Raw genomic sequence first — 72,089 nt, 5'->3', positions numbered from 1 at the left:
AAATAATTTTAAAAATATATTTTTCTAGGTAATATCAAAGAGAGTCATGTATAAAAATTCCTATTATATATGGAAGTAAATAATGGAAATAAAAAGTAAAATGCAAAGAAAATGGTGTTTAATAACTATTCAGAGACAGACAAAAATAAAAGTTGTAACAAAATACCTCAAATTCTTAATAAGGATCTAACCATAGTAGGCTTTCTAATTTCAAGGCATTATGGAGGCACGGCTTGCAACTCCATAGTTAAGACCACATAATGAAATGTTCTTAAAATGGGGCATACATTATTGTTTTTCCTTATATGTAGGTAGCCTTTCACTCTGGAATTTCACATAACATATGTCTATATATGATATATTGTATTTATTAAGTCTAATGTATATTTGAATATACATTAGACTCAATAAAAATAATAAAGAGCCCAGTTTCAAGATACCATAGAAATATCGTGTTCTTTAGTTTAGAGCATTGTTTCTCCAGTCTAAGAATGCCTTATAGTTTATGAAAATGGAAGTACTGATTAAGCAAAGCACTTACCCACATATTCACGTGCTTAAAATTAAGTATATACTTAGGCTTTGTTTGATTAAAGCAGAAGGAAGATAGGGTGAGATCTCAGTGTGTAATCTGGCATAGCAAAGCTGCATTGAAGTCAATTTATACTAGCTGAAAATCTGGCCCCTTAGGGCATTATGCCATTGAACAGCAATAGAAATTATTGCAGCTACCAAAAGAAAATGGAAGACAGAATCATTTTTTCTGGTGGAAGCATAGCTATCAGCCTCCAGCAGGGTTATGGAAATAATATGGGAAAATCTGAAATTGTAGTAACTTACATTTTAACTATTTCTCTAAAAAATTGTGTAACTGCACAGTCCCACAACATATATTTGAAAGAGCCTACAGCAAAAGTGTAGTGCCAGCAGTAAACAGAATCAATTTGGTCCCTTCCATATAATCTATGTGAGGTTTGGCTGTCACAACCCAGTGGCCCCCTCCCTCAGGGGGTCCCTGGTGAGGCAGATTAGCATTGTATGTTGCTAACACTGTTGCAAACATTGCAAGGCATTTTGGGAAGGGTTAACGGGTTAAAGGTATGAATGAGGAACAAAAGGTTTCTTTACAGGCGACAAAAGGCCGGAGGGGGAGGAAAGGAGAAAAGAATGGGTTAACTTGATGTTTTAGCTACACTTGAAAATAAGGAGCTGACTTCAGCCCAAGGCCATTGCACACACTCTGCTACCTGCCAAGAAAGAAGGGTGGGGAGTCCACCCACCCTGACCAGCTGTGAGAAAGGGGAGTGGCTGAACAAATTGCAGGGGCTGTAAAAAGAAGCAAAACAACAAGGTCAACAAGGAAAAAATAACCATCTCACGGCAGCCGGTGTGTTTTGGGGAAAGCTAAGAAGACCACAGAAAACCAGTTTGCACTGGTACAAAGAGCACCGGGAACAAAGGGCCCTGAACAAAAACACCCCTCAAAAAACCCATGACTTAAAAACCCTCTCAAAAGCCAAAGCAAGTCGGAGATTACAGCAGACCCTGGACGACCTGGGCCCAGGACAGAACTCCTGTCTACCCTTCTCTCTCTTCTTCTTACATTACACACAGGCTTGGCCAGCCTCGAGTAGAGCATGTATGAGTATGAAAACGGGATAGGGCTTGGGACTCTAACACTTCCTTCCTTCCTCTGTGTGATAACTCTTCGCTGTTATTTTATTTTATTAATAACCCTTTAAAATTTAGACCTTGGTGTCCTCCACCATCTCCTCCCTGAAAGATCCTCTAGCCTCAGCCTGATCACCTGATGCCTGAGGCAGATTGGTAACTGAAATCTGTCACATGGCAGGTTCTGTGCATTAGCTGATGTTTGGTATTCAGATGATTAGTGCATAGAGATGATTTAGTAGTGTATTTCCAAACATTTTCCTAAAATTTAGAATGAGGATCCGCATGAAATTTAATATCTAACTCCCAGTTATCCACATATCTTTTATGTGGAGGATCCTGAACTTTTACAAGTATGTCATAGATCATCTGCCTTTATTGTTAGACATTAAATATTACATTTTTGTAATTTGTTCAACGTCTGATAATTTAAGTAATATTGTCCAACAAAATATGAGTTTTTAAGTATTTAAAATAATGGGATGTCTAATTATGCTATTAAATTGTTTATTATAAACTATGCCTAATTGTAGTCTGTCCTCAACTAATCACAGGTATCCATAACTGTCTACATTCTTCTAAAAAAATTGTATATATCTAGTATGACCACAAAGGTCCCAGTTTTTATGCAAAGACAATCTTGGTGGAAATGATGGACAGGAATGGAAGGTATTTAAGAGTTTTTGCAGCTCTGGCTCATATAACCATTATGTGGCACTATCTTGTTGTCCAGAATCTCAGCTCCCATCTTTTTTATAAATGTAAGTCTCCAGCTGTTACAGTTATGAAGTAAACTGTAACCAGTGTGACGATGAGTCTGCAAAGAGCCTGGAATAGCTCTGAGAGGTATGACCTGCCACATTCATCTCAATATAGTGTTAACCCACATGCCCAGTGATGGTGATTTAAATGTTAACATTGTTAACCATTTAATTTCTCATGTAAGAAAGGAGAGGGAAGTCCATAGACTTGCACAGTTTCCTGAATGATGTCTCATTTTGGAGCCAGAAGAGGGTGGAGTTTAGGAGATACCCCCCTTGTTTTTCTGCCTCAATCAAGAAATCAAACCTAAGGAGTTTAGCAAAGCCTCTTGTAATATGCAAACCCAACCAAGGGATGGCCAATTTTAAGGAGCTTAAAGAGCTACACAACAATATACTATGATTAGCCTCTGATTTTGGCAATCACATAGGCGAAGGGTTATTTTGTGAGTGGAACTTGGGAGACTAACATCACCTTTTTTGCATAATTTGACCTCTGGATATGAAGATATATGATTGTTCCAAAGAGATTCAGTGTTATTGGGGTCATTTTGGCATTAGTCAGCAAATGGACCCAGTTGTGTAATTAAATTGTAGGTTCAGTATGGAAACACCGAACCACTCTTTACTATTTTTTTATAAAGCTGATCAACTTTAATTTTATATCTATGCATGTTCAATTAACAATATATCCATTTTATGAGAAATTTAATTGGAAAAACTTGGAAAAGATAATGTGGAGGAGAAGTTTCCTCTTAGTGGTGTTTATCTGAGAAAAAATATGAAAAGCTAGGTTATTTTGGTAATGTAACACTTTTTTTCTAAACTGAACAGCTGCAATGGGAGGATTTAAATTTATGGCTACATGTACTCCAAGGTATCTAGGTGAAATGGAAGGCCAAGAGAAATTGCCTAAAGTAAGGCCCTAAGGGAGAGTGCCTGTTTTAATTATAACAACTTTGGATCTAGAAAACGCCAAAAAATATTAAACAGCTTCAATATACTGAAAAAGAAGACTTTGGGGGCATCACAGGCAAAATGTGAGGCGTCACAAGCATATAATGCAATCTGATTATCAATATTACTGACTTCTTACTGATCATAGCGTATAGCTGTTGGAGCAACATTATGCTTAATGTAATGCATCCAGGAGGAGGTGCCAGAGACAGTGACTGAAACTCAGGATTGGATGAAGGGAGACAAGTCAAGAGTAGACACCGCGGTCACCAGTATCATGGTGGAATCAATGTGAACACAGGAGTCTGCACAAAGTGGGGGTTTAGAGAGAAGAGAATGAGGCCTAGGAAAGAGATCTGTGAGGATCCTCATTGACAACTAGAAAAGGGAATAGAAAAGCTAAAGGAATGCCAGAGTTAGAAGGAGAATCAAGAAAGGACAAAGGTATGAAAGTCAAGAAATGACAATATGATCAGCTGCATAGAAGTCAAGGTGCATAAGGAAACTGTCAGACTTGGTCATAAAGGAATTATTAGAGACAGTTATGAATGCAGTTTCAGTGAAACAGAAGACGGAAGAAAGAAGGTAAGGGATCATGAATGGAGTGACAAGAGATGAACTTAAGGCTAATGTAAATGAATTTAGAAGGGAAGAGGACAATGGAGATGGGTTGGTAGTTGGAAAGGCAAGAATCTGGTTCTCTATATGAGTACACATTGATGGGATGTCACTTCAAGATACACAAATGCAGAGAAAAGGAAGAGAACTTGATTGTGTTGTTCCTAATCATTTGCTTTTTTTTAATTTAGGGTTTTCCAATGTCTTTAATCTCCCTCTCTGTGCTCCCAAGTCACATGTGGAATTGTGAGTTGGTGCACTGAAACTGAATCTATGCCTGATGCTTATTATTAATAAGTTACGATAGCAGCATCAACATTAATTACTTGTTTCCAAATGTTTACTGTAATGGATCCATGAAAAAAGAGAAATGAAAATAGAATATAGGAGGAAATATTGTAAGTCAGCATATAGTTTTTCCTTCTCTTTAATCTTCTTACATTCTTCCTTTCTTTTTCCATGTCGAAATGCTGAGAAATGCCAATAGTTTGTGTATTCCTAATACAATAAAGGACGTCAGTACTTCCCAGCCAGAATATGAAAATTCAAAATAGTCCTTAATATTTAGCCAAAGTGAAGCTACTTTTAATCTTCTGTCCAGTAATCTACAAATCTAGTAATTGGTGTTCTAAACACAATTTCCATCAGCATTATCCGATCAAAATTAGGTCTGTAACTACCATACTTACAGCAAATCCTTTACACAGATTTTAACATTCACTCTTTTTTAGCATTCAGCCATACTAGTGTGTGGTGAAGGCAGTTTTACTAATGAGATGTCAAAACACCAAGTGGTTACTTTTAATTTAGCCCAAGGTAGAATTCTGTAGTTTAGAGCCAGTGATCCATTGCTAAATTCAATTTCCAAATGTTTAATTAATGTATGTATACAATTTAATGATATTTAATTTGGTATGCACATTCAAGATAGTGTGCTTATCCTTTTTCAAATAAAATCCTGAATAGGTTACTAAAAATTACTGAAGATATATTTTTTCTATGGAAGCATGAACCAACATTTCTCTTAATTAATTTTGTCATTTCACCCATTCTACTGTGTGTTTCCTCTAAGGACTTAAATAAATAGCCAGTTATTTCTAGGAAGAAATGCAGAAGATAAATTTGAAAACACCCTCTTTGGTTTTGACTGCAGGTTATAATAAGATATGTTGTGTTCCACAATGAAGTTATCTGAATTCTGAAAAAACATCAGAAAATAAGTATATTAAATAGATAAAGCACTCTGGAGGACAACCTGATTGTGCAGTACGGTTTTACATGAAGAGTTTCAGTTCCAGGCTATGGAACTATGAAGTAAAGCTTCTGTTCTGGATCAACTCTGAATAAAATACTGAACAATCCATGCAAATTCCAGGCCATCCTATAAATTGCAATATAGCATAATATGAACTAATAAAAATTATGAGAGAAACAGGAAAGTTTATTTTATTAAAGCAATGAATATCTATTATCGTCCCTGACTATATCCTTAATTGTCATTAGTATTTATTTATTATTTGTGCTTTGATAGTGTCTAGTGGCCCAACCTGAGATCTGGGCCCCATTGTGCATACATATAACAGCAGACAATCTTTGTGCCAGAGAACTTATATTCTAAACAAGCAAGGCAAAGGAAGCATTAATATCTTCATTTTACAGATGGAGAACAGAGGTAAAAAGAAAGGACGTGATTGGCCCCATGATCACACAGGGAGTCTGTGGGAGAGCCAGAAACTGAACCCATATCTTGTCAGTTGCAATCTGGTGCCAAAACAACAAGATCCATCCCATTCGAAAATCTTGGCAGTTGCTATATACAGTGTAAGTTTACAGTTACCTTCATTAATTATTTGCCTGTAAATTCTGAATAAAAAATTATCTTAAACTTCTCTTTCTTTATTAAATGGTTTTTCAATTTGATTTGAATAATTTAGAAAATTTAGCTGCTACTCACTAGATTCATAATGCACTTGTGTCTTCAAAGAGTCATATATTTTATTTCTAACATTGAAGAAACTCCTGGTTAATGAACCATACTTCAGGGAGCCATTAATTGATATAAACAGTAGTGCGTGCTCCCTACCATTTAGATATAAGTTTTCCAAATAAGCACCATACATCTTGAAATTCTTATACAAATCACATGTATATTATTTTATGAAAATACCTTAAGATAATGTCAGTTATTCCAGACATTTAAAGGTGGGGGGACTTTTAATATAAAGATCTCATGGTGCAAAGTCAGTACAATCCATATACAAATAATTTGATAGCCTTCCACATTGTTGAATAAACAAGGCATAACCCTGAATATGGAAATCAAAGGCTGGCAATTTCTTTAGACCTCTGTTAGAGAATGTATGGCACTTTCTAGGGAAGTAAAAGTCTGTCCAGGAAAGTTTATCCCATGTCCCATAGGCACACCAACATTTTCTTATTCATGCTTCGGTTATCAGCATGAACTGGTTTCATTCCATCTCTGTTGGGACCAGTGCTGAATAAAGTTGGTGTGAGGGAACAAGGAAAGGAATGCAGAAGACCTGTATTGTCATTAACAGTAATATAGATATGACTGTAAAAAGTTGGGGATTAGGGGATATGTTGCCTTCATCTCCCAGTGGTTGCACCTATGGTAGAGCTGGTCATCCTGTGAAAATTTCCCATCCCATGAAATTTTTAAAGATTTCACAAATATTTCCTCTTCCATATTAGGATGAACTCAAGACCTTTCAAAAATTTTCATAAAGAATGGGAGAGTGAGACCCACCCATTATAGGCAATATCCCAGTTGTTAGAGCACTCACCTGCAATGTATGAGACCCAGGTTCAGGTCTCTGCTCCTAAGCTTGGATGTGCACAATTGATCCACAGTGGGTTATAGGCTTGGAAGAATTGCAGAATTCTGCCGCAGGATAGGTAAAGGCATGACACCTGAGGGAGTGCGGTCAGAGGAAGGGGACAGAGATGCAGCTACCCCTGTAACTGCAACAGAAAAAAATAACATTTTGCAACCCTTTACATGTTCACTTCTCAGAAAATGGAAAGAAAACCTAAAAAGACTTGTCAGTGCCTCAGCCTGCCACTTCTGACTTACTAGTGAACATGGTAATTGCATAGTAACTTCTCAGTGCCTAGTAATAAAAATAAATCAAAGTTAACTTATACTCTGAACACAAATGTGAATGTTCATCAGAATTCTGCATTAAGCAGTACTTCCTTCATTAGCTACTGGGTGGAAGCAGATGTTTACACCAGGCGCAATAATGGAGACATATCTGAGAGAAAAATACTGAGAGCATGTAACAATGTGAGACAATCACTGCTGAGTATATTATTTCTTTAAATATATCATTCATTTCAGACACATTTTTCTTTCCATTTACAACAACGTTTTGAAAGGGGAATAAGCTAGAGAACAAGACGTCCACAAGCAATACCCGGCACTACTAATGTAATGCTTACAAGTGTGGCAAAACTGGATATAAACAAAACTGCCCTCCTTGTAGTATATCTGTTCTACATTCTTTACAACATTTCACATAGGTCAGACTTGAATTTGTTTAGTTAACGAGCAGCTTACTGAATACTTTAGGAATTTTAGCGCACAATGGTCAATTGCAATTGTACCTGAAGAGTGAAGGGTCTGATTTTAAATCAAATTAAGTGTACAGTAGCGTATGTAAGCTGTGTGCGCAATTGAGTCTAATTTGTGTGTGCAGTTACCATGGAAGTGCAAAACTCTGGAAACTGCATGTGTAAGTGACCATAACACATGATATTTTGGCACACAGAGTTAAATCTGCTTTGAGGAAAATCATTTCCCTTTCTGAGGCCATGTCTACACTGCAAACTTTGGCCAATTCAATTTACATTTTCATAAAGCCACCACAGTTAGTATAACTCTTGTGCAAAAGCTTCTGGGCTCATCTTTTGAATGTTGTGAAGGTTTCCTTTGAAGATGAGGACTGATAGGTCAGATATAGAGTGATTGTTCTGTGAAAAGTATTCGATCACAGGCAACGTGGTGTTTTAGTGTTTTGTCATTTTCCTGTGTGAGTGCATTTGAGAGAGTAGTGACTGTCTGGTTTCACACACATAGATGTTCAGGAATTTAGTGCACTGGATGAGGTACACCACATATTATGATAGGTATGTGTAGGATCCATGGATCTTGAAAAGTGTGTTGTGGGAGGTGTTGGTCATTGTAGCAGTAGAGATTTGTCTGCTGATTTTGCATCCGTTGTTTTGGCAGGGTCTGGTGCTGCTTTCAGTTGGTATGTCCTGGGGCACTTACTTCTGATCATGGATTTGGAGAGGTTGTGGGGGGTTGTTTGAAGGCCAGAAGAGGAGGTTCAGGAAAGATTTCTTTCACAATGGGGTCCTCATTGAGTGTGGGTTGTAGTTGTTTGGGTTCCAGTGTGGGGTGGTAGGTGGCAACTAGAGTGTGTGATTGAAGAGGTTTTTATTTCTATACTGAAGCAGGTTCTCTCAGGATATTTGGATGGCTCATTCCATGTTGGGATCTACTTTTCTGCTGGAATGTCCTTGTTTGGTGAAGGTGGCTTTAAATGTGTTAAGTGGGAAGAGGTTAACCCTATACTGTGGGCTGAGGAAGCTATGCCCCTCACCCCTGCTAGGCATGCACCAATTGGAACCACAGTATAAAAGAATCATAGAATCATAGAATTCAAGATCAGAAGGGACCATTATGATCATCTAGTCTGACCTCCTGCAAGATGCAGGCCACATAAGCCGATCCACCCACTCCTTAAGCAAGTGACCCCTGCCCCATGCTTCGGAGGAAGGCGAAAAACCTCCAGGGCCACTGCCAATCTACCCTGGAGGAAAATTCCTTCCCGACCCCAAATATGGCGGTCAGCTGAACCCCGAGCATGCGGGCAAGACTCTCCAGCCATACCCTCTGGAAAAAGGCTAACAATATCCTATCATTGACCCATTGTACTAATTACCAGTGTGGCACTTAATTGACCTATTGACTAAGCCCGTTATCCTATCATACCATCTCCTCCATAAACTTATCTAGCTTAATCTTAAAGTCATGGAGGTCCTTCGCCCCCACTGTTTCCCTCGGTAGGCTGTTCCAGAATTGCACTCCTTTGATGGTTAGAAACCTTCGTCTAATTTCAAGCCTAAATTTCCTGACTGATAATTTATATCCGTTTGTCCTCGTGTCCACATTAGCACTGAGCTGAAATAATTCCTCTCCTTCCCTGGTATTTATCCCTCTGATATATTTAAAGAGTGCAATCATATCTCCTCTTATCCTTCTTTTGGTTAAGGAAAACAAACCGAGCTCCTCAAGTCTCCTTTCATACGACAGGCTTTCCATTCCTCGGATCATTCTAGTGGCCCTTCTTTGTACCCGTTCCAGTTTGAATTCATCCTTCTTAAACATGGGAGACCAAAACTGCACACAATACTCCAAATGAGGTCTTACCAACGCCTTATATAACGGGACTAGCACCTCCTTATCCCTACTAGAAATACCTCGCCTAATGCATCCCAAGACCGCATTAGCTTTTTTAACGGCCACATCACATTGCCTACTCATAGTCATCCTACGATCAACCAGGACTCCTAGGTCCTTCTCCTCCTCCGTTACTTCCAACTGGTGCGTCCCCAGCTTATAACTAAAGTTCTTGTTAGTCATCCCTAAATGCATAACCTTACACTTCTCACTATTGAATTTCATCCTCTTACTAATACTCCAGTTTACAAGGTCATCCAAATCTCCCTGGAGGATATCCCGATCCTTTTCCGAATTTGCAATACCTCCCTACTTGGTGTCATCCGCAAACTTTATCAGCCCACTCCTACTCTTGGTTCCCAGGTCAGCGATAAATAGATTGAATAAAATCGGACCCAAAACCGAACCTTGAGGAACTCCACTGGTAACCCCCCTCCAACCCGACAGTTCCCCCTTCAATACGACCCTCTGCAGTCTCCCCTTTAACCAGCTCCTTATCCACCTCTGGATTTTCATTTTGATCCCCATCTTTTCCAATTTAACCAGTAATTCCTCATGCGGTACCGTATCAAACACCTTACTGAAATCAAGATATATTAGATCCACCGCATTTCCCTTGTCTAAAAAGGGACATGTCTGTTACTTTCTCAAAGAAGGAGATCAGGTTGGTTTGGCACAATCTACCTTTCGTAAATCCATGCTGTAATTTGTCCCAGTTGCCATCGGCCTCATGCTCCGTAACCACTCTCTCCTTTAAAATTTTTTCCATGACTTTGCATACTACAGATGTTAAACTAACAGGCCTGATTATCCTCCCATTTATTTTGAAACGAATTAGCTCATGATCACTCGAGCCAAGGTTGTCCCCTACAACTATTTCCTCAACAAGGTCCTTGTTACTCACCAAAATCAGATCTAAAATGGCATCCCCCCTCATCGGTTCAGCAACTACTTGATGAAGGAATTCATCAGCTATCACGTCTAGGAAAAGCTGAGCCCTATTATTATTACTAGCATTTGTTTCCCAATCTATATCCGGGAAGTTAAAATCCCCCATGATCAAACAGTTCCTATTAGTATTTACCTCCTTAAAAATATTAAAGAGCTCTCTATCCATATCCAGGCTAGATCCCGGCGGTCTATAGCACACCCCAATCACTATCCCAGGGGAGGCTCTAGTAGTTTTCTTCCCCAATGTGACCATTGCCCAAACAGACTCCGTATTATCCATTGCATTGCTAGTTATTTCATTACATTTCACCTCATTATTGATATACAATGCTACTCCCCCACCTTTACCTTTGCATCGGTCTTTCCTAAACAGCACATACCCTTCCATACCTGTACTCCAGTCATGGCTACCGTTCCACCATGTTTCGGTTATTCCTACGATATCCGGTTTCAATTCCCGGACCAGGAGCTCCAGTTCCTCCATTTTGTTACCTAAGCTTCTCGCATTGGTGAACAAACATCCTAATTTTTGCTGTTTGGCTCCTCTCACACTTTTCACCCAACTGGGTAGGGACACAGTACTACCAGTATGACCTGTCGATCTAGTATCCGTCCCCCCCCTCTTCCTTACACCTAACCGTCCCCCTCTGGCTATATCTGTTGTTATCCTGTTGTTCTCACTCCCAATGTATAAATTTGGCGTGGAGAGCACCTGGACCTCTCCCAACCGTCTCCCCCCAGTGTCTAGTTTAAAGCTCTTTTAATCAGATGAGCCAGCCTCCCTCCTAGAAGTCTACTTCCTTCCCTACTTAGGTGGAGCCCATCCCGTGAGAACAGTTGTCTGTCCCCAAAAGCCTCCCAGTGCCCATACATCCCAAAGCCCTCCTTGTAACACCACTCCCTCAGCCACCTATTAATCGTCACAATTCTGTCACCCCTTTGGCGCCCTTCCCTAGGGACAGGTAGGATCCCACTGAAGATTACCTGAGCCTCAATTTCCTTGAGCGTCTTACCCAACCTGGCATAGTCTCCCTCGATCCTCTCTAGCGAGAATCTAGCCGTGTCATTCGTTCCTACATGAAGGATGATCAAAGGGTTCTTACCTGCTCCTCTTAGGATCCTTTTCAACCTCAGGTCCACATCCCGTATTTTAGCACCCGGTAGACAGCACACTCTTCTGTTCTCCGGATCGGCCCTGGTCACAGGCCTGTCCAACCTTCTCAGTATGGAATCCCCAATCACGTAGACCTGCCTTTGCCTGGGGACAGTGCGGTCCTCTAACCTATCCTCCGTCCCCCCTGGTTGCAAGCTCCTTCCATTCCTATCATTCCTTGTAGTTCCCGTTAAGCCATCCTGTATCCTCCCTTGGCCCACACTTGGTGCTGCCTCCATGGACTCCTCCCCTCTTTCTATCGGACTAGCCGCTCTTCTCTTTTTCCTTGGCCTCCCACCGTCAGCTACCACCTGCTTTACCCCTTCCTCATTCTCCAGACCTTCGAACCTGTTGCTTAGCTCTATTTCTCCCTCACTGGCTCTCCTTTTTCTCGGCCTGCTTCTCACGGTCACATGCTTCCACCGCCCATCTTCCTCATCCGGCGGTCCCCCCTCACTGGCCTTAGCCCCTGCTTCCCCCTGTACCCCTGGGCATTCCCCTTCGGTCACTGCTTGCCATTGCTCCATCAGCTGCTCGAACCCCCTTCTATGCTCTACCAGGGTTTCTACCTGCAGCTCTAGGCCTGAATGCCTGAAAGGGAATGGCTCAGCTCAGTCTGGCCTGACCAAGAAGGAGAGAGGATGTGTGTTGCAAGCTCCTGCCTGGGAGCTGTCAGAGACCCAGACCACAGAGGCCAGGCCCACCAACACCCATGTGAATACCTGGCTGTCTGCAGATGTCCACAAGGGAAAGGAGTCATTGGGAACTTTGGCTGCTGATTACCCGGAGGACCAGAGGACCCATGGACTACAAAGCAGGAAGACAGGGTAGGAAGTAGCCCAGCGGAACCAGACTTTGATCCAGTTGTGAACCTAGGTAAAGAGTCAGTATACTTTGAAGGGATCCCTGCTGACCCAGTGGAAGATACACTCGCCGCTGACAGGGCCCTCGGCTGGGACCCTGTGGAGAAGGGAGGGCCCGGGTCTCCCTTCCCCAGCTGCCACCCACCCCTGGGTGGCGGTCCTCACTCTGCCTGGCCTCTCGGCCATACTTCTCTGCTCAGAAGTGTAGTTCTATTAACTTTGGCTCCTAAGCCACACTGCCCTGCCCTGCTGGGCGGTCCTACTGACTCTGGCTGCTAGGCTACACTGCCCTGTACAGAGAGGCAGCCCCATTGACTCTGGTCGGTAGGCCACACTGGCTTAGTCCCATTGATACTAGCCATTAGGTTGTACCCAACTGCACTGAAGTCCTATTGACTCTGGTCACTAAACCCGACGGTCCTGAACCTAAGGACAGACAACCTGACCCTATCCATTAGGCTATACCACCCTGAGAAGAGGAGCAGTCCATTGGACTTGGCTGAATGGCCATAGTGCCCTCCCCCCCCCCAGGGATGATGGGATATACTTGCCCCGCAACAAGTTATAAAGAGGAGGGTGATCAATTGTTCTTCATGTCCACTGAAGGTAGGACAAGACGTAATGGGCTTAATCTTAAAGCGAGATTTAGGTTAGATGTAAGGGTATTTAAGTTCTGGAATAGGCTTCCAAGGGAAGTTGTGGAATTCCCATTACTGGAGGTTTTTAAGAACAGGTTGGACAAACACATGTCAGGGATGGTCTAGTTTTATTTGATCCTGTCCCAGCATAGGGGGCTGGACTTGATGACATCTTGCCAGAGGCAAAAGTAAACCGATCCGGTACGGTACTGTGTACCGGCAAGAGCCAGTAAGCCATGCCGGACTGGACCGGCTTCCACGGCGGGGATTTAAAGGGCCCAGGGCTCCAGCTGCTGCGGGGAGCCCTGGGCCCTTTAAAGCACCTCTGAAGCTCTGGCAGCCGGGCTCAGGTGGGGATTTAAAGGGCCTGGTGCTCTTGCCACTGCAGGGAGCCCCGGGCCCTTTAAATCCCCGCTGGAACTCCAGCAGCTGGGTTCGGGCGGGGATTTAAAGGGCCCGGTGCTCCGGCCACTGCAGGGAGCCCCGGGCCCTTTAAAGCACCACCAGAGCTCTGGCAGCCAGTTTCAGGTGGGAATTTAAAGGACCCAGAGCTCTGGTCACTGCGGGAAGCCCCGGGCCCTTTAAATCCCCACTGGAACTCCGGCAGCCGGGCACCCACTGTGATTTAAAGGGCCTGGAGCTCCACGGCGGCCAGAGCCCCAGGCCCTTTAATTCACCCCTAAGCCCCAGGGCCCCATACGCCTCTGCAGCTGGTAGCTCCAGGGTGATTTAAAGGTCCTGGGGCTCTCAGCCACAGCCAGAGCCCCAGGGCCTTTAAATCTTGAAAGACCATGCCTCTTCCGGTTGAAGTCATGCCTCTTCCGGTTGAAGTCATGCCTCTTCTGGTTGAGGTCACGCCTCTTCCAGTTGAGGCTATGCCCCTGCTCAGGACTCTGGTGTACCGGTAAATCGTTTAAGTTACTTTCACCCCTGCTTCCAGCCCTACATTTCTATGATTTTTTAATACCCAGTGCTTATTTAAAATGCTATGCATATTCTGTCCTCAGATACCCCTTGGGTTTCCACCACGTTTTAGTATGAGTCAGAAACATACCAAGGGTAGAATTTGACCTCAGAAACAATAACTCTGCATGCACAATCACAATTTTTCTAATCTGAATAACACTGCTATTTTATTTTATTTTATTTTATTTTCTAGAAAATAATCCAATAGCTAACATCCTGGTAAATATTCATCAAACATTACATTCATTGCTATTATTTTTGTTAGAATTTGCACTTACATCCTTTTAAATTCTCTAATTCAATGCCATATACTCTTTCTCAAATGAACAATGTCATAATTACATTTTCAATGATGTTTGCATAAACATCCTTTCACCTTGTTTTGTGAAGTTGTCTGGAAGGGGATGAATTTGACAGAATTTCTGTCAACGTTTCTGATCTGGGAAAACAAATGAACTATTTTCATTGTAAAAGCACAAAAAGAAAGTGCAAGTTGGATATTAGTTGCAGTTTTAACAGCAGCTAATCTTACCTGTGAGGTTTCAGCTGCTGGATGATCCTATTTAAATCACCTTTGATACCAGCGTTTGCATTATGAAGCATACGCTATATCTACCTCTTCCAATGAAAAAGGGTATTATTATTCACAGTTATCAGAATTCATGCTAAAACAATACACTTCTTTTCAGAGAAATTTGCTATCTTATTTCCTCTAGAATAATTTAGCTTTACATTTCAATAGAGCAAACACATACATTCAGGAACATGCTAATTTGTAAGGGTTGGATGCTGCAACCCTGACTCAATGTGAGTAATTCATACCAATATGAGTGATGCCATAGACTCACTGTGACCAAAGATTGCTCATGTGAGGAAAGGCTGGGGATAAGGCCCTCAATACACCAAGAAGTTACTGAAATGGGAGACATATTGAACTTGTGGTGGGTATAGTTTTGAAATGTATTTTGTTCACAATTGAACTAATCTAAGATAACAAAAAAGATTAAAACTTAAATATTGAATTTACATCTATTTGCACATGATGGAAACCTCATACATATTATATGCTTTAAAGGAAGAATTATGCAGTTTGTTAAAATATTTGATCTATATTGTGGCCCGGCCTTGTGTGACTGCACAGAGGCATAAGGACACTTCCCACCCTTTGTGCAGCTTATGTAAAGGATGGTCATGATTGCAGCCATGAGCTCAGAGGAGTTCTGTGCCTTAGATCTCTCTCTCCCCAGGGGAACTGGGTGGTGAGTAGGTGGAGCCATAACTTTGCCCTCACACATCAGAGCTGAGCAGGTGTGTGAGGGAAATATGTTGTATCCCAAAAATTACACCCTACCAAGTACAACCGAGACCCATGGGAAATATTTAGCCCTTGGTAATAAGTAATTTATTAGCTCTAATTAAAAAAAAAGCGAACATCGGTCGGGACTCGGGACAAACAAGTAAATATTGGGACAGTCCTGATAAAGTCGGGACATCTGGTCACCCTAGCAGCCGGTATCAAGTGGAGTGCCCCAGCTGGGGTCGGTCATGGGGCCAACGTTTTTATTAATGACCTGGATGATGGGATAGATTGCACCCTCAGTAAGTTCGCGGATGACTCTAGGCTGGTGGGGGAGAGGTAGATATGCTGGAGGGCAGGGAGAGGGTCCAGAGTGACCTAGACAAATTGGAGGATTGGGCCAAAAGAAATCTGATGAGGTTCAACAAGGACAAGTGCAGAGTCCTGCCCTTAGGACGGAAGAATCCCATGCACTGCTACACACTGGGGACCGATTGGCTAAACAGCAGTTCTGCAGAAAAGGACCTGGGAATTATAGTGGATGAGAAGCTGGATATGAGTCAGCAGTGTACCCTTGTTGCCAAGAAAGCTAACAGTATATTGGGCTTCATTAGTAGGAGCAATGCCAATAGATTGAGGGAAGTGATTATTCCCCTCTATTCAGCACTGGTGAGTACTGGAGTATTGCATCCAGTTTTGGGGCCCCCACTACAGAAAGGATGTGGACAAATTGGAGAGAGTACAGTAGAGGGCAACAAAAATTATCAGGGGGCTGGGGCACATGACTTACAAGGAGAGGCTGAGGGAACTGGGCTTGTTTAGTCTGCAGAAGAGAAGAGTGAGGGGGGATTTGATAGCAGCCTTCAACTACCTGAACGGGGGTTCCAAAGAGGATGGAGCTCAGCTGTTCTGAGTGGTGGCAGATGACAGAACAAGGAGCAATGGTCTCAAGTTGCAGTGGCAGAGGTATAGGTCAGATAGGTTATTTCTATCATGGAAAGGATGATGGTGGGTCATTATAGCAGGTGACTACAAGCGAGGAGAGGATAGTGTATGGCAAATCACTTTGAGATCAGCTGCTGAGTGTTTGAAGCTAGTGATGTGTCAGGAAGGCTCCTGAAAATTCTGCTATGATGCCACCAATATTCAGTTATCTTTTGAAAGATAAGAAAAGTAAAGTAGAACCTCAGAGTCATGAACATTGAAGTAATGAACTGACCAGTCAACTGCACACCTCATTTGGAAATGGACGTATACAATCAGTGGGGGAAGTTTAGGTTGGATATTAGGAAACACTATTTCAATAGGAGGGTGGTGAAGCACTGGAATGTGTTACCTAGGGAGGTGGTGGAATTGCCATCCTTAGAGGTTTTTAAGGCCCAACTTGACAAAGTCTTAGCTGCAATGATTTAGTTGGTGTTGGTCCTGCTTTGCGCAGGGGGTTGGATTAGATGACCTCCTGAGGTCTCTTCCAATCCTAATCTTCTATTATTCTATTATGAGAATCTGAACCTCAGTTAAAAATATGAGCAATCAAAGACTTCAATCTGGAAAGTAAGCTTTGGAAAATAATTCATTAAATGGCAGTTCATGTGGTCCAGAATCTCAGAAGTCCTGTTGTTCAATTCACACTTTTTACTACATAGAAAATAATCATCAAAGATAAGTTTATTTTTAGTTCTGCTGAGAAGGAAGGAGTCCATTATATCTCTCACCCTATAGATGTGGCAGAAAATGTTTGCAGTGATTCTGATAATACAGACAAAACACTTTAAGTAAATTGCATTGATATTGTGAGGAAATGATGCTGTGTGTGTTATATTTAATTGAATAAATAGTGGGTAGGGAGTAGCAAATCTCAGTGACCAATCATACTTTAGAGCCTGATTCACAATTCCAGCTTTATTTCAATGTAATTCCACTGATTTTAGTGAAGTTACAGTAGCATAAAACTGGAGTAACACAGTGGTGAATCAAGCCTCCTAGTCATCCCCCAAGTCTGTTTTCATAGGCTTGCTGCTAGTCACCAGTTCTTATCAGATAATTGCTGAAGTGTAAACTATTTCCCATGTCTTATTTTAGCAGGTTTCCAATGATATTTAACATGGTCTGAAACTGCCTATTTTGAATTCCATATTGTGAGTCTATAATGCAGCCCATTTTGTATAGTTAATGCTTTGTATTATGTGTTGCAAATAAGTATTTAATTTCCACTTCAGTTAAAAGGCATTTATTGTACAGTAAGAATCAATTGACTGCTACAAGGACCCTTTTTATGATTTAATCCATTCAACAAGAAAAGTCGGTTGCTATCATAATATCCTCAAAATTGCATCAACAAAAAATGTAAAATTAATATATTATTAGCAATAAAATATGGGTATCTAATTGACATGGAAAAAGATATATAGAGAAAATTAACTATCAATTAGCATACTTCCTAAATGTCAATAAGTATTTTAATTAATTGTTCTTTCATTAATTAATTCAAATCAGATTTACTTCCTCGGTTTCGTTAAATGACAATTAAATGCCTAACTAAGTCCTAAGTCTTTCGAATTTATTATGTGAAAAATGTAAGCAGTTTGCATCACTGTTTGCATCTTGATTCATTGGCACTGAATGTTTTGTAATGCCATCTTTTAAAATAGAGCATGAATCTCAGTTGACTTCAAAGAATTCTTAAGATTGGTATGTAACTATTGTGAAGTGTAGGAGAAAATATAAGCAAACTGTCTGACAAGACGAGGACGACTACTGTTTGTCCAGCCACAGGTTTACCTTCATGTATTCTTCACTGCCCGGGCATTGGTGCTACATAGCTGCAAGGGCGAGGGGGTGAGGGGAGGAGAGGCTTAAAAATTGAGGCTATGGCTGCCGAAAGTGAATCAAGCTTACCTCTGCCTTTCCGGGTCCTGACTTGCTGGGATCAGCCATCAGGACTGCAACCTGAGATGACAAGTGGATATAGCCTGTGGCTACTGAGGTGGAAAACTTTGAGGCAGGGTTAAGCTTGAGTGAAATAATGGTTTTTAAAAAGAGCATTATCCGAATGTTATCGAGTTTTATTATATTCATTTCAACATATAAAATATAAGAGGATGCAGGTCTCAGGAACTAGGTGACCTTGACAAGCAATTAATAACACAGTCCAGCAGAGACACAAACAACAATAGCAAACCAACAGCTGTTGTCTGCAAAAAAAAGATGCCATTCAAAAAATTGAGAATTGCCCACCACAGCTCCTACAAAAATGTAGTCCCCCAAAATAAAAATCCATTCTTGTACCCCACCCCCACCACACATCTCAGCCCTCCTCAGGCACCTGCCCATTTAGAAGGGCTTTGCGGTGTGCTGTGAAATTCAAGGCATTTAGTATTGAGAAGGGGGAACCAAATTCAACATCAAAGGGTCCCCTCACCAACAGCATCTTGTCTTATATACCAAAGGAGCTCCATTTTGAGAGCTCCCCAATCTCAGCTGCAGCAGCGTTGTACAGGAAGAGAGGCAGATTCTCAGCTAGGTAGGTCCCAGGCCATTTGAGGTTTGTATAGATCAAAACCAAACACTTCAACCTCCATTCAGAGGCCAACAGGCAACCAGTGCAGATTCTGGCACACTGGTTTCATGTGCTCATAGTGAGATACACCTCTTAACAAGCAAGCCATCACCCTCTGCACCAAACTGAGTTGTCAAGTTGATTTAAGATAAAGCCCTTCACTCTATCTTGAAGTCAAAAAGGTCTGGATGATGGTAGAGAGGTCAAAACCTAAAAGAGTTGACCGGATGCAAGGGGAGGAGATGGGGGAAGGAGTGGAAGGGAAGCATCCTACTCCCTGCTGCTATGTGATTGTCTAACACTGTGCTAGTTTAACAAGACATCTAAATTACAAACTTGGCTCTGATCCTGCACCATTAAATTCAGTGGGAGCTTTACCATTGTCTTCAATGAGCTCAAGATCAAGTCCTTGACGCTCAATCAGCTGATGTGCACTCTCACTCAGAGGCCAATATAATCCTTGCCTTATCATCTAGCTGCTTATCCAATTTACACAGGTAATTTCACTCTACTCTAGATTAAACTGGATTTCCATACTCCAGGCCTCACTACGTTTTTGTAAATGGGATTTGCCTAACTTGCTATTCACCAACCATCATGTACTGATGACTGTTAGTATGAATTAAAGTTCTCCAGAAGTGAATTAAAGCTTGCAGTAAGAACTAAGAAAAAAGTTCTGTTAAAGCTGCAGGTGGTAAAATTATCTAATTCATCTAGGCTTTATTTTAATAGAATTCTTTAAAGACAGCTTTTGTTATTTCCTAGGGTTTCTTAAAAGGTGTTTTAATAAACACTTTTCTGTTGCCATGAAGCTTTTTCATCTGCCCACCACTTTCCCCCCTCCAAATGTCCTGTAGACGTTATCAGCATTAACTTATCTTAAAAGTCTTCATTACCTGTAGTTGTTGATTATTTCTAGTTCGTACATCTCTTTCCCATTTAGCATTTTTAATCACTGATTCCACAGAGAATAGCTTTGAGGATTTTTTTTTCAATTTTGGGTCGCACCAGGGCTACTTCTGTGAAATTCAATTAGAACCTCATAACAGTTCTCCACAAATTTCATCACTTCAAAAAAAAAGAAACCAGTCAGATCTTGAAAGGAGCACTCAGTAACGCCAGAGAGGGTTTATTAGCACTTTGTCAGAAAAGTGTATTTGTTTTAGGTAGATCAATCAAAACTACTTCAAATGACAAGTCCTTGAGCTCTGAATGGTGTGGGCCAAGCATTCAGATTGTGTTGGGAAAAGGCAAGAACTCTGTCTTTGTTTAAAAGACTAGCGAATGAGCCAGCTCTTAACTGCAAAATCATTTATGGAGAAATTTTATTTTTTCCTTCAAGTTTAGGTAAAGAGGGGACCCTCAGCTCCACCACCATTCATTTTGCCGCCTTGTTCTGCACCAGCAGGGCAGCCATTAAGTCTTGCAATATGACTATTTTTCATTTATCAAGCATTCACTTCCCAGTGAAGGTTTTCCTGCTTGCAGAAACCACCATCTGTTTTCACAAACCCTAATGGTGTAAACTACATTGATGTGATGTAGGATTAAATTGCAGCAATGTATGCCCATGTTACATCAGCACAGCAGGGCAAAATTGCATTTGTGAGGGCCAGAGAGAAGGATGTTGCACTAATCATGATGCAATAGTAGTGGTGTCATTAGTTATATTGGTTCAAATTTCTCTAATGCACAAAAATGTAGAAATGTGAGGTTTTTAGAATATCATCACTTATTTCATATATCTGGAGGCCAGAAGAGACTATTATGGTAATTTGGTCCAGGGACCCCTGGGGGGGCGGGGCATCTGGGGCAATTTGCCCCAGGCCCCGCAGGGGCCCCCATGAGAATGTCTGAGGCTCCGCCCCAGCCCCGCCCCCGCCTCCACCTTCCCGCATCCCCCGGTTCCTCAGCATGCCGCGTCCAGGAGCGGCCCTGGACAGTGCTGCAGTGGCATGGCTACAGCGGGACCTGAGCTCCTCCCGCTCAGAGCCATGTGTTAAGGGGGTGGGGCTGCGAGCTCCAGCTGGCCAAGCGGCAGGAGCTCAGGTCCCACCGGAGCCATGCTGCTGCAGCGCTGTGCAGGGTCGCTCCTGGACGCGGCTTGCTGAGGCTCTGGGAGAGGGAGGAGGTGGGGGTAAGCGGCATGGTAAGGGGCCGGGCCCAGGAGGGTTGGATAAGGGGCAGGGAGTCCCAAGGACAGTCAGGGGACAGGGAGTGGTGGGGGGTTGGATGGGGCAGAGGTTTTGGGGGGTGGTGGTCAGGGGACGAATGGGGGGTTGGATCATGGGTGTTCCAGGGGTATGTCAGGACTTGGCGGGGCAGTGGATAGGGGTCGGGGCAGTCAGGGGACAGGGAGCACGGGGGTTGGTGAGGGGTGGGCAAGGCCAGCTTTAGGAAGTGCGGGGCCCAATTCGAATACCCAGCAGCAGTCTGGGTCTTCAGGGGCACTTCAGCGGTGGGTCCTTCACTCACTCCAGGTCTTCTGCAGCACTGAAGGACCCACCTCCGAAATGCCGTTGAAGACCCGGAGTGAGTGAAGGACCCACCACCGAAGTGCCGCCGAAAACCTGGACCGCCGCCGGGTGGGTAAAAATTAAAAAGGCACCTAAGTTAGGCACTCTTCTTTAGGGCACAGGGCCCTCTTAGGCGCGGGCGCGAGGCCCTATTAGGCCTGGGGCCCAATTCAGGGGAATCGGCCTAAAGCTGGCCCTGGGGGTGGGGTCCCAGGGTGGTAGCTGGGTGAGGGCTCTCAGGGGGGGCGGTCAGGGGACAAGGAGCAGGATGGGTTGCGGATTCTGAGGGGGGCAGTCGGGGGGCAGGAAGTGGCTGAGGGTCAGATAGGGGGCAGGGCCAGGCTGTTTAGGGAGGCACAGCCTTCCCTACCTGGCCCTTCATACAATTTTGGAGCCTCAATGTGGCCCTCTGGCCAAAAAGTTTGCCCACACCTGCCCTAATGTCTCAAAAAAAAAGTGGCTTTGCATTTTAATTTAATCGCATGATACGCTCTATATAGAAAGCCCGCGTTTGCCCGCAGCATGCATCCCCACTACTGCGGCATTGCATTACCATTGGTTCTCCCCTCCCCTCCGACTACTATTCAGAAAATTCTTTGACCTATATAAGCAGCCGTGTCAGGCATGCCCAGCACAGTGTCTACAGTGTTTGTAATCTTTGTCGCTTGTACTCTACTGAAATAGCATAACAAGCCTGTGGCTTTACGTTTAAATTCAATCATATGATACCCCCTTTTAATTTTAAAATATGGATCGGTTTGTTGTTAAGATAAGAAAAGGAGCAGACAAGCTGTTCATGTGAAAGAGCCTTTTCGAAACTAGCACATGACAAAAACAAACTAAGAAGTACAATGTCCCAACAGCGCCTCGACTCACTCATGATTTTGTACATTGAACAAGAATTGGCTTTGTCAGTTAATTACAATGATGTGATTGAGGAAGTCCATAACACCTGGTGAGCGACGTCTCATTCTCTAGGACGGGAAGATGAAGAAACCTTAATCTGTTTTGGTCAATTTGGGTTAGCTCATTATCTGGTTAAAGATAAATATCATGAAAATTGACTGTATCTTTGTATACACCTGGTTATCACTACAGCAAAATTTTGGTATTTTGTGTCTCATTTTTTAAGTAAAGTTTAGTTGTTAATTTTTAAAAAAAAGTTTCATTAAGTTTTATTTTCTTTAGTTTTTTGATGAATAAAAATAATGTCCTTTATGATTGAATATTCAATAAATGTTCACCTTTAAAAAAATAAATAAATAAATAAAATTTAAAAAATTCCCTGGGTCCACACTCTAATGAAATGTGCTGCACACGCCTATGTAGGCAATGTTTCTTGATGTTGCCAAAGCATAACAAAGTAATATAAAGTAAAATTTAGAGCATACATTTTGCAAGATATTCTCCCTCCTGTGCATGATGGTTGTGACAGGTACTTCAACATCTATTTTAATTTCTGTCGCAGTTCAAATTGTTCCGCAACAGACGGGGTACATAAGGAATTTTTTAATTAACTACCTGCAATGGTTTGGATCACAGAAACCTCCTGGGAGCTGCCACCTGATGTGCCCAGACTACTTCTACCCCTGCTTTCCCTGCCAGCTCAGGACTCCAGCACCTTGTCTTGCTGAGCCAGACACTTCCGTCTGCTCCAACAAAGACCCAGAGTCTGAATTACTTGCCCCAAAGCTGCAGGTTTACCTGAAAGCAGCTAACAGAAGTGTTCCTGTCTTTAACACTCAGATGCCCAACTCCCAATGGGGTCTAAACCCAAAAAAATCCGTTTTACCCTGTATAAAGGTTATCGGGGCAGCTCCAGACCCCAGCACACCAAGCGCGTGCTTGGGGCGGCATGCCGCGGGGGGCGCTCTGCCGGTTGCTGGGAGGGTGGCAGGCGACTCCGGTGGACCTCCCGCAGGCGTGCCTGCAGAGGGTCCGCTGGTCCCACGTGGCTTCAGTGGAGCCGCGGGACCAGCGCACCCTCCGCAGGCACACCTGCAGGAGGTCCACTGGAGCCGCGGGACCAGCGACCAGCAGAGCGCTTCCCGCGGCATGTCGCCCTGCTTGGGACGGCAAAATGTCTAGAGCTGCCCCTGAAGGTTATACAGGGTAAACTCATAAATTGTTCGCCCTCTATAGCACTGATAGAGAGATATGCACAGTTGTTTGCTCCCCCAGGTATTAATACATACTCTGAGTTAATTAATAAGTAAAAAGTGATTTTATTAAATACAGAAAGTAGGATTTAAGTGGTTCCAAGTAGTAACAGACAGAACAAAGTAAGTCGCCAAGGCAAATAAAATAAAATGCGCAAAACTATGCCTAATTAAACTGAATACAGATAAGTTCCTCACCAGTTCCAGAATGCCCCCTTTTACAGACTAATCTCCTTTTAGCCTGGGTCCAGCAATCACTCACACACCTTGCACACTATCCTTTGTTCCAGTTTCTTTCAAGTATCCTGGGAGATAGGGAAGCTCTCTCTTTAGCCAGCTGAAAACCACCATAGAGGGGTCTCCCAGGGGTTTAAATAGACTTTCTCTTGTGGGTGGAGACCCCCTCCTCACTCCTATGTAAAGCCCAGCTCCAAGATGGAGTTTAGGAGTTACCTCGGCAAGTCACATGTCCATGCATGACTCACAGTTTTTACAGGTAGCATCCATTGTTTACATGCTACCTTGAACGTCCTCAAGTAGACTTTTTATGTGGATTGAAGCATTCCAAGATTCGTTGTCCTTTAAGTGTCTCTTGATTAGGTACTTAACTTCAACATTCCTTTCTCCAGGAACTGATCAAATGCTCTACTAAGGTTATTTAGAAATCAAGCCAATACACAGCCAATATTTATAAATTCGAATACAAAAATGATACATGCATGCAGATAGGATTAATAGATTCAGTAGAACCTTTATATAGATATGTTACATAGCATATGTAGCATAGATTCAGTTGATCATATTCCAGTTATGTCATATTCCCATAAAGCATTATGGGGTACAGTGTCACACTACCTAACAAAATGAAAGATACCAATGGAATTAATTTGTTTGCAGGTATCAGCACATAGTCAATGATCGTAGGGGTTAGAAAAATGAAATGTACATATCTTTCAGGATTTGAGAAGAGAAAGCAGAAGAAAGCTAGACAGATGCAAGAAGAAAAGGGAAAAATAACTCTTCACAAATTTCTTCAGGCACAATCCAAGTCAAGTCAGTTGACTGAGTTGAGTGATGCTGACATTCAAGGCTCTTCAGAGGTGGGATGTGAAAGTGGTGTTGTAAGAGAAAAAGAAAAGGTGGTGTGTGAGGAATCCAAAATATTACCACATTCAGAAAACAATGTTATGGTTGTTGCGGAGAAAGAGAAGGAAATCCAGCCTCTTTGGATAGACAATGGAGAACACAGCGGAAACACTGCTATAACTGAGAAACTGGTACAGTCGACTGGTCCTGCTGCTGTAGATGGGAATAACGAAGAAGAGTTGTGAAGTAACTCTGCCTCTTGGAAGTACCTAGATATAAAGAAAAGAGATCTTATTGTATTGAAGGATCCACCACATAAGCCCAAAAACTTTCCTCGTGATTCTTTTGGCAGGAAATTGCCGATAACAGTTTTTTCTAAACATCTGAGTAATGGCGAATGTATTGAAAGAGATTGGATGGTGTGGACGAAAGTGCAGCAATATTTTGTTTTCCCTGCAGTCTCTGCAGAAGTGAAACTCAAACTAACCAATTACATCATTCAAAATTTGTCGAAGGTGGAATTGCCGATAATTGGAAAAAGATTTACGAGAAAATCAAGAGTCATGAAGAAAACGCTTTACATTTGAGCAATTACATTAAGTGGAAGGAATTATTTCAGACACTCAGTGATAAAAGAGGCATTGATGCAGCATTACTGCATAGTATTAAACAGGAAGAAGAAAAATGGCGTAAAATATTAACTGCTGTTGTTGATGTAATTCTTTTCCTAGCAAACAATAATCTGCCATTTCGTGGTATCCATTCTACTGTTGATTATGACGACTGTGGGCTTTTCTTGTCAACACTGAAGCTTGTGGGCAGGTACAATACTGAGGTGAAACAACATCTAGAGATGGTAGCTCAATGCAGAGAGTCTGGTCGAAGAATGCAGGCTCACTACTTGTCATGGCGTAGTCAGAATGAGTTATTGAAACTGTGTGGGGAGAAAGTTTTAAACTCTATCCTTGAAGAGATAAGAAAAGCCCACTATTTCAGCATTGTTGTTGACGGTACACCTGATGCAGACACAGAGCAGTTAGTTTTTATTCTCAGATATGTGATGCAAAAAAACAGAAATTGGGATGTGCACGAAAGATTTGTTAAACTAGTAGATTTTGAAAAGAAGACTGGCGCAGATATAGCAGAACAGATAAAGAGGTTTTTAAAAGAATGTGACTTAGAATTATCTTGGTGCAGAGGGCAGGGATATTACAATGCCTCTAACATGTCAGGAAAATTTCAGGGAGTAAAGACAAGAATTTTGGAAGAAAATGCCCAAGCCTATTTTTCTCCATGCAGTGCTCAAATAGGTAATAATTAGAGACATACCTATCTCCTAGAACTGGAAGGGACCTCGAAAGGTCATCGAGTCCAGCCCCCTGCCTTCACTAGCAGGACCAATTTTTGCCCCAGATCCCTAAGTGGCCCCCTCAAGGATTGAACTCACAACCCTGTGTTTAGTAGACCAATGCTCAAACCACTGAGCTATTCCTCCCACTATGCTGAACCTCTGTGGCACCCATGCTATGGAAACCAGTGTAGAAATAAAAACATTTTGGAAATGTTCAGAAACTCTATAAAGTATTTGCTCTTAGCCCTGCGAGATGGAAAATTTTGCAGACCACTGTGAATATATCTCTTCACTCTGTATCTAAAACTAGGTGGAGCGCAAGAGTTGATGCTGTTCGTCCCCTAATCAAAAATCACATGGGCGTGCTGGAAAGTTTAATTAAAATTGAAGAGGAGCTTCATCTACCTCCCAAAATCCAGGCAGATGTTGACTGTTTGATTAAGTGGCTTAAGTCATTTGAATTTGTACTTCTTACTACAATATGGTTTAAAGTGCTTAAGTGTATTGATGATAAGAACAAGGTCCTACAAAGCGCCAAATTAACAATGGAAGAGGGAGCTAAACATGTGAGCAACTTAGTCAAGGAAATTCAAACAATGAAAGATTCTTGGCCAATTTTTTTTGAAGAAGCCAAACAAGTCACTTCAAGCCTCGGCATTGACCCAAAAATGAAAACTGACTCAAGAATCTGTAAGAACAAGCGATTCTTTGACGACACAGGGGATGCAAACTATACATTTGACTCTCCCGATATTCAGTTCAAAGTACAGGTGTTCTTCCCGACAATGGATTTGCTTCTATCAGAGCTAGGAGGTCTTGGCAAAAGAATGGCTGAAGTCTCAAATTTATTTTCACTCATTTTGTGTCCGCCAGATAAAGTGGATGAATCTTCTATAGAAAATTTTGTTGACACTTTGGCCACAGCATATCCAAAAGACCTCCAGAGAGAAGATCTTAATTACGAAATAAAAGAAGATTCCAGCTTAAGAGTTGATGGACAGATAACCTCTGCACTTACACTTCTTAATGCTCTCTTCAAAAAAGGGTTGGAAAATGTGTTTCCACAGAGTTGTATTTGTTTACGCCTACTAACAGTGTTGCCAGTGTCGGTAGCGTCGGGAGAGCGTGCATTTAGTAAGCTAACATTGATTAAAAATCGTTTGCGTTCAGCCACCGGGGAAGAAAGGATGAACAATTTGCTCACTTTGAGCATAGAATATGCCTCGGCATTGACCCAAAAATGAAAACTGACTCAAGAATCTGTAAGAACAAGCGATTCTTTGACGACACAGGGGATGCAAACTATACATTTGACTCTCCCGATATTCAGTTCAAAGTACAGGTGTTCTTCCCGACAATGGATTTGCTTCTATCAGAGCTAGGAGGTCTTGGCAAAAGAATGGCTGAAGTCTCAAATTTATTTTCACTCATTTTGTGTCCGCCAGATAAAGTGGATGAATCTTCTATAGAAAATTTTGTTGACACTTTGGCCACAGCATATCCAAAAGACCTCCAGAGAGAAGATCTTAATTACGAAATAAAAGAAGATTCCAGCTTAAGAGTTGATGGACAGATAACCTCTGCACTTACACTTCTTAATGCTCTCTTCAAAAAAGGGTTGGAAAATGTGTTTCCACAGAGTTGTATTTGTTTACGCCTACTAACAGTGTTGCCAGTGTCGGTAGCGTCGGGAGAGCGTGCATTTAGTAAGCTAACATTGATTAAAAATCGTTTGCGTTCAGCCACCGGGGAAGAAAGGATGAACAATTTGCTCACTTTGAGCATAGAATATGAAATGGCCAAAGACATAAGTTTTAATGACATTATTAATGAGTTTGCCAAAATGAAAGCGAGGAAAAAATTTTTAGCTGTATAATTAATGTTCAGAACAATTTGTAAAAAAACACTTTCATAAGAAGCATTATGTAATAGCAAATGTATACATACCATTAAAGCTTTTAATGTTTTTAAATAATGTATTTTGTGTATTTTCAAATTATTAAAAATTAATTTTTGAATGTATTTCACTGGCTATTTTTTACATTTCCAAATACATGTTACTATAGTATTGCAACTTTTTTTATGGAAGGGGCCCCCGAAATTGCTTTGCCTCAGGCCCCCTGAATCCTCTGGGTGGCCCTGATCTGCTCTGGCCTCCTGCATAACACAGGCCATAGAACTTCACCCAGTAATTCCTGCACCAAGTCCATAACTGCTAATCATCTGTCATGTCTTTTTGACTCCCAATCCTATGCCCCTTTTCACCCTATTGAAACAGAAGAAAAAAATCTCATTTATATGCCCCTTATCTGTTATGTTTAATTAGAAAGCGTGAAGACAGAAAAGTAGAGGCTTTCTGGGCCAGTCAGGAGACGTGTTGTAGAAGGCCAAAGTGAACCTTAGCTCCTGCAGTCCTTATCATGCATGATACTGCATGTTATTTATTATTATTAATTATTATTATTACTATAGTACTGTTATTCTAGGTGCCATGCAAACACAGAAGAAAAAAGACTGTCCCTGTCCCTGTCTCAAAGAGCTTACAATCCGAGAATAAGACAAGAAACAACATGATACAGACAGACAGACAGACGGAGGAGTAGAAGGAAACAGTGAGATAATAATTGGTCATCATAATAGGCAGTCGTCTGAGTATGGGCAGCAGGTATCAAAGGCAGGGGAAGGCTGAGCCTTCCCAAACAGCCTTGTGTGGCCCCACCCACACTCCGCCCCAGACCCCTTCCTGCTTCCCAGTGCTGTGCTGCGGGGGCTCTTCCTTCCCATATCTAGGCCCCAGGCTGGGGCTAATGGGGGCTGGCCTGAGCTCCAGGGCTGGGCGGGGGCGAGGGGCCTGTGCTGCCTACCCATCCAGTGCTATGGGGCTGGAGTGGAGGGGGGCACGCCACCTGCCTAGCACACTGTGTGGGGGGTGTACACCCATTGCTCAGCGTTCCAGGGCGCGCCGCCCGCTCACCCACCCGGCACTCCAGAACTAGGGGAGGGAGTCCGTAGGTCGCACCATCTGCCCAGCACTTCGGGGGAGGGGGACTGCGTCACTTGCCCAGCACACTGTGGGGGGGCCCCCGGGTGGCCCGGGGCTAGAGAGGGCTGACTGCACATGGGGAGGTGGCCTCTGGGCTTCAGCAGGAGGGGTGGGGCCTTGGGTGAAGGGGCATCCCGATCCAGGGGCTCACCCACTGTCCATGGGTCTGAGTATATAAGTGACCTAACCATTGTCAAGTTTTTTACAAGCATCACAGCAAAAGAGAGTTTTAAGGAGAATTTTGAAGATGGACAAGGAGTTAGTTTTGTGGATGTTTACAGGGAGTCTCTCAAACGCACAGTGGTAGCATGGGACAAAGTATAAATGTGTTTGTTTTTTTTAAAATTTAACAAGTTGGCTATAGAGGCTGACATCATTGGCCAATCAGAGGTGGGAGTTGACACTTCAGTAGTGAACAGGAGCTTGTAGATGGGATGAGGATAAGCTGCGAAAAGCCTTGAAAGTGAAGACAAATAGCTTATGTTTGATATGAGAGAGAAGAGGAAGCCAATGGAGAGATGCAAAGAGAGGGCTGACAGGGTCAAAGTGACAGGCTAGAAAAATGATCTTTGCAGCAGCATTCTGACTGTATATTAGCAGGGCAAGATTGCATTTGTGAGGCCCAGAGAGAAGGATGTTGCACTAATCATACTGCAATATGACTAGAGCCTGGATGAGAGTTTGAGCTGTGTGGATGAATAGGAAAGGCCATATCTTAGACATGTTATGCAGAAAGAATCACAAGACCTAGACAGCACCTGATATCTTATTATTTATTAATTTATTTGTGGCAATACCCACTTTGTGCTAGGTATTTTCCAAGCACTTATGAAGGAGCTCAGTTTAACGATGTTTCCTCAGGATTTTCATTTTGGAGAACATCAAGACAGAGCTGTTAGACTGAAAGACTAAAACATGAATGGTGATAAACTTGTACAAAATCAACACTTTTAACAACTGACCCCCTCCACTGGCAATTATATAGACAAGACACCCCTAAGTATTATAATTTGGCATTATAATACCACTTAGCATTTAGATACCACCTCTTGTCTAGAATTCAAAGTGTTTTACATAGGTGGATAGGTATAATTTTCCCCATTTTATATGGGAGCTCCGAAGCTAGTAGTCTTAGAGCTATGGAACTCTCTGCTCCTGTTATAAGATAGATTGACTTGATATAATCTCAGACATTTTGTGCTCTCAGAGACCATTAACTGGAAGTGAGATCACCACATAATTTGAAATAACTTGAGCTTTGCATAAGCATATGAAATAGCTGCCACTGCAGTTTTGCAGATAAGGATGGAGAGTAAAATTGAAAGAATCATGAGAATAAGCAGAAGTGTGGATAGCTGACCTTGGCTCTGGGTGTTCCTGATCATGAGTTTTTGCTGATGTTGTGATGAGGAGCCGCTTGCTGATGCTAGGAAAATTGTTAATTTGCAAGGGGTTATTATGAGTTATTTGCTTTGTTTTGAGCAACCTATAAAAAGATCAGAGTGTGTAATTTGGAGAAGTTTGGAGAGGTTTTTCTATGAGCTAGAAGGATGACATCCAACTCCCCAGCGTCTAGGAGGAAGGCTGGCCACCAGAAACCTGCTTCTGACCACTTGACACTATCTCAGACTTTGAGTAACTATATCTGGGTTGCTCTAGACCAGAGGTTCTCAAAATGTGGTCCGTGGACCATTCAGGTGGTCCGTGGATAGTTCCGTCTAAGGTGTGCACCTGGGAAGCCGCACACAAAAGAATGAAAGGCCACCCACCTAATTATTAGTGGTGCCTGGACCCTGGAGAAGACATGTAAAGTGAGGTAGTGGCCTTGGGGAGGGGGCATAGAGGGTAGGTGGGAGGGGGCAGTGGGGTGAGAAGAGGGGGCTGAGGGGAATTTGGGATGTGCAGGGCTGCGGCAGCCAGAGAAAGAGGTGACTTTCCCCAGCTCCAGGGCTGCAGCTGCTGGGGAGAGACCACCCTCCTTTCCAGCCCCAGTTCGGGGGCTGCTGTGGTGGAGGTTGAGACGGCACATCCATCACATTAGAAAGGTAAGACTACTGATATTAAAATATGAGTTGTGTGCTTTTATTTGTAGAACAAAAAAAGTTAATTATTATTAAGGTTTTTTTAGATAGAGCTTTTATCCAAAGTGCTTTACAATACTTAGCTAATGGTACAAACAATGTTTAGAAAGATCATTAAGTGGACCGCCGAGACCCTCAACAATTTTCAAGTGGTCTGTGAAAAAAAAAGTTTGAGAACCACTGCTCTAGACTATTCATATTTTATGTGTGTGCTTTAGACTCAATAAAAATGATCTTTAAGTGAAAGCACTCTTGTTTGTACCAATTGTTTATCAGATGGAAGAGCTGTGTCCCCATCGATTTATTCCTGAAACTGCCTGGACAGGGGAAAATATAAGTTACCATGGTTTGGAGTTCAGATAACCCTGGGTAACACTACATCAGTAGGGGACAAGGAGAAAAAGTCAGCTCGGGTCAGCCTTATTATATGAATTATACTGCTACTTACCCATAGTTCCACACTGTGTGTTTTGTTCCTTTAGTTTGAATTTGTCTGTGTTCTCATTTTATAAATGATAGTAGATTGTTACAGTGACTGTATTCATGAAAGGCCATAGGAATGGTACAAGTCATACCCTGCAGTAAGTGATTCACTCTGGTTTGGGAATGAGATTCAGACTCAAGAAAGAGAAGGTAAAGAGCTCCCTCCTAAAAGCCAGGAGCAATATCCCAGAGATTGCAGAGCCTGTCTGAGAGATTCTCAACCCTGTGTGGAGTGACTCTGGTACTGGCAGGAGGTACTCAAAGCTGGCTTTGTAGCAGGGCCTTACTGGAGCAGACGTATAATGCATAATACACAACAAGGCCAACTAGTCCAACCCTGGTGACACAGAGATTTTTACCAGCACATTGCCTGCAAGATTCTGAGCACTCTCAAGTCCCAGTGTCTTTCTTTCAGCATTAACTTGCAATTACTATTGCATATCTTTTGAGGTGTTTTTTTCTTATTTATACTTGTATGCATTTTTATCACTGCTAACTTTAAATTTGTATCAAATACACTACAGTATATATCATTTGGATTGTTTAACTGTTCCTATAGTTATTGCTTTCCTTGTCACCTTAATGTCACTATGCACATCACATATTCATTGAGAACCTGAAGATGACTTAATGACTAGTCTTGTTCATTACAACAGTACTTCTTATGTGTCAAGTTTCTCAATGTCTTCGTTTTAAGGCTAACTGAGATCTCAAGTGACTCTGCAAGCAAATTAGAACAATCACAGAAATTTTACTTGTAAAAGCTGATGTACAGTAGTTTCAATGTTGAATTAATGTAAAAGTTAAAGATCTGGTGTAGTGCCCTAGTAGTAACTCCACAGACTGAACAGCTTTTGTGTCTTCATTTGTTTGTTTGTCTTCCTATCTGATATTTCTTAGGTGACCAACATATTGAAGACTCCACAGTAGAAGTGGGCCTTGAGAAGGGATTTGAATGTTGACAGGGTAGTGGTCTGGCACATTTATTTGGGAGCAGCATTCTGTGCCACTAGAAGCTGAGAGGGAAAATGCATGAAGTAGAAAAAGGTGTAGAGCGTGAACAGGATAAAAAGAGAAAACTGTGGCCATTAAAATAATAAAAGACAGAAATGTTTTCTTAGCATTTTCTTATAGAATTTGTATATAATTATTTGTTTAGAATTCTGTCTTCTGAGTGAGCCTGGGCTACCTGCATTTAGATAATCTAAACTATGAACATCAGGGAAACAGAAGATGACTTTGAAATATTTTAATTCCAGAACTGTTTCTTAAGACACAAAATCTCTCTTTGATTTCATATGAAATCTCTCATCACTGAGTCTTGAGCTTGGCATTATATTAAAAAAAAAAAAAAAAGGTTCCTTGTAGAAAAGAACAAAACTCTACAGTTTTCAGAGAAAAACAGCAGACTTGGCTGGTCTGGGTTACTGAATCAGCAAGTAAAGTTAAACCATTTGCAACCAAAGGCAATGGAGCAAAAATATAGTCAGAATTTCAAAAAGCACATAGACTACCATTCATATGACAGAGGCAGACTTATACCATAGGATTCAGTGATATAGTAGTTCATAGAATGCCAGGGTCAAATCCTGACCCCTCCTGCATATGGACATCCACATGGATGTCCCCTGACAACAAAATTGGTGCAGGTGAATTACCATCACTTGGAAAATGTCCCACTGTGCTGCTTCATAACAGCTATTAATTAGAAAGTGATTATGTGCATGGAATTTATCTTCCTTGGATGATGATAGTGGACTCCCATGAGCATTCTAAAGTAAACATGAAAAAGAAAAGATTTTCTGTACTGTCTCATTGGTAGTATGTGCCATATACTGAAGATTATAGGATATCATCATCTAACCTTAGTTCCTGGAACGTTCAAGGTCACGTGAGAACAGAGTAATTTGAAATGTTCTCTTCTATAATTTATAATGAGTGTGTAAAAGTGAAGTGAATGGCTTCTTACCTGCCAAGCCCCATGTTCAGATTTCTAAGTAAAGATAGGCCAATGCCTTAAAATGTAGATCCAGATCTGGATTTTGGAATACGCCAAAGTTGGGGAGTGGGGGTGGGGAGAGAATAGCATTTGGATACAAGGTTTTCCTTTGGGCCCATCCCGAGTTACAAGTGTCTCTTTCAACAGCTAATAGCATCAGTAATCCCCTCTCCTCCATGGTTGTGAAGGGCTTTTTGGCAGCAGAATTGCTGTGGTCTCGGTTCAGGTAGTTGGGGGATTGAATAGTGTGGAGGATTATAAGAGTGTGCACTTCTGCATGGCACAAATCCCTGTTCCTACACAAGATCCTTCCATGGCAACATACAGGGGATGAAAGGCAGCGGTGCAGGGATGGGATAAATCCAGAGGGGATCTACAGTTGTATGGATTGTTCAACCCTTCACCTTCCAGGCAAGTATCAAGTCCCACTAAGCCCCTCCAGCAATTGTACTAGATTGGCCTCCACCTCCATCTCTTCAGCAGCTCTGCAAGCAGGGAGGGAGTATTCCTACCTTCCCACAAACAAAGCTGACAACATACCTGGGCTCAAAATCTGCCTGTTGTTCTGGTAATGCTGTTGTATCATCAAGTGCAACAGGAGAATTGTGGAACTCTGAAAATCAGGAAATACCAGACACTGGTTCCAAATGTTTAATTTTTAAATCTTGTTATTTGTAATGTCTTACTCTGTTCAGATATTCAGCGGAGGATGTGGCCTCCCAAACAGCTTTAGTTTTATTTTTAAACAGAACAACCAAGTGAATTTCACAGTTTTGAATCCACATTCAGTGCAAAATTAGGTGTGTGCAAAACTATGCAGATTGCAATGGTCGCAACAAATTCTTGTCTGAGCTTTAGCAACCTGCCAAATTTCAATCACCTTTAGGCATGATGCACAAACTTTCTATATTTATCCCACAGAAATACTTTTTACATATATTTGTTTTATATCCAGTTAAATACATGCAATGTATGATTAGAATATAGTTGATCATTTGCAGTGTGCAATTACACACTGCCCAGACTAGTTGTGCCTTGAAGTCCTAGCCCTGCCTCAAGAATCCACATTTGCAGTGAGAGCACTAGGAAGAATTTCTTCCTGAATCTCCAATCATTCCTTATGGGGCTCCACTGCAGAGCAGGCTGCAGGAAGAATTCCACCCCTTTTTTTTAAGAGGGAAGCATGCATTATCCTCCATGCCTGACCAGCTTCCTTTGGGGCCTGGGCTGCCATTAGCAGCACCTAGCATGGGCTCTATTACTCATTCGCACTTTGTTCGACCCCTGCATAAGTCATGTCTGGAGATGAAAAGGCTCCTTCCACTCTCCCTCTCTTTTGTGCAGCCATGCTGGCTAATTTTCAGATATTTTAAAATACAGGAGGCAAAATGTATTGTGTCATCCCACATACAGATACATTTCATGAGAACTGACTAATATCATAGCACTGGAGATTTATTTTCAAGCATATTCATACACTATTAAATCTACGTAACACATACATGGGAAATGTGTATTTTCCTATACAGAATGATACGACAAGATAGTTTCAGTGTGGCTCAGTAGATGCAGAGCAGCTTAGCAATGAAGGTGCCTATTCTTTCTTTGTGTGTTGCAGGGCCAGCCCTACACGCCAATGGATGCTACAGTCACAGAGTGCCTCCATTCCCATGGGGCTAATTGAGCTGATCTTAAAACTGGATTAGTTGTCACAATCATGTAGAAGCTGAGAAAGCTCCCTTTGCAATCTTTGCAGTAGTCTGTACCAGAGGAGAGCCACTCTGGGCCCTCTCATGGAGATGTCACTTTTTTTCTTCCTTGTTACTGGCTTAATCCAAAATAAAAATCCATTTACTATGAACTAAAAGGACATGGGTGCTCTCTGCAAATGGAAAAAACATCGCTCGGTGGTATTATTTTCTCTTTGATCCAAAGTGCTATTTGGAAATAGTCTCAGACATATAAATAGGACTTTTCAACTAATAAGGCCCTGAAGAGCATAGCTGTTTCAGTTGCTAAAAGTTTCCTGTTTTACTTAGGCTCTATTTAGTCTTTCTTTAGGCTTTGGAGAGGGGACCCACCAGTTATAACACTTTGATTAATTACACTTGGTTTCACTTGAACTGTGCAAAACAGGATAATGGTTTTGTTTGCTTGTTCTGACTCACTTCTTGGTCCATAGTCTGCTCTCAGTTACTCCAGGGCAAATTATTATTATTACGATCCCTGAAGATCCCACCCAAGATTGGGGTGCCATTGTGCGAGGTACTGTACAAGCACGATCCTGCCTCAATGAGATTATGATCTAAGTAGATAAAGGGGAAACAGAAGCACAAGGAGGTGAAATGACTTGCCCAGGGTCACATGTCAGTAGCAGAACCAGGAAGAGACTCTAGCTCTCTTCAGTCTCAGTCTACTACTCTAACCATGGACTGCGCTGTGTCTCAAATCTGAAATAAATGAGAGCAGAAGTTGGGCTTCTGTAAGCAAAGTTAATAAAGAGTAACATTCACCCAGCAGCATAGGGTGATGGAAAGTTCTCAATGCAGTAGAAACCCCCTTGAACAAGACAGAGCTGGGCAGGGCTCCGGGCAGGGCAGCATAGATGGCTGTGGCTAATGCATCTGTGATTGTTTGAGTCGATATTTAAATGAAAATGGCCTTAAATATCTCAACAATATTAGGCAATTTTTCAAAACTTAGTTAACCAGCTTGATATAAATTGTTGGTAAAAAACAAAGAGGAAAGAACAAAAAATGTAATTAGATTCAATAAACTGAATTTTCATAGAAGACCAGGTTAATCCATTATTATTTTCAGCAACTGAGACAAACTGTGGAAAAACAGAATACTTAAAAGAACAAATATCCCTGCAATACAAATACTCTAACATGAATCAGTTACTTAACATGAATTTAAAAAGTGCCAATAGGATAAATGTTTATCATGAAATGGGGGAAATCTTGAATAGTTCTACAAACATAAAACATTTGTTGTCCTTTATTTAAAATAATAATGACAACAAAGTCTGTCAATTTATTTACACTTATTAATTCTGATTTGTACATATATCAAAAGTGCCTATCACGGGTCATAATCCATTCAGTAGAATAACTCCTGCAGATAACTCAGCTCCTGTGATAGTAATGCACTCCATAAACAAGCTGTGATGCTGGTAGACCAGGTGCCAAAGTGCCAGGTCTCACTAAATACTTACAAATGTATAGATCAAAGTGATAGTTAAACGATAAGAATGTATTTCATGTTTAAACTTCATGAAAACTAATAGGATGCTGCATATGCATTGTTTTCACTTATCTGTATTCTGTTATAACGTACTAGCAAACATTTACGTTGCGTATACCCCTGTAACTAAATAACCCATACAATGAGAAAGAAGCCTTGTGTAATGCAAATGAAGAATTTTAACAGGAAATTACTTATTCTTTCACATTTGAAGGCAAGTGGTCCTGGCATGTGATAATCAGAAATTAAAGACTCTAAATGCATTCCTCACTCCCCACATGGGTGGTGACCCTATCAGCTTGTGGATGGTGACCCTGTCAGCTTGTTTTCTGTGAGAAGAAGTTATAAGTGTGTACACAAGGGAAAAATTCTTCATCTCTGCACTGTTTGGATTCTGACAGGGCAGAATAACTGAACAAGATGGGATTCCCAGAGTTATTCTGGGTAGCTCTGAGAGACTTTTGTGAAATGGGCAGATTACTACATCTCCACTACCATTTGGAATTATAGACTGTGACTCACCTGTACATATATTTTACCTGCTTTAACCTCTCAATAACTCTAATTCATTTTTCTTAGCTAATAAACCTTCAGTTGGTTTCCTCTAGAACTGGCTACCAATGTTGTCTTGGTCTAGTATGCAAATCAGCCTGGGTGAGTGACTGTTCTCTTGGGACTGGGAGTTCACATTCGGAACTGGCTTGGTGAAATCTAATTATAGAACATACCACCAGTTTGAGGTATCTTCCCTGAGGAAATCACTCATAGTCATGAGCCACTCCAGGCAGCATGACACAAGCCATGGTTGGAAAAATATTCCAACCTCCCCTCCCCTCCAAAAAAAAAAAATTGTCCAAGCACATTACCCAGGTGCCTCAATCTTCCTCAGAAACCAGACAAAATTGCAGCATGTTCTGAAGACCAGAACATTAAGACCATTTTGGATTAAGAAGGGAGTGGATTCCTTGAGTTGAGGAGCCCTCATGGAGAACTCCCTGCCAGCAACTCCCTCTTTCATGAGCTGAAGGAGCTCCAGCCCAAGTACCTCTGCTTACCACAACTGTAGTAATACAGCAGTGGGAAAGACTATTCCAAAGCGTGTTGGGCTTGATCATAGAAAAAGAGAAATGTAGGGTGGAAGTGACCTTGAGAGGTCATCTAATCCAACCCCTCCCCCGCCTCCGCCCATGCTGAGGAAGGACAAAGTAAACCTAGACCATCTCTGACAGGTGTTTGTCTAACCTGTTCTTGAAAACCTCCAGTGACATGAATTCCATAACCTCCCTAGGTAGCCCATTTCAGGGCTTAACTACCCTTTACAATTAGAAGGTTTTTCCTAATATCTAACCCAAATCTCTCTTGCTGCAGACTAAACTGATTATTCCTTATGCTACTCTCAGTGGGCCTGGAGAACAATTGATCACTGTCCCCTTTACAATAATCTTGTATGTGTTTGAAGACTTATCAAGTTTCCCCTCAGTCTTCTCTTCTGTAGATTAAACATGTTCCAAATCTTTCAACCTTTCCTCACAGGTCAGGTTTTCTAAACTTCTTATTTTTTATCCGCTCCTCTGGACTCTCTCCAATTTTTTTTATATCTTTCTTAAAGAGCGGTGCCAAAACTGGACACAGTACTCCAGCTGAGGCCTCACTGGTGCCAAATAGGGCAGAACAATTACATCCCATGTCTTACATACATACACTCCTGTTAATGTGTCACTTGTCATGCTCAGCTAAGCAAGGGAATATGGCCCAGGGCCCTGCTCAAGCCAAGTCAGACACCACTTCTGCCACCGCCACCACCACACACACACATTCAGCTAATTAATCCTACCCAGGTCTTGGGTTGGAGTCTAGTGCAGAGTGTACCTCTGATCGCTGATTACTCTGTATAAAAGTGGGTAGAGAAGGGCAAGGAATGAGCACAGCTTTGTTTCTGCCTCCTACTTGCTGGTCAGAGTGGCAGGCCAGGTGCGATGGGGAGATGTAAGCTGCACTCTTTCAAGGAATGAAGTTACTTCCCCTCCCCCAGAGCAGGAGGGGAGCAGGAGAGGAACTGAGACTTTGAGTTACAGTTCCTTCCCAGAATTGTTCCTAGGGCAGCATGACAGACGGCAGTAGCCATTCTGGGCCAGCAACACAACAGCTCTTTAGAAGGAGAAATGAACAGTGATTTATCTGCCCTTTATTCCAGGTTTATTCTAGATCTTAGGAATTTATAGGTCAAACCCAATACTTAAACTCTGTCTAGAAATTGACTAGGAGGCAATGCAGATTCCAGAACATGGGTGTAATGCACTCATAGCTAGATGCACCTCTCAAGCAAGCTGCTGCATTCTGAATCAACTTTAGCTTCCAAACAGCTTTTGAGTGCAGCACCATAATGTACATATTCTGAACTAGTAATTGATTCTTATTGGCTGCTGCACAGTCCTTTTACAAGTCCTCTTTTCCATTAAAGCTGTGTTTCTTTCACCTCCAAATTGCACAGAAGTATGGTGACCATACTCCCCGTTTTGGCCGGGACAGTCCCCTTTTTAAGCTCTGTCCCAGACATAAATGACTTTTTTGGCAAAGCTGGGCATCTGTCCTGTTTGCTCTTGCCCTACAGGGGCACAAAGGAATGTTTGGGCAAGAGCAAATGCCCAGTTTTGCCAAAAAGGTCATGATGTCCATGCACTGCTTAATTTGTAATGAAAGAGGTGCCGGGGCTCAGCCTGGCAAGCCCTGGCACAACTTAAGCACTGCCTGGCAGGGTGCCCAGCTATGAAGGCAGCGGCGCTGCCAGCAGCAGCGTGGAAATAAGGGTGGCATGGTATGTTGTATTGGTATGGTGTATTGCCACCCTCACTACTGCACTGCTACTGATGGCAGCGCTACCTTCAGAACTGAGTAGCCAGAGAGTGGTGGCTGCTTGCCAGGAGCCCAGAGGTGCCAGGGCTATGAACTGACAAGCCTAGAGGTTCCAGGACTCAGCCCGGGCAAATCAAGCACTGCATCTGTGACATCAGCTAAGGCGTGTGGCAACACCAGGAGGCTCGGGCCAGCCATGCACGGTGTGGCTTGGGTGAGCGCTGATGCCTGGCAGCTCATATTCTCTCAATGCAGAGAGATGAGGAGAAGGCAGGGGAGAAGAGAAATAGGGGCAGAGTGGGAGAGGGACAGAGAGGATGAGATGGGGAAAAATAAGAGGGAGAAGGACTGGGAGAGATGGGTCTATAGCTACTCCCGGTGTCCCATGTTCAGTTTAGGGAAATATGGTCACTCTATACAGAAGATGCTTTCTAATTTAGATATGTGTGTTTTACAGTAATTTAAAGAGAGAGATAACATACTAAAGAACCATCCATGTTAAGTTCCTAGATAACCGTAAAGACACATCCGACGAAGTGAGTATTCACCCATGAAAGCTCATGCTCCAAAACGTCTGTTAGTCTATAAGGTGTCACAGGACTCCTTGCTGCTCGTAAAGACTATTACCTCACAAGCATTATAGCTTTAAAACAATATAAAAAGTTACCTTTTCACTAACCAAAAAATATTATTCTGCAGCACCCACCGGGTGATCCTGACCAGTACACATTAGAGCTAAGCTTCCCACAATTACTCTTGTACATCATTATTTATTGGCTTACACTTTCTCACAGAAGTATCTAGGTGTTACACAATATATTAATGTAGGGGTTACCTCACCCATCCCTGGAATGCAGCCACATCTGGAGCAGACACACTAGCCATTCTGGGCCAGCAACACAACCGCTTTTTAGGAGGAGAAATGAACAATAATTTATCCAGCTGAAAAAACAGAGAGGTTAGGTAGGACAGAATGCAACTACTCAAGCTGGAATTGGCCAGGAGCACAAGGGGTAACACCTCTTTTCTCTTTCAAAGGAGTGCCCCAGGATCTTTAATGACCCAAAGTGCTACGCCCTTGGTTTTATGTCTCAGCAAGCTTCCCAGGTCTTATTTTAGAACTTGGTAGCTTAACTCTGAACCATCGATATTCAGTAGCAAAGAACTAAAGGAAAACAGAAAGGGCAAAATGTCAGCAGTATGTACTATTTAGCATAAAGAATCCCCAAAAGCTCAGGAAACATGTCTTTTTAATGAGAAACAATAGTTTGTGGCCAGCTGCTCCATATCATTATAAACACTTTAACTCCAGAAAGATGCACAAATGGGGACTATAAACAGTACATTGAAAACAAAGGCCTGCATGGATAATTGTACCTATTAATATAAATGGCATTGAGCAGAGGCAGCCCAAGTGCATGTACTGACCATTTGGAGCATAACGCATTATTTTTCTCCACTGTCTCTATAAGAAAAGAGATGTAAAATGGGTTCAATGACAAGTGAGTGCCTTGGACATGTTTATTAAAACATGAATGGAAACACTTCTGTGAAAACACTACATTGCTTTTATACAGGCAGCTAAAGACAAAAATACTTTAAGGTGTCTCTGATCATTTGAGTTTACAGTATTTGAAGCTGAATTGGCATTTGACTTATTTCCAATAACACAAAAGAAAGGAGGATTTATGGAGCTTTTATCAAGGCTATTGTAAAAAACACATAAGTACAATGAAAGAGCTACAGATGTCACAATTCACAAAACATTTTCTTCTTTCTTAATAATCAGTACTGGTGGTTAGCCAGACCTGATGTAGTGGAGTTCCAGCAGGTATTTCCATATCTTCCATCCTGTGATTAAAGAATGTATATTGAAGAAAAATACTCTTGTCTAACATTGAACGTTAAAATTTTCTGTGGCAGAAGAAAAACTGGGGTGGGGGGAGAGGGGAAATCAAGATCGTTATCTATGAATTTTCCAAAGCAATTTGCTCTGCTGGGTTTCTTTTTTATTTTAAATATGTCCATAATAAACTACAAAAAGATCAAATTCACTGGCTAAGCTATTTTTTCCATGGAGGTGCATTAATGCAAATTAGACAGAATGACTTTTCCCAGTTATAATTGGGCTGAAATGAGGTGGAAGGAACAGAAAGACAATTAACTTTAGGGGCTGTTGTTGTTTTTTTCCTTTTTTAAATTTTTTTTTATCTCCAACAGTTTGGAGTAGATTTTAGTGCTGCTGGTAGTAGGCTGTCAATGCTGCCAGGCAAAATTATTCTGAGACCTTCAAGGGGCTTTGTTTATCTCATTTTTCAATTAACCTCTGCATTTTAACTTCATCATACTGCCTGTGCCAATTCACACCAAAGAACAAATAAAAAAAATTCCCGTTTGCTGTCATTATTTCTTTGCTTCACAAAATAAAGGATTTTCTTTCTTTCTTTCTCTCTTCCCTCCCCACTCCCATGCAGGAAGGAAAAGGATGCAAATTTCAGGTTACAAGAGATCACTACAAGTTGCAAAGGTGTTAATATAAATTATGTTTCTGCATTAACCTTTCTTTCTTTTCTTTTTTTCTTTCTTCATGCGAATGTGACAAGGAAGTTTTGCCATGAAGACAGCATGGAAAGTGTGTGCTATAAGTTTTAAGGTTTGATCTAAGCAACATTTGTCACTTTAAGACCTCTTCCTGCAAGGAGCTGAGAACTTCCTATGGGGCCTTTGTATTCTTCACCCCTTTTGGCTCCATTGGGGATTGAGTGTGCTGAGTATATTGCCAGAGATGCTAACCTCTTCCCATGGGCCCTAAATAGGATGACCAGATAGCAAGTGTGAAAAATCAGGATGGGGGTGGAGGGTAATAGGTACCTATATAAAAAAAAGCCCCAAAAATCAGGACTGTCCCTATAAAATCGGGACATCTGGTCACCCTAGCCCTAAATCCCTTTAGTTTGTAGTTTTGAGGTCAGTGTTGCAAGCTGGTATTGTTCCAGTGAATCAATCATATTTATGTTTCAAACCGTTTGTTATAAAACTATAAACACATTTGTTTAAAAGCTTCACTGCAGATGAACTACTGAAACAACTAAATACATATTTCTTCTGTAACTATAAGTGATGGGACACACAGTTTGCCCTTGGTTTTGTGAGCAGAACGGTTAGACGTACAGATACTCAACTTACTGTAAGCAGTTTGCTAGATCAGTGAGTCTTTGCCTCTTTCCTGACAGGCAGTTTCTGTAGCAGTTACACTAGAATACACTGCTAGTCACAGGTTCAGAGGTGAGCTGAGCAGTCATCTGTCCTGACATGTAGGGTGAGCATTTCTTTGCAAAATGACAATGTTATAAAAATATACTTGATTGGGCTGTTTTCTCTCACTAACTATAACAGACAAATATGCATTTTTGTTGACTGCACTTCAAGGTGGTACAAATACAGTAGGTGGAGCTGAAAACCAGTTAACCATTACCTGTCAGAAGCCAAACCCCACAGTTCTTACTCAGACAGAACTCCCATTAATTTCACTGAAAGTTTTATCCTCAATAAGTACTGCAGTGGTGCTGTACAACCTAAACCCTAGAAGGCCAATTCTGGCTCCATTCTGGCCCGTATCTTCTGCTCAAGCAGCATAAAGGCGCTGTTAGCAAGCCTCAAGGAGCCAGGGAAGAATTTCTCCTGCACAGAACCAATGTAGTGCCAACATAAGTGTCATAAGGTCTGACAAAAAGTGCTTTAAATTTGTATGAAGCATTAAAGGTTCAACCCCATATACTACCACTCTCTACATACTCTGAACTCTTTGCTTAGACTCAGAGTATGCTATTTATGCCCCACAGCCTCCTATCATAGGGAATGCTAATGATTAGCTTGGATGATCCCTAGGAACCCTGCCAACTATTCAGAAATTTCTATACCCAAGTCTGAATGTCTAATAAAAAAACAAACCTGTTCAAACCTTGTCACAGAGGGAACACTGTCATCTCAAAACAAACTTTCACAGCTTTAGATGATCACTCCCATCTCCACTGCCTGTGTGGCTGCCTCCCTATTCACTTTGTCAGTCCTAGTTGGCCTATTGGTTCCCTGCCAAACCCACTTTAGGAATATTTCTGACCATCCAAGGAGGGTGAGGAAATGACTGTACAAGTTACATTCCCCTTTAACCTTAACCAGGAAGCCTACCCTGAAGAATTAAGGTATGTGGAAGACCCAGCACCTGACTCTAGGGAGCAGAGACACAGTATTAACTGGTCTTTCCTTTTTCAGTGCTAGTCTTTCTCTGCCACAAAATCCACCTGCAATCTGCTCCTTCCACTAGCCACCAGTCCACACACTCTGACAAAGAAAACACAGGTATAAACAAATAAGACAAAAGAAAAGAACAAGTACAGACCCCAGACCTATTGCTACCCCATGAGCTCACCACGTAAATTGAATGAGTGCTGGTGGATTGTATGGGACCCTAACCCTACCATGATCAGAGAAGTGACTACTCTGATCCTAAAGGTATGATACCTAAACTCTTTGGGCACAGCTTGATGAATTTGATACTCTATGTGCATGATTGCTATGGATAAAAAAGTAGGAAGGTAATGAGCAGAGCTTTAACCAAACAAATATCCACTTTTCTGCCTCCCCACATACTATTTTGGACCACTTACCCACCTCTTCAGTCACAAAACCAGGCTGCAGAACAAGGACAATGCTACATGTTTTCAAACCCAGAAAACTCCAAAGAAGGCTACTGCTAATGCTACCTTAAAGATCAAATTTTCAGAGCCATCAGTATTCTTAAAAGCTATAAGCAAAGACCATCAACCTGTACAGTAATTGGTAGACACCAATCCATATAAAGACTTCAGCTCCTGCCAAACCCTGCAGAAGTCTGCACACTAAAAAGACTGCCAGGTTTTGGGAAATTCATCATTTGGTCCCAAAATGAGACATCAGCAAGCACTTGAACACCATTGATGGGGGGATCCCTGGTTATACCAGCACTCTAGAAAAACAGAAACCTATTCCTCAGGCACAGGCCACATCAGGGACAGACCAGAATGACAAGAAGTCAGAAAACCCAACAATGTACGTTCTCAAAGTCCTGTGAGCTGCTGCTGTTTCTGACAGCATGAGAGCAGTCAGGTGTCAAGGCTCCACAGGACTAGTGGCATCTTGGCAGGATTCCATCTGACTCCAGGCAAACAACACTAAGGCTCAGACATCTGTCGGTCCCAGAATGAAACAAAGTCTTTGTTAATACCCAGGGTGTGCTCAGCATTAAAATAATGTTAACTTTGAGGTAAGTCAGTAAAACTGAATACTTAAGCCTCATGAGCCTGGGAGATTTACCTGGCTTCCTATTAGTGATGTGCACCAGACACTGACAGTTGAACCAGAAGAGAATCCGACCTTTCCTGAATCTCTCCCCTGTTGACGGAATTGTGTCCAGGAAGCAGATCATCGCTGGTGGGTTGTGACTCATTCAGTAATGTCAAAGATATTCAAAAATAGCTACACTATGTCTTAGGTATTCCTCACACAGGATGCTGGCATAGATTAACCTCGCCCCACAGACACTTGCACTTCTGGTATAGAGGGAACAGAGCAGGGAGGCATTAGGAAACCAAGGATCAGGCAAGGTTTGCAATGGTCACTTTGCAATGTGAACTCTCCCCAACCATCAAGCCTCTGCAACGCCAGCGATGGAGCAATCTGTGACCATATTATATTTATTATGATGATTATTATAGTAAAGGATCCAAGCATGATCAGAGTCCCATTATGCTAAGCATTGAACAAACATATAGTGAGAGACAGTCCTTGCCCCAAAAGCTTAAATTCTAAATCATCTCTAACCTCTCTGTTGAGAACTCACTGCCTTACAGCGTGGAGGAAAGATTTTCCATCTCTCATTGCCTCCTATTTTCTCCTTCTACAAAGAATGGAAGCCCAGGAGCCTTATACCAGAGGAGCTATGATACTAGATTTGAAGGTACTCCCACCGTACTTCAAAGGTTAATCATTCCCCCCCATGCTGCTGTGGTCATTTGGGCAAAGGAGTGGTGGAATTTTGCATGCTACTATCATATAGTCCTCTAGGCAGTGTTATGGGATAGATTTTGTGTGCTCATATATGTATATGGGCAACACCTATTGATAAGAATTTGCACAGGTCTATACGTATTGTGGCAATACTGACAGTAGCACTTGCATGTTTGCTTGTTTTTTATTTCCCTCATATTCCCAGAAACAAGGTGAGAATTATTTACAGGAGAAAAGGGAGTTATTATTTTAGTTTGAGTCTGGCATGACTGATTGGGGTAAATTTAAAAAGTCAGCTTCTCAACTGTTGTAAATGAGCATACTGAGACTCTGTCCCAGAAGGTATAAAATACTCTGTATTCCTACAGATCTACCAAACAAAGTCAGAGGTGCTTTTAGATTTCTAACTTTTAAAAACAAAACATGATGATTGAGGGATTACCAGAAGTAATACTGAAATCCACCCCTACAGCCTAGCTGTAATAAATGTTCATAGCAGCATCAAAATAGCATCTAAAACATATGGAAAGTGCTAAAGCAGATCTAAGAAAAAGGGGGGAAAAGTAGCCATAATGTAATAAACAGCTTACAAAAGCTGAGAAAAACAAGTATGGGTTAAAAGTTAAATTAAAATGAGAAATATATTATCTAAAGAAGATGCTACAAACAGCAGTTTTATTTTCCGTGCTAAACCAAGGTTTCTGTCACAATGTTGTCTCCACTGGGGGTCATAATGGCATAAGGGGCCATAGTCACAGAATGAGCTAGTGAAAATCAGCAGAAAGAACGGGTGAAATTTAACAGAACACTTCCCTTTTTATCCTGGTCTGTAATAACATTGTGCACCCAGTGCTGCACTGGCAGGGTCGGGCAGCATGGGCAAAATATTCTGACCACACAATCTGCACGTGCCTAACATGATCCAGCCTGCCTGAGGCGCAATCTCCTCATGCTCCTCCTGAAGTGGTGTGGCATATCAGTCATGACCTAGCACAATGTTCTACATTATTCTTCATCAAAAGATCTATTTTCACTAGAGCTGGTTAGGAATTTTCCAACTAAACATCTTTTCCTCAGAAAATGCTGATTTGTCAAAACCAAAACTTTTCACATAAACATATCAGTTTCAAAAACATTTTCCTTGGGAAGGTTTCCTGGGTTCAAGTTGGTGTAGGGCTGGCTTAGCTGACATAGACAGGGCTGAACAAGTAGCCGCAGAAACAACTATTGAGCGTATGTTTATACTAAATAAGGGAGGCAGAAACTAACTATTGTGGGTATGTTCATAGTAAACAAAGTAGGCAGAAACATCCTGAACTGATAAGCTTGCTTTATACAGTCTGCAACATGACTGGTATTTACATGTAAGAAATATAGCTCAAAAAGATGTATATAAACTTTGTGGTGAGCGATGTGAATTGGGATTCTGGTGTCTCCCTGTACCTAAACCCCCTCGTCTGGGCCTACCCAGTGTGGGCAAAGTGCTGTTACATGCCTAATAAAGTAACCTGAGTGATGAGCTAGAGTCGAAGTGAGTTTTTTGGGGGTCCCAGAGAACTGGATGGAGTGTTCTCCCAGAATCTCAAAGGTGTTCTGGAAATGCTGAATGGAAAAGGTCTCAAAGGGAATCCAATAGATGGGATATCTGGACAAAACCAAAGCAAGTGTAGAGTAGCCCTGTGGTTATTTCTGGTTAGAACTACAGAGCACCTAGAATAGTGCCTTCACCTGTGAGGTAGGAGACTAGGGTTCAAGTCCCTATCCCAAATCAGGAAGAGCAGCAATTTGTACCTGGGTGTCCTCCACCCCCCATGAGTACCCCAACCACTGGGCTATTGGCTATTCTGGGAAAGCTTACTCTCTCTCCATCATGTTTTTTTTCTCACACACCACAAAAAAATTGACTCCAATGTGAAAACACTTTAAAACTTGAATTTTTTCATGAAACAGAATTTGTTTTTAGTGAGCCCCTGTTTTCATACACACAGGCACATTATCTAAATGTCTATCTATGATTTAAAAACAACAACAATTATTCTGTCAGAATAGCTCCACCAGAATCCATTTTTCAGGAGCACAGGATACAATATGAAATATTTTTAACCAGTATCCAAAGGGGGACTTTGGTTTTAAGGAACCATCTGAAGATATGATCATCCTTTAAAAAGTACTGTACCTCATCTGCCACATAAGGGATGCACCTTTGAATGACCAGAAAATATTTTTTATTAATGATTTGAATTATGAGGGCACCTAAGGGAGATGGGTTGGGTAGAATCCAACTGAGATTGGGAGCCACGCTGTGCTAGGCACAATACAAACAGAGTGAAAGACAGTCCTGTTCTACATGCTGGTAAAAGAGGAACACAGATGGTTTTGGAAGTGAACTATTTAGTGCCATTCTTAGTCATCTGCATGGCACCTATAGACAAAAGTTGTAGATAATCCTTTGCACTATATTTTAAAAGGAAAACATTTATCGGCACTGATAAAAATATAAGACAATAGCCATCTCTACAGAGTTAATTCTTGTGTCTTGAAGTGCAGGAGTCTCTATAAGGGAAAAAAAATTGATTAGAGCAGTTTAATCCTAATCCCTTTTCTCTGATCTTGGCAGAGGATTTTTAGTGAGTTACTATATTTAAATAACTACCCAGAATTAATCCTTTTGGTTGTTCAAGGCATGAAGGGAAAGCAGTCAAAAACAAAGATTCAGAAGAGTGTTGCAGCTGTTTCATAGAATTCACTGTTTATAATTGAAAAGATTCCAGATTTTGTGGTGCAAGTGTAACCTTCAACTGCCTTTCTTGTCCTTTCTTTTAACAACAGCACATTCCAAAAGAGGAACTGTGTAGAAATAAAACATTTTCAACATGAAGTTAAGTGTTTCTGACAGTTGACAGTGTGCAATATAATGCTGTATGTAGAAAGAAGATACTCTTCTCTATGTAGCTGGAGGTCGATTTAATAATACAAGAAAAAAGAACTGTTTCCAACTGTTGTCTCAGAGGTAATTGGTTGAAAATGTGAGACTCATTCCCAGTTTGCAAAATCTTCTACTGAGTTCCATCATGTATTGAAAGGGAATTTTATGAACAGTTTCAAGTCACTTTACTAGCATTATCTATTTAATCTTCACAAACCCAACCTGAGACGTGGGCAAGTCTTGTTAGCCCCATTTTATATGTATTACTATTATTTATTGTTATTATTATTTATTTGTGTTACATTAGCACATAAAATCCCAGTCATGGGTCAGGGCCCCATTGTGCTAAGAGTTAAAGACACAAATAACAAAGAATACAGTCCCGGCCTCAGAGAACACACAATCCGCTGGTCAGACAGGACACAATAGATGGACAAAATGGACAACAGAGTGAGTGAGGTTGGGGGGGGAAGAGGTAAAAAACTGAACAAATGTAGCAGAAAAATGGAAATCTAGGCATGCCAACTACCTTATCACTGCCAGACAGTAATGATTTGTAAGGCTCACAGAAGAGGTAGGTTTTAAGGAGATTACTTGATCAAAACCACAGAGGTAGATCTGCCCAAAGAGTAATAGATTTATTAGTGAATAAATCAATGCCAATTTTTAAAAGATCATAAATAATGTATTTGATGGATCGTACTCACACGTTTGATGAACTGGGCTATTGGTCTACGTACTTACATGGGCTCCCTGACCTTAGCATTTGAACACCTCAGAAGCATTAATTAATTTATCTTCAATCCACCCCACAGAGATATGGAAGTATTAGTGTACATCTTTTACGGACATGAAGCTTAAGCCCTGAGTTAAGCAATTTACCTATCAGGAAGTTTGGGGTAGAGATGAAATCTGTTGAGTAGAGTGATGCAAAGAACCAATTTTTCATATTGGTGGCCAGACCACGAAACTGAAAAACATTTTTGTTTCAAATAGACCTGAAATAAAAATTTTTAGCAAAACAAAATGTTTTAAAAAAATAATTTTCGGTCGAACTAAACATTTTACCCAATCCAAAATGAAATGTTTTGTTTCATTTTTTAGGCTTTTTTACCTTTTTTAAAAAAATAAAATTGAAGGAAAATTCAAATAAAAAAGTAATTTTGACTTTTTCCAAAAAAAAATCAGCCAAAACTTGGCTGAAATTTGGCAAATTTGACAGAAATTCACAAAATGCTTCAGCCAACTTGAGTATACATTTTTGAGCTAAAACTATTTCAACTAAAAAGATTCTAGTCCTAAGCCCAATTTAAACCATGAAACCATACTTCCTGGTCAGATAATGGGGAATGTTATGCATTAATCAATGAGGAGGGAGAAAATCATTAAATAAAATATTCACAAATATTATTTTGCCATATTTTGAAAGAATACAGGCTAGAAAACCTAAGTTCATGGTTTCCCATCATATGCTCAGATCACTCAGACCACACCTCTCTCTCCCACATCTCTTTTTCTCTTCCTTGTTCTCCTAATCCCTTTATCTGCATCTACTTTGTGTGCTGCTTGACTATCTACCCATGGCTGTATGTGCCCTTTCCTAATATATGCTTTCCATGGATGGCAGGTGTCTAAGGCCAGGGGATGCTAAACCTCCACTAACCCAGGCTGTGCTCTGCCCATACTCCGCCCCAAGGCCCTACCCTCACTCCCCCTCTTCCCTGAAGCTGGTGGAGACTCAGTTCTAACCAGTGGCCTGGAGCCTGGGGTGGCCAGAGGAGGCTCAGGCTGGTGCTTGGGGATCAGGTCAGCCAGCATGGCTTGGGCAGCTAGGGCCAACTGGCATATAATAAATAACAATAATTGGAGATATACCAATCTCCTAGAACTGGAAGGGACCTTGAAAGGTCATTGAGTCCAGCCACCTGCCTTCACTAGCAGGACCAATTTTTGCCCCAGATCCCTAAGTGGCCCCCTCAAGGATTGAGCTCACAACCCTGGGTTTAGCAGGCCAATGCTCAAACCACTGAGCTATCCCTCCCCCCCGGCTGGCTAGGACTCTTCCGGCTGCAGATGGGAGAAGTGGGCTCGGAGCTCCAGCCAGGAGAAGGCTCAGGGCTCTGGCCACAGGGGGGCGCTCGGGGCTCTGGCAGGTGGGGAGTGGGGCCTCAGACAGAATAGGTGGGGCGGGGCTAGCCTCCCCGAAGAGGGGGCTCACCCGCTGCCCATGATGCTTTCCATTCCCTCAGTATCCACTACTCTGAATGATCAAGAAGATTCCATTAGAACAAACCTCTTTTTAGAACATTCTAGTAGAACTCTTTCATTAGAGCATTCTCTTAATTCTTCGGTCATATTTCTTTCGTTTTCATTTCTAATTAACTACTTTCTAAATTTTAGTACAATTTGATATCCTTTGTCCCAACTGTGGTAGAAAAAGCCAAGATCCAATTATAAAACATTTTCCTTGCTTCAGAAAGTGGTGGCATTTTCAAATCTCTGTGTCTAGCTTTATAAAGAATTTGGACAGAGAACAACATTGGAATCCTATAATTGTTCTGTGTTTTGAAGCATGATTTATGACAGGTGTGAGAGTACAAGTAAGTAATGAGGATAGGCAAACCAGTTCAATTTTCACACCATAACTAACTGATCAGATGAAGCTGATCATTAGAAGTAATAACAACAATGTGTTGTTCAGAGGAAAAAGGATGAAACAGAAGTTCAATCAGGACTCCAGTTCCGATGCAAAGCTTTCAAATATAGTTTCCTATAGTATTATCACCATTTCCCCAGGGTCAAGTTACAATTAAGACACCGCAGCGAAAAGCTACTCCACATCATTGATCCTCACTAGTTATTTGCATGCCTTTCAGATTAACAACTAGACCCAAGGTAGATGACTAAAATGAAGCAGACTGAGCATTGTTAGTCAGTGCACTGAACATGATCAAGAGAACCAGTCAAGAGAAAGAGAGGGTTCTCTCTGAACTAAGCAATTATCCAAGATCTTGCAGTGTTAAGTGTACACAGCCTGCCAGATCAATAGCCAGTGCAGGGAAATGGTTTGATTTGTGTCACACATAGTCTAAGCAGTGGGTGCCACAACATATATCAGAGGAGAAGGACCAATTTAGTCTGCAGCAGAGGGGCAAACTGATAGCGAAGGAAGAGAATCTGAAGAGAAAAAGCTGAGTAATTGTGAATACAAAGCTGTTTTGACTGTCTGCATTATTTAAGCACTGACCATGCATCCTGATCCATTATAGTTATAATAAAGCATTGTCTCTACAGTTAAAAATGACACATTAAAAATATGTTCTCCTTTTCATGGCTGGCACTGCCATGTGATATAGTTAATGCAATAGAAAAATAAATTCCAGTAACCAAAGTCACGCTTTGTACTCTACTAAAGCCCAGCTGTCAGACAGAGTTAAGGAAATGATTGTGCTGTTTGTGCCATTTCTAATTAATAATAACTAAGGATTAATAAAGCAATTTGGAAGAAGAATGTACCAGGTAAGGATTTATGGACAGATGAAAGTTGCTTTATTATTAATAATCATGAATAAAATTAAATGGGAGCTAAGACATTTTACAGTGCAGCAAAAAATGTTTAACACATTTTTCAAGCTCTGCTTCTCTTGAAAGAACATTAATGGAGGTAGAGGTACTGACAACTTGCAATTTTACCTAAGACAAATAGATACCATTACCTCAGTATCTGCAGCATTCTCTTGCACTTTCCTGTGTTACTGCAGAAAGTACCATAACTGACCCAATGCAGGGAGTCACCGTGAGTGCTGGCATAAACAAGTCCTCTTGTGCTAAGTGTACCACATGCTTACAGAGAAACGCTGGGGTGCACCAAAAGGTAGGCTCTTCAGATTCTCACCCTCAGGGGGTTCACATAGATACTCATAGATTCTGGTGACAAAACAAAGGACTCCTCTACTAGGGCTTCGGGAAAGAAAAGTGCAGTTATCCCAGGTACAATATCTTTAAGACTTTCTGTAAACAAACTAAATTACAGTTTCCAACCCAGCCCCTAAAGGTGGGGCTGCTCAAGCCAAGTGTCAGGGATACTTTCCATTAGAAAATCATGCACTGGCCTGCAGATCCTCTGGTCAGAGTTCAGTTCTTTTGTTCATCTTGTTTTAATCCATTTTCACATGCTCCTGCATTCTCCTCCTCTCATAGCCTCTCCCCAATTGCATGCCACTCCCAAGTGTTGCAGCCCAGCTCCCAAGCTGCTCAGCCTTCTCTCCACAATCAGCTCCCAGACTGCTCCCTCTCACCTGCTGCTCCTGCCCACCCACATATCCTCTAGCTACTTACTTCCTGTGCCAGATCCCTCTCACCTCTGGCAACACCTACCTTTCCTGTGCTAGATGGATTATAGACCCATCTACTGGTTGACTACTGATCTGGGTGGTAACAGTTCCCAGTAATGAGCCAGAAAGTTCATTACAGTACTTTGAATAGTGGAGATACTGAGGCTAATTACTGCAAATGCAAATCTTATTTAATTATCTAAGGCAAATGACAAGTTACCACCACTGTACTTCTTGGCTCTGTGCAAGGAGAGGCACTCTTCCACACTTCCCCACATCCCTTTCTCATGCAGCTTTTCCACACAGACTATGGGAAACCAGTGTCATATCCTGCCATGTTGCAGGTTCACAGGCTAGGTGACCCTCTAGAAGTCTCTGCCAAGCCAAACTACTGTACAATTCTAATTTCATTGAGCAAACACCAGGCCTTCTGCACTGCAGTGTCACCAAGGCAACATGTTTGTTCCAAACCAGGGTTCTCAAACTTCATTGTACCGTGACCCCCTCTGACAACAAAAATTACTTCATGACCCCAGGAGGAGGGACCAAAGCCTGAGTCTGCCCACGTCCCACTGCCCTGGGTGGGGGGGCCAAAGCCCAAGCCCCGCCACTCTGGGGAGGGGGGCCAAAGCTGAAGCTCAAGAGCTTCAGCCCCAGGCAGGGGGCCTGCAACCTGAGCCCTGCAACCTGAGTTCTGCAGCCCAGGGCTGAAGTCCTTCAGCTTTGACTTCAGCCCTGGGCATTAGGGTTTGGGTTTCAGCCCCAGGCCCCAGCAAGTTTAAACCAGACCTGGCAACCCCATTCAAAGGGGATCATGACCCACTTTGGGGTCCTGACCCACAGTGTAAGAACCGCTGTTCCAAACTAATTGCCTAGCTCCTGCACACTAGGAGCCTTCTCCACCTCTCACTTAAACCAATCAATCAGGAATAACTCCACTTCCATTGATGAAATCAGACTGGTATAAAACTGGTTTGAATAAGAGAAGAATCAGGCCCCTGGCCTGCAGATAATTAGGAGATTGGATTATTGGATGGGGAGTAGGCAACATTGTTATTCACCTGCAAGTAGAAACTAGTGCCTGGCATTTACCTTTCACATAATATCAGTCCAATTTTGATGGCAATTATCATCATTCGTTAATACCAAGTGCAGCAGACAGCCTCGATGAGAGTGAGATTGTGTGTAGGACTGGAAAATTATTATTGTACATTCATTTATATTACAGCCATATGTACAGACCCCAACCAGGATCAGGGCCCCATTGTGCTATACACAGTGGAAACAGTCCCTGCTACGAAGAGTTTACAGTGAAGACAGGCAATGGGCAGGAGGTGAAAGAGAGGCAGAGTGACTCACATAGAGTTACACAGCAGATTACTAGTAGACCCAGAATTAAAACCTAGGTCTAAGGACCACCAGGCTAGGTCCCTAGCCACTAGTCTAGCATATGGTATTCTGTTACTTGATGGAGGGAGAAGGAGAGGTATTATAATGTTTGTCTGTATGTTGTATTCTGTCTGTGGGTTTGTTTTTCATTGCAGCATCAAAGTACCATATACGTGAGGCTGATGAAGCTGCCTGAGACCATGAAGAGAACAGATATAGGTTTGCCACATGGATTCTCTCCTGTTCTTCTTCTCTCACTCTCTTCTCTTCTCTAGGTGAAATACACACCACCTAAATACAGCCCTAGTAATTGGGCTCTGGATGGGTGAGTGCAGAGGAAGTGGGCAGGTGAAATCCATTGCCAACAGCTAGAACAAAGGACTACTGCACAGTTCCCTGCCCTATGGATAACATGGCTCTTTTGATGACCCATTCCTGGTTCACTCCATTCATGGCCTTCCAAACCATCCTATGGAAATGTAGGGGGAGAATTTTCTCTATTTCTGTTTTGGCATTAATGCCCACATGCCATCTTGAATTTCTGGGAACAACAACTAGGAATCCATCTTGGCTGCCCTTCTTCCCCCTCCTCAGTTATAGTTTCCCTCCCTTTCTACTGAAAGGCAGGAAACCGGGCAACCATATGACATATGATCTGCCCAGTAACAGCAGGGCATATAAGGGTTAGCAGGTCAGAGGGAAGCTGTTGCCCATCTGAGTGGCAGAGTGCTGGACCACCGCAGTGTGTTCTACTCGGGTGCATAAGCCAGAGCACTGTGCCTTAGGGATGTGGGAGAGTTTAACACACTTGCACGCAAGGGTGAGCTGCTAGCTGCCACCCTCTCATCTGGATCTTACTTGCACCCACAACGACGCAGGGAAGGAGAAAGAAGAATCACCAGCATCAAGCAGAGTTAACCACATACCTGTTGCCTGAGGTCCACTCCTCCCTCACCTGATGAGTCACCTGGTCAGTTCTGGACCTGATCTGAATTGTGAGGTCGGGAGGCTCCAGACACAAGCTGCATGAAATGGTAGAGACCTTTTAAGTCCTTCATACCCCTTATCTGGGGTCCATCTTGGGAAGAGATTAAACCCTTTTTGGTCACAGTCAGTAGAGTTATAGTGTCACCTTTACCTGTTTACCTTGCCTACATGTGTTGGGAGTCCTTTATCGCATACCCCATTTACTTACCTTGTTTCTAATAAACATACCTGCATTTTACTCCTACACTCCTTTTTATTTTGGGCAATCTTAAACCTCGATCATAGATGCTGGTAGGGAGATGAATCTCTCGATGGGTCTCTGGTCAGCCTAAAACTAGTCAACCGAAAAGGATGTCCCGTTGCCTTTACTGTGTGCCTTGCTGTTTAATACAAATCATCATAGTTTTGGTAACATGCCCTGCATGTGCATGTTTGCTACGTTGCGTCAGTTGATACTTTTCTACCAAGCAGTGGAACTGAGAGCAACCTACTGAATGTGGGCAGGTCTTGGGGAGGGTAGAAAGGAAAGAGACCAGGACAGATGACAAGTCAGGCTCAGCTCTTTTGCTTATCTTTCCTTTCAAGTCTACCTTCTACTGGCTCTGTATTCAGTGGAAGTCCAGACTCCATCTTACTATTGGCAGTGAAAGGAGCTGCTCCCTGGGGAGAGCCAAGAGGATAACATCAGATGACTTCTGCTTATAGTATCCTGCTCTTTCCACTGCAGTATATGAGCACTGTCAATAGTGCTATAACTAACATCTGTCATGTGATGTTTGATCTCTCTCTCATCTTCTCCATGGCAGATGTTAGTCAGATTGGTTAATGCACTACAGGAAGGCACTCAGATACTATGGTGATGATAGTATGGTACAGGCGAGTCTCATCTTACGCGGGGGTTCCGTTCCGCGGTTAGTGTGTAAAGCGAAAACCACGTATAGTCAAAATTACATTGAGTTGAATGGCGGGCAAAATCGCCCACACTACAGTTACAGTATTAAAATTGTTATTTTTCTCTTTTTTTTGTTTTGTTTTGCCAGCCGCGTAAAGCTGAAACCACGCATGTTAAATGCGCGTAAGATGCGACAGACCTGTATTCAGATACTCAGGATGAAACAGAACCAATATATTATATAGAACAGGTGCATGACAGCTGTAGAGACTTCTGTGACCAAATCTTGCTACTCCATATTGAGGCCCCTCTTTCTATCTGACCCACCTAGTCTTATACATCCACATGCTTTACAATGTCAGTGGCACAAACAGCTACTAGCCTCATAACAAATGTGCAGAGCTCTGCACATTTCTCTCTTGATTACCCTCCCCCGCCAATTTCATCCATATTTTCTGGCAGATGCATCTCCTTATTTCCGAGTTATTTTGGGTTGCTTTTTGAAAACCAAAGGGGAAACAAGCACACTCACAGATTCTGGTCTGTACACACAACTGCTTATGAATTTTGGGACATTTAACCCTAGATCCTTTAACAGAAAACCTTATAGGTAGAAGGCAGTGCATTTCCAGTTTGAATAATATGTTGAGAGGGATTTGCAGAAGGGATAAGACTGGCATTATCATTATCCACTTGTTCATTGTGTAGAATAACCAGGACCAAGATAATCATTGCCATAAGTCTCTACGTTTCTGGAATTACATTCACTGTTATGAAAAAGTGTATATTTTAAAAGTGAATAAAACCATGTGATAAATTTTGACCTTGCTCAGATAATAAGCAGTACTGATGAATCAAGCTAATTAGCTGTCTTTTTTTAAAAATTGACATAAGTTGAGAAAATAAATTGTTTCTTAGCATCCTCCATTTTTCTCTGAGATGTAGTAGTAATTTTGTAGTGACAAATTTTTCCATTTTCTTTTTTCCCCTTTTCCTTGATTTCCATACTCAGGAGCCAAATGTCAAGATTGTCAGCTGGTTGGGATAATTTTTTATAGGACAAAAGGATGAGAATCCAAGTAAATAGCTTCCTTCTTGGATTATACATTTACTAAACACAGCTGCAATTCTGCCTTCTGATTATCTCCCTGTTTCAATTTCATTTGGAGGATGACTTGTTATAACAATGGAATAGATCCTTTTCTCTGGATGCCACATGCTACAGATATATTATCATCAAAGAATTGACTTTACGATGAGCTAAATTCTGCTTACATCAGTATCAGTTCAAAGTAACACCAATGCCCTAAATGCATGTATTCTAGATTTATATGTTTTCAGATGAGAGCAGAATTTGGCCCTTTGTGTTTAGCAACAAATACACCAGGTTACACAGGAGGAAGAAATCAAATTCATGTGCAGGAAGTGGACCCAATTTTCTTATCTATTTATTTACCTTGTTCTTTATGTATCCATTTATGTATAATTATCCCATAATGTATATTTAAGGAACTGAGTATATATGTGTACATGCATAAAGCCATTATAATTATCTCTAGAGTATTATTTTATAACTAGATTAGTGAGATTAATTTTTTAAAGGAATTTGAATTGTTAACAGATCCTGTATGTTCATGAGCCCTAATGCATAGTGTAATATTTAAAAGAAGGTTCATTTAAAAACATTTATAGTGTTTTACGAAAATAACCAAAGTAGAAGAAACATTAAGAATAATGATAGTGGTAATAAAGAAATGCCACTAGCTAATCCTTCTGCTTGGAAAACAAAATCATGAATCAGATCCTCAGCTGGTTAAACCAAAGTATATCCATGTACTTCAGTTGAATAACTGAATCCAGTGGTGTCAATGGAGCCGTGTCAGTTTACACCAGCAAAGGATCTGGCTCTATATATTTTTATCTTATCCTTTCTATCCTAAAGACCTCATTGCCTTTCTACTGGATTTTAGTTTTAGTTTTATTATAGAGCATGGAGGAGTTTGGGATAGATTGTGCCCAGCCTCTACATGGGTGAGCAAAATAGGCACACAAGAGAATTCCCCATTCAGGAAACACAAAGATTCTGAAGGCACTAGCCTTTGCAAAGGAGGTGGAGAGGCCCTGGCACCACTCTTCCACACCAGCCTGCAGAGCTGACTAACAGTAGAGTGGAGTGCATACTGTGCCATCTGAGGGAAGCTCACCTTCTGCACACATTGAGCTGCATTCACCCTATGCTGACATGAGATAGTATGTATCTCCCTTATGCAGGAGCACCTGAGGGCCAATTTGGCTCATGACACAAGCTAGGGCAGTCCTGAGATAAAAAAATAGATGAAGCAGTTGTTTCACTCCTTCTGTAAATCTGACCACACTCACTTTCTCTAAACTCTATTACCAGTAAATTAATGCCATAGAGGTCTATTGTTGACTCTTATGATGAGGAAACATTACATTTAGGGGATGGTGTGAATGAGAACAGAGAACACTCTAAATATAGTATCTTCATTTTTCCGGTTTATTTCATTTTTATGTTGTCAGAACTTCACTAGCAGGGGCGGCTCTAGGCACCAGCAAAGCAAGCACGTGCTTGGGGCAGCCCATTTGCAGGGGCGGCAGGGATCCAGCATGGGAGCTGAGAACCAACAGGGGGCCCTGGGAGCTGTAGTTCCTTGGTTAGCTCCCTGCCTATAGAGCCAACCCTGGAGCAGGGAAAGAATTACATTTCCCAGCATTCACTTGGCCACTACCAACAGGAAAGGAAGGGGGAGGGAGGGAGTTAACTGAGACCTCATGCTGCAGTCTGCTGTGAATGGAAAGCTGCACTGTGAAGGGTAGGGATGCCATATTTTAACATTCAAAAAATAGGACACTCCACGGGGAGGGAGGGTAGCCTCACCCTGCCACCATCCACTCCCTCCAACTGCCCCCCACAGAAACCCCAACCCATCCAAGCCCTCCTGCTCCCTGTCCCCTGATCACCCCCTCCTGGGACCCCTGCCCCTAACTGTCCCCCAGGACCCCACCCCCTATCTAAGCACTGCTGGTCCTTGTCCCCTGATTGCCCCCTCCCAGGACCCCTGCCCCTAATTGCCCCTTGGGACCTCACTCCCTATCTAACCCTCCCTTCTCCTTGTCCCCAACTGCCCCCTCCTGAGACCCCCCTAGGACCCCACCCCCTACCTGTCCCCTGACAAGCCCGTGGGACTCCCATGCCTATCCAACCCCACTGCCTGTCCCCTGACTCCCCCCTGAACCTCTGACCCATCTAAGCCCCCCTTCTCCCTGCCCCTGACTGCCCCCCCAAACCTCCGCCCCATCCAACCCCCCCTGCTCCCTGTCCCTTGACTGCCCCCCGGAACCCCCTATCCCTTCTCCAACCCCCCAGCCCCCTTACCGTGCCACTCAGACCAGTGTGTCTGGCTCCACGCAGCACCAAACATGCTGCTGCATACGTGCTGCTGTGCTCCCCCGTGGAGCCACTGCCCCCACACCCAGCACCTGCCTTCCAGATTTGAACACCTCCAAATTCAGGAGTGCTCAAGCTCAGTTTGGGCAGTTGTTACTTCATTTCTCCCGAATCAAAAATACTGATCCACTGTAACTTGCTGTAGAAAAAGTAGGATAAAATTGAGCAAGAAATGCTTCCCAGTGGTTATTAGAACTGGAATTGCTATTTTCAACAGCCATTGCCTGTTTGTTTGTTTGTTTGTTTGTTTGTTTGTTTGTTTGTTTGTAAGGAAGACAGTGATATTGCATTGGCAAATTCTCCATAGAAAAAAGAGTGGAACAAAAGAATAATAAAGGCACCTCAACTTTTCCTCATTTATGTAGGACAGTCTTATAATATGCATCCAAATATCCTCCAATCACACAAGCTGAAAATTGTTCCACTTTACTGCAGTTCTGTAACCATATGGGAACCAATCCTGTCTGTGTTCTGTGCACATCTAAAATTCCTGGGAATCAGAGCTGGGGCGACACGGATTGTGGGTGGCGGGGGAGAGCCCAGGGCTGGGGCAGCAGAGGGGTTCAGTGAGGAGCCCAGGGCTGGGGTGGGGGGCAGCCAAAAAATTTTTTGCTTGGGGTGGCAAAAAACCTAGAGCCGGTCCTGTTCACTAGCAATAATAATATGTTAAACAGATATATTAGCTACTGTAGATACATAGTGTTTCTTCAAGAATGTGTCATCTGAATTACCGATGATACCACTGCAAGTTAATTGTCTTAACAATGCAGAAGACTTTTTGACAAAGAGCAGAGGAGGGAGCATAATTTGAGACACATTTTTCTTTGAGGTAACTGGATCATAAGAAATTCAGAGGTAAATAAAGCACACATAATAAACTCTTCCTAGTGCATGGGGATTCATAGGTACTGGAACTAGGGGTGCTGGGAGTGCTGCTGCACCCCCTGGCTTGAAGTGGTTTCCATCATATACAGAGTTTACAGTTTGGTTCAGTGACTCTCAGCACCCCCACTATACAAGTTGTTCCAGCACCACTGTGGGGATACTTAAAATGTCATGTACAATATGTTTTTAATTGCTATCAACCATACTATATATATATATATATATATATATATATATAACACAGGTTACATTTCAATGTCTACCTACATCTGAGTTTGAAAAATAAAAATTGCAGAATGCAAAGTACTATAAGTTATAAGTCACAGATGATATGAAGCTATTCAAAATTAGGTTTTAATCCTGAATTCCTTGCCTCCCATGTCTTCAGTATAAAACAAATGCAGAACTGAACCTTTACAGTTCCACCAATCTTATTTACATTCCATAGCACTGGACTCATATAAGTGACCCCTGGACTTCAATTGAACTGCTCACATAACTACTCTATAAGGGTAGAGGATGTCACAATCAGGCCTACCATGAGCTGCCATACCAAATAAATGCAAGAGGTCCCCTGTTAATTTTTCATTGTGATTAATCATAATATAGCTCTGTGAAAATGTTCAGCTAAGCTGTTTAAGAAATTATTTAAAAATTTTAACTGGTTTCCTTAGAGTGCCCTCTATTATCTTGCAGCTACCCTAGAAGTTTGTTATATAAAATGAGTTCTCCCAGGTGGCACACAATTTGACTCTGTGGCATGCAGCATGCTTTCACCACTGCATTTTTCTGATAAGGCATTAATAGAGAAGCCCTTACTAACTATATGTTATTGCTCCATTTTCCATAAAGAAGGTTTATTTTACAAACCCTAGTACTCAGGTGCTGCTGTTCTACAACACTTTTACAGTATTACTATGAGTCAATGGCACAATGACAGAGAACTGTGATTTCATATCAGCTGGGCTAAAACTTCAGACTTGAACAAAATGTTTCCATCACAAGAGACAATATTGTCAATGAACAAAAAGAGATTTTCCATTTATCTTGTCTGGTAGAGTATATACGGTATAAAAACATATTACAGCAGCACTTACTAGCATCACTTCAACTGAAGAGAGCTTTCATACCAAGGAAAATGTTAAGATTTATTTTACTTCTAACTTGGAGCCATTTGCCTTTCAGGTGCCCTGGCCACTTATGCTGATTATTCCAGATATTTGGTCTCATATGTGCCGTGAGCACCAAACTGTAATTACCTCATGCTGATTGAGTGACATCACCGACATTTATACTTCAATACTGTGATGTAAAAATTAAGACTTAACTACAAAAACAAGCAGAAGGAACACATAAACAAAAGAGAAAAGGGGCAGATTTTTAATGGCATTTAGGTACCGAAAGGTGCAGGTAGATTCTTTGTGGGTTTTCCAAAAGCAGCTGACTCCTTAGCTCCTTTTTATTTCAATCTTATCTTATTTTATATGGGCTTAATCCTGGACGCAACCACAGGGATAAATGCTTCCATAAATTTCAGTAATCATTAAATGATTTGAGATGAACTAGCACTTCCGGGGGCATTTTTACTGTACTGGAGTCACAGTTTGACAAATCCTTATTTTACGAACAAAATCTTTAGCAGATCCCCCAGAGCAGGTAAGAGACATGCTCTGACTGTTCTGACAAGGTTAAGTATTCATGAATTGCTGAGTCACATTAGACGATAAACCCCAATTCCCTGAAATCTGTAATTGAAGAGCAACATCAGATCCATAGTAAATGAAAGAGCACCAGATTGAATAACAACATAGAACTGGAGTGGAAAGCTTATGCCATCATAAACATTCAGACATCTGAAGACAGGTAAATCTTTGCTGGAATAGGTTATCAACCATATCTCTAGAGAAGCCGAAGGGGAGCCATGTAAGTATTGGTGATAAAACTTGCACCAACTACACAGTGGTTAGACTAACTATGGCATTAATTATTAGTGTAGTCTAATTCATAAAATATCTACATTACATTTTAGAATAATGTAATGTGATGAGGGATTAACCTTTTGTAATCCTGACCCATGTCCAAATGGTTGTAGCCAGGAAATAAAGTTCAGTCTCTCTAACTAGCATGTCAGTGTTTCATACCTGCATTACATGGTGTAAGAAGTAAACTAAATGTTTAGCAAAAAATTAAGTAAATGAAGTCACCCTGGCAGAGAGCTGAAGGAGGTGGTCCAGCACTTCCAAATATTTCTGGGGGGAAATAGTGCTGAAGAGAACTGGGAGAGAGTTAAATCCTCCACTCTTGTCTCTGTTGCAGAATAATCACAGTTAACCCTTTGGGGATTAGAGAGCTACCGGACATTCCAGTGGGAGCATGACACAGACTGGAAACTGCTACACAAAATAATTCAAAAATGTCAAGACTTCCTAATGTCACTTGGGAAAGGCACCTTTAAAAACAAAACAAAACAAAAAACAAGACGCCTGCTGCCTGGTGAGGCCAGATTGTTGACCACAATGTGACAGACTTGAGAAATGAAGTTCAGTCACGTGACGCGGAACCATTAAAAAATGGACTCATTAGAGACTAATTTGTGTTATGACCAATAAGTGGAGGAAAGCAAGATTATGGGAAGAAGTAGACATTTGTAGGGCTAGTAAAAACTGCGCTTCACAAATGAAGTGAAAACAAGCAAGCAGTGAAAGTACTGAAGTGCATCTAATTAAAACGGCACAGCATGGCATAAAGACAGATGATAAGGGTAAACAAAAACAGAGACCAGATTTGTTTGCAATAAATGTTAAGGTAACCACCACACAAAACAAAGAGATGCAGTGTCATGTATTCAATAAAAGTTCTATTCTAATGTACACACACACATGCTCACAATCAAAAGTACTGCACCCTAACACATGTATTCAAAATCACTTTCCTCCCAGAATCACACTGGAATTCAGGACTCTTCACCTTACACAATCCATTCCCCCTTCAGGCTCCATCACCTCCTCCTACTTGTACCCTTTTGGGGGCCTGGATTCCTCATGCCTGCTTCTTGTCTCCCTTACACCATCTCCTTCAAGGCTTGTATTTCCCACTTTTTCTTGTTACTTTGAACCACCTGATTTTTTAATCCATTCTGCTTCAGGGTCCCCAGCTGCAGCCTTCTATTTCTCCCTGCTGTTTCAAGGTTCTCAGCATTAGCCTTCATTCAATTCTTCCTGGCTTCAGCTTTCCTTCCCACTTATCCCCCAGCTCCTTCTCCATCCTGCCCAGCTCCTTGTGTGCTGGTCTCAGTGGCTCACCCAAGTGGGTCTCCCTAGAAGCTCCTTCTTGGTAGCTCCTGTGGTAATCTCTCCATGGTCACCTCCATTGAGAGTTCCCTCCAGCATAGGGTGACCAGATAGCAAATGTGAAAAATAAAATTGGGGTGGGGGTGGTGTAGTTGTCTATATAAGACAAAGCCCCTAATATTGAAATGGTCTCAATAATATTGGGACATCTGGTCACTCTACTCCTGCAGCTCACTCCACTGATGTTTTCCTCAGCAGTGGTGGCTCTTTCTGCAGTCTCATTAGCTGTCTCTCAAGAAACAGTTCCCTCCAGTGTAGATCCTTCTCATGGTGGTGGCAACTTTATCTGATGCCAACTTCCTCCTGTTCCAGGAATCATAGTTGCTTCTGGGTAATGTAGAGGGGTGATGTAGTGTTAGCTCCAGTTTCTGACTTCCTGGCTGGAGCAGCGCTGGAAGGATGCAGGGGTGGGGGAACACAAACCTTTTTTTAATTCAGCAATTACAAAATTCAAAATCTCATTACAATTTCAGAATTTCCAACCAGCTGTACGTAAGGAGGTGGAGCCAACAGCAATCCTCAACTCTCTGTGGAAGGGCTCTTCAGGCCAGAGTTTGGGTACTTCAATTTTAAAGTAGGCTGCGCTTCTCTTAAAAAGATTGCTCTGACAGAATGAAGGGTTTCTTCTCAACTTATCAGTAAATCGGGGTCAGCTATCCAGAAATCTGCTACACACAGCACATTCCATGTACTGCAATAGAGAGGATTCAAAAAGCTGTATTCCTAATCATCCTGCACCACATATTGTAAAAAAACTGTCTCTCTATGCCTTCCTTCCCCCCATACCCTACCTTCACTTTCATTCAGATGTTTAAATAGTCTACACATTCTCATTTTGCTAAGGTGGCAGAAGATTATATACTATAAGAGTTCCATCTATCATTTTGTCAACAGGGCTAACCTTGAATGCAGTTTACTGACCAAGTGAAAGCAGGTGAAAACAGGGATGAAGCAGCACAAACTACAGAAGGTAAAAATTTGCTCTCACTTATACCCACGCAACTACATTGACTTCAGCGTCTGATGGTAACTGAGAAAAAATTGGCCCATTATGTTTATCTTGCCCTTCCTGGGTTGGTTCAGTTGCTAACCCTATATGGTATAGGTAGATTTCTCATAGTCAGGATGAGTATATGGAATAAATGTGCACTTTGTTTAGCAAAACAGACCATTAAAAATTGATGCAAAGTGGCATTACTGTTGTTCTTTTGCATCTAGTCCTGGGTTCAACTGGGGATTACATTGCCTGATGTCCTACATGTTAATAATTGCTGAGGCTGTCATTTATGAGGCTATCAAGAAGAATGCTTCCAGCTTTCAGGGGAATTTCATTTAAAAGACTAGAGTAGATACTGACATGCCCAGGTGGCTGCTTCAATTAATTGCTTCAATTAATTGCTGCTCAGATATCCCCTTCTTGGCAAATATTAATAAGATAATCAATACGCATCATTTTGCTGCATTTAACCATTTCCATATTCTCAAGTGCTAATTCAAATTATGCAAAAAGATCTGCTACTTAGTTTAAAATTCGTTAAAAAATGTAATCACAACCATCTACTTCATGCAGAGGGGATAGTGCTCTTCTGTCATCATAATGGTATGAAAATGTAATGATGCATTCCAACAGAGGAATATTTCTTTCCTTTGGTGTTTATGATCAGCTGTCGTAGATACAGCCAACATTAAGCTCAGAATATAACCCACGTATCCTTCAGTAAGTGAGATGGACCAGTCATCAGGGCCAGCTTTAGGCCAATTCCCCCGAATCAGGCCCCGCGTCGAAGACGGCCTAAGAGGGCCCCGCGCTCTAAAGAAAAGCGGCCAACTTAGGCGCCTTTTTACTCACCTGGCGGCGCTCCGGGTCTTCGGTGGCATTTTGGTGGCGGGTCCTTCACTCGCTCTGGGTCTTCGATGGTGAGTCATTCCTGCCGGGGCCCCATCAAAACTATTCGAATCGGGTCCCGCACTTCCTAAAGCCAGCGCTGCCAGTCATGACTGTTGCCATGTTTATGAAAGGTGCTTTTCAGAGTTGAGTTGAATTGTACCATAGTAATGTTATTTAGAAAACAATTCCCCACCACTATGTCTACACTACCCTCCGGATCGGCGGGTGAGTGATCAATCTATTGGGGATCGATTTATCACGTCTAGTGTAGACGCAATAAAATCGATCCCCGATCGCTCTGCCATCGACTCTGGAACTCCATCGCGTGCAAGAGGCGGAAGCAGAGTCGATGGGGGAGTCGACGGGGGAGTGGCAGCAGTCGACTCACCACCGTCCTCACAGCCAGGTAAATCGACCTAAGATACACCTATTCGCGTAGCTGAAGTTGCGTATCTTAGGTCGACTCCCCGCCCCCACCCCCCCAGTGTAGATCTAGCCTCAGTTGGGGCAATGTTCAAGAGGGGAAAGGATTTAAAATGTACTGTTTTGTACAGAGTAAGAAAATAAAAACATCCTACAACATGAAGAAAATCAATCAACAGTCTCATACAAAAAGAAGTGGGGGAAGAGATTTGGAATGCATGCATTTGAAGTGTGTGTGTGTGTGTGTGTTGATAAACATGGGGCAAAGGAACCATTCTTAAAAAACATTTCTGAAATGAAAAATTATCCAGATGTTTATTTTTTAAAGTAGGAGGAGATGAAGTGAGACAGATGTCAAAGAAATGTAAGTTTCATGCGCACCACACTTAGGCAGGATCCCCTGCTAAGATAAAAGAAAACAAGAGGGATCCAAGAGATACATCCTATAACTACAAAAACAACGAGAAGTCCGGTGACACCTTAAAGACTAACAGAGGTGCCACCGGACTCCTTGTTGTTTTTGTGGATACAGACTAACACGGATACCCCTCTGATACCCTATATCTACACTGCAAAAGAAGCCCCATGGCAGCAAGTCATACCCTACCATCTACATTGCACAAAAAGAACCCCCAGTACAGAATCATACCTTATGTCTGCACTGCAAAAAAAAAACCACCTGCAGCAGCAAATCTTAGAGCCTGGGTCAACTGACTTGGGCTCACACTATGAGGCTAAAAATAGCAGTGCAGACATTCCCACTCAGGATTAAGCCCGGATTCTTATATCTGATGAGGGAGGTAGGCATATATACCTACGGTGACCAGATGTCCCATTTTTAAAGGGACAGTCCCATTCTTTGGGACTTTTTCTTATATAGGCGCCTATTACTCCCCACCCCAATCCCGTTTTTTCACAGTTGCTATCTGGTAACCCTATATATACCCATCAAGAAAGAGATCTCAGATAGAAGCACCATTTAAAAACGAACAATGCCATTTTAAAATCAGTCTGCCATTGTGAGCAACCAAAGTAAAGAATGCAGGGAAGGGGTAATATGATCACTGTTGCTCAAACAAGTAAGTGAACATGCAGCTGCATTCCAAACAAGCTGCAGGCAACAGAGAAGCCCTGCTAGTAGAGAATTACAGTAAACATGCCTGATGATCACAAGGGAATGTATTGATGTTGTGAGGTTAAGCATGGAATAAATAAAGGCAGAATTGGTCTGTGCCAACTGACCTACTGGAAAAAAAATACTTTGATAAACAACTGATGCATGGTCTGTCATGGGAAAGGCTTGGTCAGAAGCAGTGCCAAAACTCTTAACCTCGATTCCTACTTCTGAGCAATTTCCCACAATAAGTAAGAGCACAAAAAGGAGACAGAGCATAACAATGATATCTACCCACCAGTAAAATATCTGTTTTCCCAGGGTTGAGGACAGGGTTGTTCAGATGCTTCCATCTTGCAATATCCTCCAGCCAAAAGATACAGCATATAGTTGTGCATCAACATCATAATGATATTCTCCCTTATGTTTGGAAATGGCATCAAGAGAAGACCTCCTCTAAATGCTGAATTACAGGGGAGATAGCATAGTTAAGTAATGAATTTTCTAGGCACTACTTTGTCCTTCTACAGATGTTTAAGTCACTTGTGAATAAAGCTCATTTCACCTGCAAAAAGCCAGAGTGATCAATGGATCCAACCAACTTCATAAAGGTATGTGCAGTTCTCCCACTGAAGTCAGTGGCTGGTGCTTGTACATATCTGAGGGGGCAAACCGACTATGTCTCCCATCTATGTACTTTTACATAAGGATTTTGTTCTCCCTTCCCTTTTTCTGTTTTCTCTCTCTCTCTCTCTCTCTCTCTCTCTCTGATTTTGTTTTTCACTCCTAAGTGGATTCTCCTAAGCATAACTTGAACCAATACCATTCAAGTTCAAGTCATCCTATCAAACCCACCTGTTACAGCATATTTGCAATGAGGCTAAAAGAAATGCACCGATTCCAAAGCACAAACTGAATGCAAAAGGCTTTTGACTCCGTTGATCTTTCTTATCTTGACTCACTCCATGTACCTCCAAAATTTACCAATAGGTCAAAAGCTGTTCTGAGGGCACAACCCAAAGGTCATAGATATCAATGCATAATTTGTCTTAACTTATTGACAATTTACCTTTTACCTCAAAATCTGAAGACTATTGCTGTTGCCCACTTTGTGTGGTTAGCTAGCTTCAGGGTATTGAGAATTGTTTCATTTAGGAGAAACTGATGATAGAGTCAGATATTTTCTTTGATGCAATCTTATTTATTTACAAGGAACATACAAAGTTTGGTTTCCCCAAACAAGGGATGAACCAACAATAGGAAATAGTTTCTTTGCTTACCACCTGCAGCCTCTTTAATCAGCTTGCCCAGACCCAGAAGCCCCTTCTCTTGGCTTCTCCCAGGAACATACACCATGCTTGTCCAGGCTGTATCTATCTCTGTTTTTTAATCTATGTGCTGTCTCCTGCTTCTCTTATACATACACACCCTTAACCAAAACAATGCCCAGCCAAAGCCCTCTTCCCACACATGATTTGAATTCCTGGCTAGACTTTTTTTTAGGTGGGGGGCTGCTTAACAGTGTCTCACAGCTATCTTAAATGACAGGCAGTGGCCACACCTTCCAGCCTCAATGACGCTTTGCCCACAACTCACGGCATTATTTTATTAGTTGTATTATAGCAGCACCTATATGTTTTATTTGAGACGAGGGCCCCATTGTGGTTGGCACTGTACATACCTGGGGTGTTTCCACACTTAGCCCCCAGACCCGCCCAAATCAGAGCCTGTGTCAAGGCTCTCAAATGGGAGGAATTCTGCCACCAGCCCAGATCACATAGATTTCAAGGCCAGAAGGGACCATTGTGATCCTCTAGTCTGTGTTATACTCTATACATAGAACTTCCCCAAAATAATTCCGAGAGCATATCTTTCAGAAAAACATCCTATCTTGATTTTGAAAAGTGCCACCATGGTTAATTACTGTCACTGTTAAAATGTATGCCTTATTTCCAAACTCTTTATATTCCAGCAATTCCACTCATGCCACCATGTTGTTTCTCCCCTGCCCTCTTAGGCACGAGCTTCAGTGGAGGGAGCTGCATAGCTCAGCTCCAACACCAGTGATGCCTCCCCACCCAGGCAGTAATAGCCCTTTTGTGGCACTGGGGTTTGTGCCATCAGGCCTGGCCAGTGTCATTGCAGGGCCAGGGACCTCAATATGCCACACAGCCCCCATCCAGGCTCAGCAGTCACATGAAACATCCCCCTTTCCCCAGAGGTTTACCCCTGCCCCCCAAGACACTCACAGTGTGGGGTGTCTGTGCCAGTTGCTGCCTTCCTGCTGTGGTGGGGGTGTCTGGGCTTCTCCCCAGGTACCTGCAGGAAGTAGTGAGGTGCACAGTGGCCAGTGTGGGGAAGCAGAGCCTTGCTGTCTGCACTGGATCACAGGAGTGGGGCCAGGCTAGGTGCCCCATATTGATACAGAGAGGGCAGCGGAGGGTTCATTGCCCAGCCACCATAAGTTGAGGCCCACCCAAATTTCCATTCCTAGCTGTGCCAAGATCATCCTGCCTCTCTGTAGAAGTCTCATTTACACAAAAAAGAAAACTAATATGAAATATTGAAGACAGGAGATGAATTAATGAAGTCAGAGTCAAAGCTTTCTCAAACAATTACCCAAATAAACAACCACCTGTAAAGCCACCTCATCTGTCTGAGCTAACTATCAAGCTAAATACAGATAAGTGTCAGTATAAGTAATAACGTGGCTCCCTGAGCACTAACCATGTGAGACTCATAAGTGACTGAGATAAAAAATCTCAATACAGCTTTACCAGCATTTCTTTAATGTTCTAATCTCTTTCAGGATTTTGTTCTGATTCTCCTTCAAAGAATCCAGAAACTAATAAAAATAAATTCATTTTATGAAGTCTCCTTATTTCCATCATTCATTCAGAGAAAGAAAGAGGCAGAAGAGGAAGAATCTGTCCTTGCAAAGATTTAAAATTACACTGAAGTTAGAAATTCTAGGGAGCCGTGCTCCTCTAGTAACTATATTGGGGATTTGTGATAGTAATTTGGTGAAAACTGGTGTGCAGACTAAAGCAAATAGATTTGGTTTTTAATGATACCTCTGCATTCTGAAATGAAGCACAGCAGCAGGTAGAAAGATCCTGCAGGGATTACAAAAAGATATCACAAGTCCCTGCACTAATGAATGTTTGTTAAGCCCTATTTTATTATCTCTATTAATTTCTTTACAAGAACCTGTCTCTGTTGAATACTGTGGCAAAGTTAGTAAAGAATATACTACATAAAGTATTAACGGGCTGAAGCCATTCAGGAACGAGGTTGGTTTACATAATATGTACTTAAGGATTTATATGAACAATTGTCTTTTCAAGAAAGGATCACTTTACTATATAATTGTTGTTTCATGTATCATGGTTTGGATTACAATGGAGAGAGGGATCAACATTGATTAAAAATTAAACTGTGCTTTTATTTTACGTAATTATAAACCAATGATCTGTAAATAGAGCTGACTTTTCCATTTCTCTCATCACAATCTGCTCTCTGGCTTCTTTTTATTTCTTGGTATACTTCCTAAAGACATTTGTAAAAGGTATTCAGCCTTATGGGCACCATGTAGTTTCCTGCATCTTACTTTTTATGGACATTATCTGAGAATGTGAGAGTTCAGGATGGTGGGAGTTGATCACTCAGAGGGCCAGAGGTCATCATTACATAACTAGAGCATGTTGCTGCTTCATTTGATTCCTTGACATTTCTTACTCCCACCATCAGGATACCACCTGCTGAAAACTTGGAAGTTTCTTAAGTGGCTGGTTCCATTTGTAGTGGAAAATTTCTAGGGTTGTATTGATTCCCATGGGCATTCACCCCAGAACTAGTTGCCAAAAGCTATGGCAAATGTTGTCAGATTTTTCATCCAGCTCCATGTACCCAGATCTGTTCTTAATACTACAGATGTAAATACCTTTGCACTGGGCAGATCAAATAATACATCATCAATAGACAGCAATAAGAAGATGCTCTCAGTCTTTTGGGACTAATGCAGCTCCTCCAATGACCTGGTTATTTTCCCACAATTGCTGATCTACTCTGCTACTTTCAACTGGTGAAATACTAAACTTTCCTTGCAATCTTTCCAGTTTCCTTCTTTTAACAGCCCCTTAGAGCTAATGGAACCCTACATTTTGGAAATCTCACCTGGAACACACACAGAGATCTAGTTCCGAGTTTTGTCCTATTCTCCAAGTTTCTGTCTCTTGAGAATATCTCACTGTATTTGCCAAGTATGGTCAGTGGGTCACATGTTCTTCTTGGTCCCCATTCTTGGAGGATATATCACCATCAAATCCATTGCCTGTACTGCCTTGCTACATGGGATACCTTTGTGCCAATGATAAATCCCATTGTTTCTATTGTTTCTTATGTCGTGGGTTTCTTTTATTTAGCTTGTGTCTAAGCACTGGCTTCGAAAGGCTTTTATTACAGGTCATCAGCATTAGGTCACATTTGTCTAAGCTGGCAGACTGAGTTTGTTACTTATTAGTGCAGGTTTTACATTACAGCTGGCCGCACAATCCACCGGGAAATACATAGATTGAAATTAATAATAACGATCATTAAATAATCTATCAGCAATGTATAAATAACTAAAATAGAAAAAATAAGTGCT

This window comes from Mauremys mutica, chromosome 2, assembly GCF_020497125.1.
Source record: "Mauremys mutica isolate MM-2020 ecotype Southern chromosome 2, ASM2049712v1, whole genome shotgun sequence".
Lineage (NCBI taxonomy): Eukaryota > Metazoa > Chordata > Testudines > Geoemydidae > Mauremys > Mauremys mutica.
This window is presented reverse-complemented; position numbering follows the sequence as displayed.